This window comes from Mytilus californianus, unplaced genomic scaffold (genome assembly GCF_021869535.1).
Source record: "Mytilus californianus isolate M0D057914Y unplaced genomic scaffold, xbMytCali1.0.p SCAF_10, whole genome shotgun sequence".
NCBI lineage: Eukaryota > Metazoa > Mollusca > Bivalvia > Mytilida > Mytilidae > Mytilus > Mytilus californianus.
This window is the reverse complement of record NW_026262582.1, coordinates 25,217,007-25,289,095: the sequence shown is the minus strand read 5'-3', so window position 1 is coordinate 25,289,095 and position 72,089 is coordinate 25,217,007. Positions and strand designations below refer to the sequence as shown.

Below are 72,089 nucleotides of genomic sequence, written 5' to 3'. Positions count from 1 at the left end.
AACATCAACAGACTTTGAACTTTGAAGTAACATTGACATTGTGGAATAATGTTTCAATCTGATGTTCTACTTTTTGTGCTGGGAATTAAAATGAAATTCATGTGTACAAGTTAACAAAAGAAAGGCAAAAGATACCAAAAGGATGTTCAAACATATAAATCGAAAACGAAAAGAAAATGCAATGGCAAAAAAAACCAACAAATGCCACCAAAGGACAAACAAAAGTATACAAAAACACAGCATAGAAAACTGAAAAATGAGCGACACGATTCCCACCAAACACTGGGGGTGCTCTCAGGTGTTAACGGAACTAGCTAACTCTAATACAATCCCTTCATTTACTATGTCATAAGAGTGGTCAACAATTGTGAAATGTACCAAGCGATACAAGAGGATAATTTCTTATTATAAAGCTTAAAGACAGATGAAATACATGTACATGGAAAGAATAAAGACAGAAAGTACAAAATGATTCCTACATATCTGCAACCAACATACACAGCCATATATATACATATAATGTATACATATATACAAAAATTTTAAGCACCTTCGTGATTTCCTTAAATCTCTGAAACTGGAATAAGTTGGTTATTTTTTCATTGATTAAATGTCCGATGAAACTGAGAGAACAAACTTGATTTGAAGAGAACACACATAACACCAAGACCTAATAAACGCAAAAAGACTCTTAAAAAATACAAAAAACTACACATGAAACTAAAAACGAACACTGTCTAATTCTGGGGATGATCGAGTGTGACCAGGAACGTAATTAATATTTCACAATATCAATTATCAGTCATATTTAATAAAAAAAATTAAAAATTAAAAAAAACTACGAATAATGTGCCAACACAAAAAGACCTTGATTTAAAAGCTTATGGTGCAAACGATTTTTATTCGAGTATTGAACTACTAGTAATTAAACTTCTTAACATATCTAACACCTTAATAAACAAAACAGCACTTGCATTGTTTCTAGTTTGTTTGTATCGTGGAAATGACAATTAAGTGCTTCCAAAAGCAAGGAATTGATTTTAAATTTGACACCGACTGAGGAGCAACGTCAAGTTGACATTTCAGCTACAGAAAAAAAACCTTTACAAGTTACAAGGAGGATGAAATGAAATCAACTTGTAGTTACTAAACCAACAGCTTCAGCATCAAATAAAACTCATTATCTACGTTGAATACTAACAAAAACCTGCTTAAAACAAATACCAAAGGACCCTTTCTCAATTGAAGCTGGTTAAATATTAATTAAACAATCACAAATTTATATTTTTATTTTGACTAATGCAACAGTTGGACTATTAGATTAATCCAAGTGAAGCAACTTTAAAATGTCAGGGCCATTTCTGTTTTAACAATTTCAGTTCAGTAAGACATATGTACAGTTAGATGTCAAATTTACTACTAATAAACAAGCCAACAAGAACATAATGCACAAAAGGTACAAGTTCCATTTATGATCCGATGTGAAGACAAATGTTACAGGCAATGTTCTACCTGTAACTGCTAAGCTAACATCAACACGCACCCCAACATACCAACCAAAGTGGCCTCTAACAACAAGAATCAAACTGAATAAATAACTTAAATAAGATGATAACCTTTAACACATGAAAACTCGCTGCAATGATGAACTTACTCCAAAGCTACAATTTATGATTAAGAATTATGGAAATTTAGTTACCATAAATAGAATGAGGACACACAACAACTAGCACTAATTTTCATTCATCCAAAGACCTATTTTACAATGTTTAACACAAGACATTTCATGTACTACTAATGCCAGCAGCAGATATTACGATAAATGGTGATTATAGAGAATTTATTTTCCAATTGAGAAACAAATTCATTAAGAGATCATCAGCAGATTTGCAACTTTAAAATGACATAAACATTTACATTGACATTGTGTTATTTTTAATTATGTTTATGTTGGGCATAAAATGTATTTGTTTTCCAAACATGCTATGGAATCATTATATAAGATAATGTAATTAAACGTATTTCTGTTTTTTAATTTTCAAATTACCTTGGTGAATTATCGTTATTTCATTTCACGTATCATATCCAAAATGTTCAAATAAGCAGAACAAATTAGTTGTCTTCCTGAAAATGACAAAATTGATATGTTATCAAGACATAGAAAAGCTAAATATCACTATTTGGAGAAGGCGGTATTTTAGTGCAATATACATAAATTCCAGTTTTATTCATATAATATTAATGAAAAGCTATTTTTGGAAAATTTTGGGGTATTTAATTTTATTTACTCGAAATAGTAAAGTTTTGTCGTGTTAAGAGCAATTTGCATGAAATCTTTTGATATGAAAAACAAGTCATTTAGATATAGCCGAGAGGATGTAAACCAGTGTTATATGTTTCTGATAAACAATGTTCAAGTTATCCTTTTGTTCTGCTCTCTATTAATCAGTATAAAATCATCAAAGATTCTAAGTTTATAATTTGTTACGCCAAACACACGTTTCGATTACACAGAGACTCCTAAATGGTGCCTACATATCAAATATATATGTTACAGAGCTGGCGTCTCCATTATGATTTCCATGATAGAGAGTTGCCGTTTACAAAGAAGCTATTGGACTTAGGTTTCAATTAGTGAATGTGAAAGTTTTCCTTCGACGGTTTTATGAACGCCATCACGAGTTGGTTGGCTGTTGCATGCAAATGAATGCAACAGACATCACTTACATACATCGATGATTATATCAAAAGACAAAGTTTAAACAAATACATTTAATTAATATTTTATTAGTAGAATATAAGATACATAGCATTGATAACATAAAAATGTTTAATAAATACATCTTTAGGTTTAGATGAAAGTTAAACATCAATAAAATAAAACAGTAATTGCCAGCTGCAAATGATAGGCTTGTGGAACTTGAATATGCTACTCGGCTAATAAAATAGAATATATTCGAATACTTAATATGGAAATTAATCATTCAAATATGTGTTTCGCAGTTGGTATTATCTTTCTGTCACTATTTTCTTCTGGTGTATTCTGCACATGTATACAATATACATTGATCAAAATTTAAAAAGATATAAAAAAAAAATAATCATTAGTTTTAAAAAACATCATTGTCTTGTATTTAACCCCTTTCCACCATACAACGTATTGCATAGTTTCTCAGTAGTTAACTACCACATCATATTGTTGTATTCGTAGTTCGTAGTTATAATAAGCATTCTACAAAACGTATTGTCAGAAAATTTATTAATATTTGATGTGCGTTTGTTCTATTTCAATTTGTCTCAAAACAGGATAACTGGGTAGTGTTTAGTCTTTTTTCTCATCAAAAATTGATGTTGACGTCCCGTTGTCTATGAAGCTGGAGCTCTTTCGTATTGATTTACTATAATGATGGGAACATATCACAAGACAAATGCTATTTCCAGTTGATGCTAGTTGCTGCAACGTTATCCTATTGCATATTTCTTGCGTTTTATAAATGCTTGATGAAGGTAAAACTACAGACATAGTTCTGGTTAATTATTGGTGTTCTAAAGAAGGTTAAATTTGGTCTCTATGATTTGCAATGATCATACGTCGCCTTTTATACTTGAAGTTTTAAATGTGATTTTTAGGTTTATGTTTCCCAGATTTTGTGTCTATGCATTAAATCATAAATGACATTAACTACAGGATAGGCCATAAAGTTACGGCAGTCGATGTTAAAGGGTTTTTGTGACTTTATTATGTTAATTAAATGTCTATAATCTACACATAGTAAGAGAGGGAGAGAGAAAGATTTTATTGCATTTGAGGTTAAGGTGTTTTGAAGGGAATAGTGCTATCCGATATTGAAAAAAAAACATCTTGCTTGTTCTGATGTTGTACTGTTACACAACTGTCCCAAGTAAGGAGCCTGTCTTTCGGTGGTTATTGTTTGTTGTTGTATATCATATTTGTTTTTATTATTTTTTAATTAATAAATCAGGCTGTGAGTTTTCTCGTTTGAATTGATTTACATCTGTCATTTTTGGGCTTTATATACCTTAATATGTGGCATGAGTTTTGTTATTTTTGCATGCCGTACGATGACCTATAGTTGTTAACTTCTACTCCATTTGGTCTCTGGTTGAGAATTGTATCATTGTGCAATCATACAACACCTTCTTTGTTTGTATATATGATACCAGTTATGAATATGTAGTATTGATAATCTTGAGTTATGGAAATTTACCAACCTTTAAATAGATACCTTATTTTTTCAACAACGAAAACATATGACTTGGTATAAGCATGAAATGTGGGGGTAGGGTTCAACAAATTTTACATGCGTACATGCCTATATCTTTATCTTTATTGACCATGTTGTAAAAGTAAAATGCAAATTAAAAAGTTATCAACAGTAATAAAATCAATATTAGTAAGATAATCTGATTATTCCAACATTTTGGATGGCATACGTAAAATGAAATATCGGTTATACACCAAGGTAAATTTTTAAAGTCAAACATGTAGATATTAAAGAGGATAAATAAATCTTATACTATTGTTGCATTTAATGATTCAATAGCATGTTTGGTTGTTACGAAACAAAACATGATAAACAATATACCATAATGATATGAGTTGTACTAGTTGTATTGTGTCATCATTCCATTTGTGGTTACTGAATTTCAACAACTATTAGTCATAGATGGTAGATGAAAAAGATGTTAGACATGTTAAATTCCTAATCTTGTTCAAAATTCGAATGAATACTGTTTGCACTCATAAAGGTCATTGCGAAAAATGTTCAATAACAAAAATTTCGAACTCCAAAAGAAATTCAAAACGGAAAATCCTTTATAAAATGGCAAAATCAAAAGCTCAAACACATCAAACGAATAGATCGTTTTACACAAAATGCGAGCTTTTTAAGTTTATGTTTACTAAAACTTATGTCGAAAACAATTAAAAGTGCCAATATTTTTTCCTTTTAATATGCATGATAATATAAATGTACTGGTCTGATAATTTAGTTATTTTTATACCTCATGATGAATTTTTTGGTATAAAAGGGAACCAATTCAAGTTTGCAATTGCAAAATTTGTTGTCAGCATTTATAAAAGGTGGTACCATTTTCAATTTTTCTTGATTATTCTGTATGGGCATTAAAACTGTTCTTTTGGTACCTCAAAATGGATAGTTTTACACAGACTGAAAGCTCTATAAGGCTACAGTTAATTTTGTCTACAACATTAAAAAGTGCCAATATTTTGTATAATATATGTATGTACTGGTCTGATTACTGAGTATTTGTTTTTACCTCAAGATGGATGGTTTCGATTAAAAGAGAAGCAATCTAAATCTTAAATTACAGAATTTTGTTTTCAAATTTGTCAAATCTATATAAGTGCCAATATTCTATCTTTTTCTAGAATATTATGTAACAGCATTTAAATTCTTGTTTTTTTTTGTTATTCGTGGTTGATCACGTTACACAATTGAGAGCTTTATAAGTCTAAGATTACAAAACTTATGTCGGTAAAATCGGAGCAATGTATGTTTACATTTGGTAAAGTTTTTGTCGCAATGAATTAAAGGTGCAAATATTTTCCTTTTTTATAGTATGTACTGGCTTTAAATTTCTAATTTATAGAACCTCAAAATGGATTGTTTACACAGCATCTTTGTTAAGGGATATAAAAAATATTTATTGTTTACAATAACTGATTATAGAATACTGAAAATTAATGTAAAAATAATTTACTTTATAGAAACTAAATGATAAAGTAATGATGAATTTAGTGCTCGATAAATGTTTTAAAAAAAGAGTTGCCGCTGCTGATTCGTATTTTTAATATCGAAAATACAGTTATATTGGTGAATCCGAGCGAAGCCATGAAAATATTGTTTGCAACAGGCATCATTGAGGTTTATTAATATCAATCTCCAAAACAAGACAAAATTTAAACACATACATAAGATACATGTTTTACATATTTTATTGGAAAAAATAAAGATATCTACCATTAGTAACATCAAAAAATGTTTAAGAAAACATAAAATATAAATAGATGAGCACATTAACATGATAAATAAATCAAAGTAGTAATTGTCAGCTATAAATGATAGAAATGATGAAATAAGTGCTTCAGTATTCTACTCTGTTATTAAAACAAAATCTATTCAAAGACCTGAAACATAAATTGTCCGGTCAAATATTTATATGTTTCGTTGTTGTTTTCATCAATATGTACTTATAACTACTGAAGTTTTCTAAACAGGTATAGAATAAATGTTAGTGAAATTGAAAATCGTTTGTATACTATTTTCAAAATAAAGCATTAGTGTTATACAAACTATATTAAGTAACTAATGTCATTTTCGTCATTTGGACATATTGCATACGTTCTCAAAACTTAACTTCAATCTATTTATTGTCTGTTTGTAGTGTCATACAGAAATTATTATCAGAAGGCTGTTGGATATTAAAAGTCTCGATTTTTTTCTAATTTAATTCGTCTCATTCCATCTGTTTTGTACTGTTTGCAGTTTTAAAAAGTGTCTTACAGAACTTTATATGGGAAGGCTGTTGAATATTAAAAGTCTTTTGTTTTGTTCTAATTCAATTCGTCTCACTAAAGGATAGACAGGTAGTGTTTAGTTCTCTTTCTCATCAAAAAATTGATGCTGACGTGACGTTGTCTATATAGCTGAACGTCTCTAGAATTGATTTACTATATTGATTGGAAAATATCACCGGACAAATACTATGTCCATTAGATGATTGTTGCTGCATCAATATCCTACTGCATACTACTTCCGTTTTACCAATGTTTGAAGAAGGTAAAACTACAGACATAATTCTGGTTAATTTGTAGTGGTCAAAAGAAGGTTGAATTTCGTTTCAATGGTTTGCAATGATCATACGACGCTTTTTATACTTGAAGTATTACATGTGATAATCATTGTTACGTTTCCTAGGAAAGGATTTCACGAATGAGATTAACTACAGGCTAGGCTATGAAGTAACGGGAGTCGATACTAAAGGGTTGTTGTAATTTTATTACATAATTGAAATGTCAATGATCTACACATAGTAAGAGTGAGTGAGATTTTATTGCATTTGAGATTAAGGTGTTTTGAAAGGAAATATAGTTATCTGATATTAAAACAAATAAGTAATTTCTTCTAGATGTTACACCACTGTCCCAGGTTATGGTGACTATTGCGTCCACAAACATGCTTTACCTCGCCACATTCTGTATGTGCCTTTCCTAAGTCCGGAGCCTGTCATTCAGCGGTTGTCGTTTGTTGTTGTTTATCAAATTTGCTCTTCGTTTACTGGTTTGTACATGAATTAAGCTATTAGTTTTCTCGTTTTTTTAATATTATTCATTTCGGGACCTTTTATAACTTACTACATGTACCATACAGTACGAATTTTGCTCATTTGTGAAGGATGTTTATTGACCTATAGTTATTAATTTCTACGTCAATTGGTCTCCATTGGAGAGATGTCTCATTGGCAATCATACCACATCTTCTATTTTATATATGATACCGCTTATATATATGTAGTATTGATAATCACGGATAAAATAAAATACCAGCCTTTCAGCAAAATGTATACCAAAATTTATCAAAATTATTTATAAGCACTGGCTGTTTTTTTACAATTACTGACATCTTATTATATTGCTAAAATTATTGTAAGTCAAATACCAAGTTTCTTAAAGCTCCAATTTACTTAATATTTTATTTGTACGGTGGTCGATTTGATATATTCATGTTATTTTTCTATTATTCGTATTCGTTATTTTTCACACAAGTTCACACATAACTGTGATTGTGTGATATCTCGATTATCAACACCAACCACTCTTTGGAGTTTGTTGGCTCACACTTTCTTTAATTTTCTTTAAACGCCAGCATAAGGTTTCTACATGGAAATACTATTTACGACACTTTTTTTTGTTGTATATTATTATATTCAAGTAGTGGTACATTTTTCTCTCACTTTATACTGAAACGTTATAAAAATAAGGAAATAAGGTATGATTGCCAATGAGACAACTATCTACCAAAGTTCAAATGAAGTTGATGTCAGCAATTATAGGCAACCGTGCAGCCTTCAACAATGACAAAAACCCATACCGTATAGTCGTCTATAAAAGCCCCCGACATAAAAATATGATACAATTTAATTGAGAAACCTAATGACCTAATTTATAACAAAACAATTAACGAAAAACAAATATGACAGACATGAACCAACGACAACTACTGAACTACAGGTTCCTGACTTGGGACAGGCACAAAAAGAATGTGGCGGGGTTAAACATGTTTGTGAGAACTCAACCCTTCCCTTAACCTGGAACAGTGGTGTAACAGCACAACATAAGAACAAACTATAAAAATCAGTTGAAAAAGGCTTAACTCTTCAGATCGTTACAAAGCAGAAAAACATCAAACATAAACAAAAACTGGACGTGGCAGAGTATTTATCCATTCTTCATCCCTAACAACGAAAAGGACACTAAGTACAGATCTAAGAGCACTCGCAGTTACTGGCAGCAAGTTCAAAGCCAATAACAACTAATAAAAAAATCATGTTATCTAAGACTAAAATATCAATCAGTACACATCACACATCCAAAGAATTTAGTGTAAAGACGTCATTAACAGTCAGAGAAAAACATGATCTTGTGTAAATTTTCGCTAAAATAACAAATACTTGATGACAAACAAAAGCTAATTGATATCAACCTGCGTTTTTTGTGCTCACGTTTCTTTTTTTTCTTTCCTATCAAATTGTTAATGGTTTTACATACAGCCGCTGTAATATTAATACTTGTTAATCTCTACGTAAATGAGTGTCTGGATGGGGTAAATAGAATAGAGAATAATGGGCAAAATGTGCAGAATAAATGATAAAAAAATAAAGAATAGAGAATAAAAGAGTGGTAAAATATAAAGAAAAGAGAATAATGGTAAAGAAATGTAAGGAATACAGAAAAATTCTTAAAAAATAAAGAATACAGAAATGGAGGTCCCTCCATCTAGACCCTCGTAAATGTACCACTAACATAATAACAAGTACAACCAGCTCAGTATCCTACTCTTGCATACTTAATTTGCATACATTTCAATCAAAATGACTTCAATATTGACATAATTAAGCCGCCATATATACAAAATATTAATACTATAGAGCGTAATTGTGAGTTGGTAATGTTTACCAAAGCTCGGTTTTTTGGTCTTGTTGCGTACACTTTGACTCACACGAAGATGTTCTTAATTTAAATCCCCGAATTTTACTTTGAGGTTCTTGATATTTAGTAACCGCTGTCGTTTTCCCCACAATCTTAATTTTTTGACACCTTCATTCTCATTATATGTGTTTCGTTAAACTTTTTTGCTAAAAGAAGATAGACGATAAATTAGTTTTGAATATATGAAATAAAGTAAAAATAAATAGAAAACAATCATCCTTGAGCTACAAGCGACAATTTTTCAACCCCAGTAGTCAGCACTTGTGCATTGACATGAATAATCATTGATTTGGTCAGAATTATAAATTAACTGTTTAAAACCGATTTTAAATACTAGGATTTCCCACCCCAGGAGTAGATTACCTTGTATTTTTCAAAACCTTTTGTAACGTTGGGTCCCTGAAGCCCTTTAACACTTTAATTTTTTTTTTGCCTTTTAAACTTTCCTGGTTTGAGCGTAACTAATGGTTTACACAAGTTTAATCCTGGTATCTTTGATGAGTTTATTTAAAGCCAAAACAAACCTGATGTACGTAAAAAGAAGCGCAAAAAATGATAATTGAAAAAAACAAGTATATTATTGCAACAGGTCAGTTCATGTAAGTAGTATTAGTTAATATGACAAACAATGTAGATTTATTTTTATAATTGAAATAAAAGGGTCTGGATAGGGGATCCTTAATTTCTGTATTCTTCTAATTTTAGGGCGTTTTTCATCATTTTAAAAATTATAATTTTTTCCAATAACTCCTTCTGTACATTGTTCATTTTGTAATCAGTATTGTATTACCTAATTCTGTTATTTTCCACAGTTATTCTTTATACTTTTGCGCCCCATTATTCCCTATTTTTATTTTGCTCACCTTTCCGTATTCATTATTTTTTTGTCCATTATTCTCTATTCTGTTGACTCAATCTAGACCCTCATGCAATTTAGTAGTTGCAGCTACTAGGCAAAAACTCAATTATAAGTCAAGATTGTCATTCAAGTGTATTGGCTTATAAAAGTAGTCATTAAATTGTTTCGGTCATACGGCATTTTTGTAGATCATGTATAGCTCACACTTTTTGCTCTTTACAGTTTCTACGTATCGTTTATAGCTTTCAATATAAAAACCATAAAATGGTTAATGAGTCTTAAATCGTCATTTAAGAGCAATAAATCCTGTGAAGAGTCATTCATTGATTTCGGTCATTTGGCATATTTGTAGATCTGGTATTGCTGACCATTTTTGCTATTTACAGTTTCTACTTATTTATTTTAGCTTTCAAGATCACATGTGATCATCTCAGATATTAAGGCTGTGTTCGTTATTACTTTTATGTGTAGTATATAGAGGACTGTTGTTTGTCGGTTGTATTTTGTGTTTCCTTTGGACTTTGTGTTAAATGTGTTTCTTTGAGTCAAGGGTTGAGGTTTTCTCCTCGGTATCTTCTTTTTTTAAATAATGATAAGATAACCAGCTTGTTCAAAGTGCAGAAATTAATGAAATCACAACTGCGTTTCAAAACTCAGATTCAAGATATGTTGATTTAAACGTGTGTGCGTGTGTGTATTGTGGAAATATAAGAACAATTTTGTACGAAGTTGAGGAGCATTATGGACCAGCAATATGCGCCAGCATAAGGTTTCTACATGGAAATACTATTTACGACACTTTTTTTTGTTGTATATTATTATATTCAAGTAGTGGTACATTTTTCTCTCACTTTATACTGAAACGTTATAAAAATAAGGAAATAAGGTTTGATTGCCAATGAGACAACTATCCACCAAAGTTCAAATAAAGTTGATGTCAGCAATTATAGGCAACCGTGCAGCCTTCAACAATGACAAAAACCCATACCGTATAGTCGTCTATAAAAGCCCCCGACATAAAAATATGATACAATTTAATTGAGAAAACTAATGGCCTAATTTATAACAAAACAATTAACGAAAAACAAATATGACAGACATGAACCAACGACAACTACTAAACTACAGGTTCCTGACTTGGGACAGGCACAAAAAGAATGTGGCGGGGTTAAACATGTTTGTGAGAACTCAACCCTTCCCTTAACCTGGAACAGTGGTGTAACAGCACAACATAAGAACAAACTATAAAAATCAGTTGAAAAAGGCTTAACCGTTCAGATCGTTACAAAGCAGAAAAACATCAAACATAAAGAAAGACTGGACGTGGCAGAGTATTTATCCATCCTTCATCCCTAACAACGAAAAGGACACTAAGTACAGATCTAAGAGCACTCGCAGTTACTGGCAGCAAGTTCAAAGCCAATAACAACTAATAAAAAAATCATGTTATCTAAGACTAAAATATCAATCAGTACACATCACACATCCAAAGAATTTAGTGTAAAGACGTCATTAACAGTCAGAGAAAAGCATGACCTTGTGTAAATTTTCTCTAAAATAACAAATACTTGATGACAAACAAAAGATAATTGATATCAACCTTCGTTTTTTGTGCTAACGTTTCTTTTTTTTTTCTTTCCTATCAAATTGTTAATGGTTTTACATGCAGCCACTGTGATATTAAGACTTGGTAATCTCTACGTAAATGAGTGTCTGGATGGGGTAAACAGAATAGAGAATAATGGGCAAAATGTGCTGAATAAATGATAAAAAAAATATAGAATAGAGACAAATAGGCAAAAAAAAAAGAATAGAGAATAAAAGAGTGGTAAAATATAAAGAAAAGAGAATAATGGTAAAGAAATGTAAGGAATACAGAAAAATTCTTAAAAAATAAAGAATACAGAAATGGAGGTCCCTCCATCCAGACCCTCGTAAATGTACCACTAACATAATTACAAGTACAATGAGCTCAGTATCCTACTCTTGCATACTTAATTTGCATACATTTCAATCAAAATGACTTCAATACTGACATAATTAAGCCGCCATATATACAAAATATTAATACTATAGAGCGTAATTGTGAGTTGGTAATGTTTACCTAAGCTCCAATTGGAAGTGTCGGTTTTTCGGTCTTGTTGCGTACACTTTGACTCACACGAAGATGTTCTTAATTTAAATCCCCGAATTTTACTTTGAGGCTCTTGACATTTAGTAACCGCTGTCGTTTTCCCCACAATCTTAATTTTTTGACACCTTCATTCTCATTATATGTGTTTCGTTAAACCTTTTTGCTAAAAGAAGATAGACGATACATTAGTTTTGAATATATGAAATAAGATAAAAATAAATAGAAAACAATCATCCTTGAACTACAAACGACGATTTTTCAAGCCCAGTAGTCAGCACTTGTGCATTGACATGAATTATCATTGATTTGGTCAGAATTATAAATTAACTGTTTAAAACCGATTTTAAATACTAGGATTTCCCACCCCAGGAGTAGATTACCTTGTATTTTTCAAAACCTTTTGTAACGTTGGGTCCTTGAAGCCCTTCAACACTTTAATTTTTTTTGCCTTTTAAACTTTTTTGGTTTGAGCGTAACTAATGGTTTACACAAGTTTAATCCTGGTATCTTTGATGAGTTTATTTAAAGCCAAAACAAACCTGATGTACGTAAAAAGAAGCGCAAAAAATGATAATTGAAAAAACAAGTATATTATTGCAACAGGTCAGTTCATGTAAGTAGTATTAGTTAATATGACAAACAATGTAGATTTATTTTTATAATTGAAATAAAAGGGTCTGGATAGGGGATCCTTAATTTCTGTATTCTTCTAATTTTAGGGCGTTTTTCATCATTTTAAAAATTATGATTTTACCAATAAATCTTTCTGTACATTGTTCATTTTGTAATCAGTATTGTATTACCTAATTCTGTTATTTTCCACAGTTATTCTTTATACTTTTGCGCCCCATTATTCCCTTTTTTTTTGTTCACTTTTCTCTATTAATTATTTTTTTGTCCATTATTCTCTATTCTGTTGACTCAATCCAGACCCTCATGCAATTTAGTAGTTGCAGCTACTAGGCAAAAACTCAATTATAAGTCAAGATTGTCATTCAAGTGTATTGGCTTATAAAAGTAGTCATTAAATTGTTTCGGTCATACGGCATTTTTGTAGATCATGTATAGCTCACACTTTTTGCTCTTTACAGTTTCTACGTATCGTTTATAGCTTTCAAGATAAAAACCATAAAATGGTTAATGAGTCTTAAATCGTCATTTAAGAGCAATAAATCCTGTGAAGAGTCATTCATTGATTTCGGTCATTTGGCATTTTTGTAGATCTGGTATTGCTGATCATTTTTGCTATTTACAGTTTCTACTTATCTATTTTAGCTTTCAAGATCACATGTGATCATCTCAGGTATTACGGCTGTGGCTGTGTTCGTTATTACTTTTATGTGTAGTATATAGAGGACTGTTGTTTGTCTGTTGTATTTTGTGTTTCCTTTGGACTTTGTGTTAAATGTGTTTCTTTGAGTCAAGGGTTGAGATTTTCTCCTCGGTATCTTCTTTTTTTAAATAATGATAAGATAACCAGCTTGTTCAAAATGCAGAAATTAATGAAATCACGACTGTGCTTCAAAACTCAGATTCAAGATATGTTGATTTAAACGTGTGTGCGTGTGTGTATTGTGGAAATATAAGAACAATTTTGTACGAAGTTGAGGAGCATTATGGACCAAAAATCCTGAATGTTTTATGCCAAATACAGCTTAGCCAAATACAGGGAAGACACCCTTAGTATTTCAAACAAAAATCATAACAATTATCCGTTTTAATGTTTTTTCGTTATTGTTTTCAACATCTTCTGAAGTATTCTGAACAGGTATAAAACATATATTTATGAAAATGAAAAACCTTTGTATAATTATTAAAAAAAACCCATTAGTATTACATGTATTAAACAAGCATTATTGTGTTCTTTTATGTAACTAAGGTTGTGTTCTTTTATGTAACTAAGGTCATTTTCGTCCATAGATCATATTGCATTATAGGTTCTCAGTAGTTAACTACCATATCTTTTTGTTCTGCTCGTAGTTGTAACAAGTGTGTAACAGATTTTATTATTAGAAGGCAAATGAATATAAAAAGTCTTTTGTTTTGTTCTAACTCTAATTCTCTCTGGAATGGATTTACCATTTTGATGGGAACACATCACCAGACAAAAGCTATTTCCAGTAGGTGCTTGTTGCTGCAACAACTTCTAATTGCATATTACTTGCGGTTTACAAATGTTTAATGAAGGTAAAACTACAGACATAGTTCTGGTTAATAATTGGTGGTTTGAAGATTTTCGTTTTCATGATTTGCAATGATCATAAGTCGCTTTTTATACTTGAAGTATTTAAAGTGATGATTAGTGTTAAGTTTCCTAGATTTGTTTTCTCAGCATGAAATCAGGAATGACATTAAATACAGGAAATACGTGTGAAGTTACGGAAGTCGGTGTTAACAGTTTGTTATAGCTTTGTTACATAAGTTAAATGTCAAAAATCTACACATTAAAAGAGATGGAGAATTTTATTGCAACTGAGCTTAAGGTGTTATTAGGGGAAATGGTGCCGACAGATAGAGAAACAAACATATGATATCGATTTTTGATACGTAGTTTTGATGATAACGAGTTAAATAAGGAGACGTTGATGACGGCTTAACAATTAAACACAATGTGCAATATGTGTTGTATATAAATTCAAACAAGACAGTAACGAAAAGAACTGATTATATTCTTATGATAAAGAGAATACTTTTGAAATATAATCTCTGTCCGATTGGATGTAGTTTTTTTTATAATATGATAAAGCAAAAGTATCCTAATAAATTTAAAACACAGTTCGTTCATTTATAAAACGACATAAAAGCATTCATTTTTCAGGGACTTCATTATGTTTGACCCGAAGTCATTTTATGGTTTCTGGCAGAACAAAGAAAAAGTATTGCATATATTACGAAAAACACACATATACAATTCGATCAATCGTTTATCAGATTTTTAGCATATTGTTAATAGTAAAAAAAATCATCTGTTTAACACCAATATGAATCATATTTTTACTCGTTCATGGTGCTAGCTTCGTACTGAAACATTGACAATAAAAGTGTGTGGACTCTGTATATACACACAGGATGAAGGCAACTTTCTCAGTTCTTGAAGTATATGTCACTGAAATCATCAAAATGAAGGAAGCCTAAAAATTGGTACATCTACCTAGTATCAGAAGCTTCTGGATACTCGATATGTAATCCGTTTTACTCCTTTGTCATACTTCTCTATGTAGTTTTCTACATTTCAGTTAACTTCTGACAAAAAATTCTCAACAATTATATGAAAATGACCTATTTTACTTAAATATGTATGATGCTTGTCGAATTGTTTGACTGTTTCGGCCGGAAATTGCATTGATCAACAGATAGGGACTGTAAATGCTGTAGCAAAATCTATGTCAAAGTAACGTTTTCGCTGGCACTGTTTGGTGATTGTTATACTATTGCTTTGTTTTGATTATGATGTGGAAGCGATACTGAAATTAATGAGTGATTTCTGTTTTCAAATTAATAAAATGGTTACTTTAATAATACGTTTTCATTTTTAATTATAAAAAATGAGAAGTTTAATTAACGTCAGCTAAACAACTGCCCATCAACACAAAACGAAAAAAAGGAAGACATCTAGAGATCAAATTGATAATCGTTAGTGACTTGATTTTTGTTTTGTTTTTCTGTTACCCTACGGGGAGAATGATATTATGTGATATTTCAAACCTTGTATAACGGCAATTAAATATTCTTGACATATGCACACTGAATTAGGGTGAGGTAAAGGTGTTGTTGATGAGAAATGGTGTTTATTTACATAAAGTGAAACTTCTTGCTGTCAAGTTCAAACGGGGTGCCGTACACAACAACTGTTTAACGTTCGTCATTTGTTGATGTTTCATTTCAATTTATATTATAGATTACGTGAGTTTTCTCTTCAAATCTAGTAACAAATCAAATATTTGTTTTTATAACGCAGGTTTGTTAGACGTTTTAAAGGGTTATTGTGTCTAACATTGATCATTTTCTCTTTTTTGATTAATTTCTTACACTTTTTAAAGATGCCACTTTTTTCTTTATGTTTGCAATCATCCTGATTTTGGTTCTTATGATAAACATTGTCAAAAGTTTCAACAAAAATAAAATGCTATGATAATAATGCAAAATTGTACAACGCCTCTTCTGTTACGTAATTAACAAATGTGTTCATAGGTGTTTCTCGTTTCTCGTTTTTTATATAGATTAGACCGTTGGTTTTCCTGTTTGAATTGTTTTACACAAGTCATTTTGGGGCCCTTTATAGCTTGCTGTTCGGTGTGAGCCAAGGCTCCGTGTTGAAGGCCGTACTTTGACCTATGATTGTCAACTTTTAATACATTGTGACTTTATGGAGATGGAGAGTTGTCTCATTGGCACCCATACCACATCTTCTTACTTAAAATACATTATTAAAGAGAATATGAATATATTAATAAAGATTCAAACCAAACCTATATTTTATATATGCAAGGAAAAACAAACAAGGAGGAAGAAAACAGATGGCGTCATAATACAAAGGGGAACATTTGTTCAAATTATATTGGCTTTCAAATATTCGGCTTTAAGTGTTCCTAATGAAGGTCAATCCAGAAAATCGCATACCATTTATAAATTGTTATTTTAATTTTTATCGAAGTTTCTTATTAGTATCAAATGATTTTACTCAACATATTGTACTCTTTTCTATACTTTCTTGAAAACTTATAGTTATTTGAATGAATTTAACCTCTTAAAGAGTATTTATTTGTCGGTTTTCTGATTACAGAACAATATGTTTAGAATAGGTAAAACAAAATTCTGAGATCCTGCCCGGGAATTTATCATTATTATTTTGCTAAGAACTATTGTATGTAAAATAAAAACTTTCTTAAATCTCAAATTTACTTTAAAATATTTTATCTTTAAGGTAATCGATCAGATAGATATATGTTAATTGGCTTCGTCTTGTATTAATTATTGTTCATATGTTAATGGGTAGCCAATTAAGTACAAACTTTTTTCGTATATATGTAAATACGTTACTTACATTGTCATAATGGTAAGTACAATGAGGTCTGTATCCTACTCTTCTACACCAAATTTGTATACATTCCAATCGAGATGACTTCAATGCTGACATAAGTAATCCATCTTTACAGAATATAAATGCTATAGAGCATAATTGTTGGTTGTTAATGTTGACCAAAGCTTCAGTATAAAGTGTTTTCAAGTTATACATTTATAGGTTTTACTTATCGTTTATAGTTTTCAAGACAAAAAGCAAAAACTCGTAAATAAGTATGAAACCGTGGTCTAAGAGCAATTACTCCTGTCAGAAGTCATCCAATGGTTTCGGTCATTTCACATTTTCTTCTTTTTCGTTGAAACAGTTCTTATACTTTTTTAATTTGTCACTTCTTTCTTCTTAATTTTGAGCTCTCTATCCTACTCATATGTGCCACATTAGCATACATTACAATCGAGATGACTTCAATAATGACATAAGTAAGCCATATATACAGAAGTTAAATGCTATAGGGAATACATGGTAGTTGTATATATTGACCACATTAATTGTTTTCAAGTCCTTGCCTTGGTTGTCGATATATCTGTCTGATTGCGTATAGTTAGCTCACTCGTATATGTTCTTCAAAAATTTTTTTTTTTAATTTTCCCGTTTAGTCTCTTGTTATTTAGTACCCCCTGGCGTTAACCCCAAAATTACAATTCTGTGATATCTTTATGCTCATTATTCGTCTTTTGTGAGACCTATTTGTTTATATAAAGATTATTAATGACTTATTTTAAAATATTGGATGGAATGCAAAAAATATTAAAAATAATCCTTGAACTTATAGGAAAAACAAACTGGATGTGCGAACAAAGAAGCACAAAAAAAAATGATTATTAAAAAAGTATATTATTACATTCTGTCAGTTTATTTAAGTAGTATAGTAGAAATAACAAACAATGATAATTTGTCTCAGTATAATGTATTTAAGAGGGTCTGGGTAGGGGGTTCTTAATTTCTGTATTCTTGAAATGTTTAGGGTCATTTTCTTCATCTTTAAAAATAACGCTTATTCTATAAAATTACCATGAACATTATTTTACTGTTAAATATGTCTGTAAGAAGATTATTTCTTTAACCTGTACATCGTTTATTCCTGTAATCAGTATTGTATTACCTAATTCTTTTATATTCCGCAGTTCCTTTTTTCACTTTTGCGCCCCATTAATCTCTTTCTTTATTTTGTTGCGCATTTTTCTCTAATCATAATTTTTTTGCCCATTATTCTTTATTCTGTAAACCACATCCAAACCCTAATAAGATTAAAGATTCTTAAACTTTGTTAGGAATTTACTAGTAGTTGGAGTTAATAGGCTAAACCTCGATAATAAGTCAACATTGTCATTCAAGTGCAATGACATCTAGAAGAAGTCATTCAATTGTTTCGGTCATACTGCGTTTTTTGCTGATCTTGTATAGATCACCCTTTTTGCTGTTCACAGTTTCTACCTGTCGTATATAGTTTTCAAGATAAAAAGCAAAATCTCGTTAATTATTCTTAAATCGTCAATTAAGAGCAATAACTCCTGTAAGAAGTCATCCAATGATTTCGGTCATTACGCATTTTTAAAAATTTTGTATTGCTGACCATTTTTGCTGTTTACGATTTCTTCTTATCTATTTTCGATTTCAAGATTATAGGCAAAACACCGAAAATCGTCATTAAAAGGCAATAACTGAATATATAACTGATATAAGGAGTCATTTGATAATTTTGGTGGAAATCGGACGGAGTTAAATGCTCTTGTCATTCAGAGCATATGTGCCCTGTCGGATGTTCTCTATGTATAATGGTTTAACGGTATTAAACAATAAATGCAGTTTACCCATATTTCTATTTTAACAAAAAGTAAAATAACAAAAATATCGAATAATATCATAATATCAATTTTAGCAAGTTGCCTTAGTTGTTGGTTGTTTGGCAGAAACGAAAAACACACACAATATACTAGACACTCTAATGATCATTCAGTTAAAGTTTGGCTGAAATTGGTTCAATAGTTTCAGAGAGGATTTTTGTAAGTATTCCTGACGACGATTGACGAAGACGACGGACGCCAAATGATGGATTTTTGGACAAGGTGGAATAGAAAGGATGGTATGATGTTCCAAAACAAAATGAACAATACCGCAGATGGCAACAATAGACTTCTCAGAAAAACAAACAACAAGGAAAACATATAACTTGGTACAAGGACGAATTGAGGTTGGGTTACACAAGTTTTACGTTCGTATATTGACCATTTTTTAAAAGTAAAACACGATTAACAATATCAACATGGTCAATAGTAGAGGTAAAATATCAATATCAGGAAGAATATAAAGAAAAATAATCTGCTTATTTCAACAATTTCATACGTAAAATGAAATATAGATTATAAAGCAAGGTAAATCTTATTCAAAAATTTAGAAGTTAAAGAGAAGAAATATTCTATAATGTATTTAATCATTCCATAATTATGTTTGGTTAATGAAACATTTTATGCACCACAAAAACATGATATACAAAATACCACAATGTTAATGTCATCTCATCACAAATATATAATTGAGAAAAGTTGAAAGAGTTGTTTTATGCTGGCAGTCACAAAACCTTTTGAATTATCAAAGTATCACCCATGTAACTTTAGTTAAAACAACGATTCTTAGTGTATAATATTGTTTACACTTTTTCATGTTTACTGTTTACATTTTATTCCACTCGCTGAAAGTGTTAATGAGAAAAAGCAAAAACTCGTAAATTAGTCTAAAATCGTCATTAAAGAGCAATAACGCCTGTACAGAGTCATCAAATGGTTTCAATCATATTGGCATTTTTGAAGATCTTGTATTGCTGAACATTTTTGCTGTGTACAGTTTATATTTATCTATTTTAGTTTTCAAGATAATAGGCAACATTTAATTAAATGATTCCATAGCATGTTTGGCTATGATACATTTTATGCTCACCATAAACATGATAAACAAAATACCACAATGTCAATGTCATTTCAAAGTTGATGATGATCTCTTAATAAATTCTTTCTCAATGGGAGTCATATGTTTCCTTTACTCTATATTTCAAGCCTAATCACCATTTATCGCAATTTATGGTGCTGATGATGGTAGGGCGAGGAATGTCGCATGTTTAACATTGTAAAACAGGTCTTTTGATAAATGAAATGTTGATATGAGTTGTGCTAATTGTTGCGAGTCAATAAACCGTTTTTGGTAACTGAGTTTCAACAACTTAATTACAGATGGTAGGTTTAGGAGTAGACTGATCTTTGAAGCAGGTTTTAATGTGTTTGAGTTCACCGATAGCTAATTTTAAATCAGTTGATTGCATTTTTGAAGCAATTTTTGATCTTCCAATATGATACCATCTATTCAGAAATAATCCTACTCCTGTTTTTGTCTCACCCGTGACTTAAGTGCGCGTTTCAGCGTGTGCACTTTCGATTCAAAAAATAGCAAGATATGTTGAGAACTTTAATATTTTCAATATTCGAATGAATACTGTTTGCACTCATCATGACCATTGTGTATCATGTGTATGTTAGCACATTATTAGTAGCTATTTCATTAAATATGACTGATAATTGATATTTAAGAAATAATTCTTTCATGCCATGCTCTATGCTCATTTTAACATGGGTAGGCATTATATTTGTCAATATCTTTATACCGAGCGTTAGTTAATCTATATTTCATTTAACGTATGAAATCCAAAATGTTGAAATACGTAAAACTTGTGTAACCCAACCTCAATTCGTCCTTGTACCAAGTCATATGTTTTCCTTGTTGCTTGTTTTTCTGAGAAGTCTATTGTTGCCATCTGCGGTATTGTCCATTTTGGTTTTGGAACATCATACGAGCCCTTTTATCCCATTTTGTCCAAAAAGCCATCATTTGGCGTCCGTTATATTCGATAGTCGTCGTCAGGAATTTTTACAAAAATCCTCTCTGAAACTATTGAACCAATTTCAGCCAAACTTTAACTGAATGATCATTAGAGTATCTAGTATAATGTGTGTGCTTTTTGTCCCTGCCAAACAACCAACAACTAAGGCAACATGCTAAAATTAAATTTTATTATATTATTCGATATTTTTTTGTTATTTTACTTTTTGCTAAAATAGAAATATGGGAACACTGCATTTATTATTTAATACCTAAACCATTATACATAGAGAACATCCGACTGGGCACATATGCTCTGAATGACAAGATTATCTAACTCCGTCCGATTTCCACCAAAATTATCAAATGACTCCTTATATGAGTTATATAATCAGTTATTGCCTTTTAATGACGATTTTCGATGTTTTGCCAATTATCTTGAAACCAAAAATAGATAAGTAGAAACTGTAAACAGCAAAAATGGTCAGCAATATAAAATCTTCAAAAATGCAAAATGATCGAAATCATTGGATGTCTTCTTACATGAGTTATTGCTCTTAATTGACGATTTAAGAATAATTAACGAGATTTTGCGTTTTATCTTGAAAACTATAAACGATAGGTAGAAACTGTGAACAGCAAAAAGGGTGAGCTTTACAAGATCTACAAAAATGCCGTATGACCGAAACAATTGAAAGACTTCTTCTAGAAGTCATTGCTCTTGAATGACAATGTTGACTTATTATCGAGGTTTAGCCTATTAGCTCCAACTACTAGTAAATTCCTAACAAAGTTTTAGAATCTTTAATCTTATGAGGGTTTGGATGTGGTTTACAGAGTTGGGAATAATGGGCACAAAATTTTATGAGTATAGAAAAATGCGCAAAAACATAAAGAAAGAGATTAATGGGCCGCAAAAGTGTAAAGAGGAACTGTGGAAAATAAAAGAATAAGGTAATACAATATTGATTACAGGAATAAACGATGTACAGATTAAAGAAATAATCTTTTTACAGACAATATAACAATAAAATAATGTTCATGATAATATTATAGAATAAGCGTTATTTTAAAAATAAAGAAAATGACCCTAAAAATTTCAAGAATACGGAAATTAAAAACCCCCTACCCAGACCCTCTTTAATACATTATAATGAGACAAATTAACATTGTTTGTTATTTCTACTATACTACTTTAATAAACTGAACGTTTCTAATTGAACGGACTGCAATAAATTTTGATTCACTGCAATTTTCATTCTCAAAATGGATTGTTTTGAATCATTGCGAAATGGTCAAAAGACTATGGATTTTCGCTAAAAATCTAGCAGTTTTATTCTCATACAATGTCATATCTGGAAATCTAAACATATCTCTTGAAGAACCATGTCATAAAGGAACAACAATTCACATCTTGTCGGAAAACTACAGATTTGCTTATGTTAGAAAAATTACATTAAGCTTAAAATAATACCGCTGAATATAATTTTTCTATTAAAGAAAAACCAATGAAAATTCACAACAGCTTTCAAATCAACCTGTAATAAAAATAAAAGAAATAATACGCTTGATAAAACTTTAGCATTCCACTTTTTATGCCATATGATACACAATGAATGTATAAAACAAAACTAAATTTTTAGCTTATCGAAACTAAAAACTGAGGGCTAAAATTTTAGCTTTCAAACATTTTGGGTTCAATTTTTTTCTGCTAAAATTTTAGCCATTAGAACAATTTTAACAAGTACATAAATTTAGTTTTTTTCATGATTTAAAATGCTAAAGTTTTAGTTTTTACAAGGATTTGTATAGTACTATACAAATCCTTGGTTTTTACAACAACATTTTAATTGAAAGTGAAAACTTATCCAATAAAATCAAATTTAACGGATTTCGCAGATGAGATTTAATGTTTGATCTAGACAAATCACGTGTACGTGTATACATGTAGTTACATGAACAAGAATTGCATTTTCCACATTCATTGATTTATATGCTGATCATGCTGATTGGTAACCTCAAGTTATACTTATCAACTTTTGGTGGATTGCAAATGCTTAATCTGTAGTTGGTTATGTGGTTTCAGAAAACTTATTTGTTAGTCCTTTTGTTAATCTACTACGCTTTTCGACACGGTATTATCAGTTATTTTAGCCAAATGATTTTTGATGATGCTTCTGGTATTATTCACTTCTTGTATACTATAAAGCCATATACTGAACTAGGCTGTATTGTATACGGTGTGTCCATATAACACTATATATTACATGAATTATATGACGTTTACTCTACGGACCCTATTTGAAGTCATAAGTCATAAAAAAAATATTTTTGAAAATATGAAATAATATATACCTGCAAATGAACAACAACCAACTATTGGACGAGCTGCTTGTACATATTCAACAGCTAATTGATCTCGTACATGGCCATCTGAGTACCAAAGATATTTTGTTTACATATTGTCATACAAATCAAACGTAGTAAAACTAGTCAAACATATAGAAATACTTATCTTAAAGTTTGAGCGATTTCCTCCTCCTTTTCTGGTATTCCTCTATCTTTTTAATTACATTATCATTTTTATTTAGAAAAAACAAGAGATGTTTTTTGATACAGCCATAGATTCATATAAATTTGCGCCATTTTGTAATGTTTATAATTCTTTGTCGTTCAAACGCTTTAAATATACAATAAATCTATACATTTTCAAACATTTTGGTGATTTATATTTTTAGAGCGCTTTTATGATAAAGATTTTGTCTCTAAAATGCTTGGATTACCTTTAGATTATTTTGTTTGTTAATATATTAAATATTGTAACTACATTGATGGCAATTCATTAACGTGATTTTTTATGTGAAATAATTATGAATAACACAGAGCTGAGAAGGTGATAGAGCAGATTGCTACCACAAGAAAACATTGTCAAACGCCGCGAAGCCAAGCTTGACAATGTTTTTTCGAGGGGTACCAATATGCTGTATCACCCTCTCAGCTATGTGTTATTTCATTTATTATACTGAATGTCCTATCATTATTGTCTTTTACAGATAATTGTTATTTAAAAGTATTTTTTATGAAGTCACATTCATATCAACGTTACGGGTATTAGAAAAATCAACAAAAGTGAAGTAAGATGTTTTATTTTTTCATTTGACAGTTAAATAATAAAATCTGAGCCAAAACGTAGAACTTAAGCATTGCCTTTAATAACTTGATGTAAATTCCATTCATTGTCCTTTAAATAACCGATTTTAGATTGATCTAGTGGAGAGGGTGACATTAAAAAAAATACCCGCTAAGCCATGTGATAGACTAAATTAACACCCTCGTATTAGCCAATCAACATATGATTTTTAACGTAAAATATAATAAACTCGATTATTTCACTTCTTTGTTGTCGTACAACAATGTTGTCGATAACGTTGTATCAATGCAAATTTCGTGTTGTGTAGTATATGCGAAAATCGTATTGTCTCAGATTTTTCCTATTGTATTTCATTCTCTCAAAAATCGTCAATGAAGTTTGCAACATCAATTCATAAGAGTTCACTAATTTCAATTGGGTATAAAATTTGTTCTATTAATGTTTTTGGAAATCTGAGACACGGTTTTGGAGGACAAGCTGTGTTGTACAAGAATCTATAAAATAGTTTGGGATGCTATGATGAACAAAGTCGCTAAATTCATTCAAGTGTGGACATCACAATACATCAACTAATTACATAACAATTGATTATGTAATAATTATGTCATAATGAAATTATCACAATTTAAAATATTAATCTTTCTTCTTTCTTTTGGTACCTCATTTAAAAACTATAAAGAAGGATGAACTGAATTCATCAGTTTAAAGTTATCTGATTGGGAGTGAAAAACTAAGGATTTTCTTATCCCAGGCATAGATTACCTTAGCCGTATTTGGCACAACTTTTTTTAATTTTGGATCCTTAATGCTCTTCAACTTTGTACTTGTTTGGCTTAATAAATATTTTGATATGAGCGTCACTGATGAGTCTTATGTAGACGAAACGCGCGTCTGGCGTACTAAATTATAATCCTGGTACATTTGATAACTATTTACACCACTGGGTCGATGCCACTGCTGGTGGACGTTTCGTCACCAAGGGTATCACCAGCCCAGTAGTAAACACTTCGGTATTGACATGAAAATCAATAATATGGTCATTTTGACAAATTTACTGTGAACAAAACTTTGAATTTTTCGAAAAACTAAGGATTTTCTTATCCCAGGCATAGATTGCCTTAGCCGTATTTGGCACAACTTTTTTTGAATTTTGGATCCTTAATGCTCTTCAACTTTTTACTTGTTTGGCTTAATAAATATTTTGATATGAGCGTCACTGATGAGTCTTATGTAGACGAAACGCGCGTCTGGCGTACTAAATTATAATCCTGGTACCTTTGATAACTATTTACACCACTGGGTCGATGCCACTGCTGGTGGACGTTTCGTCACCAAGGGTATCACCAGCCCAGTAGTAAACACTTCGGTATTGACATGAAAATCAATAATATGGTCATTTTGACAAATTTACTGTGAACAAAACTTTGAATTTTTCGAAAAACTAAGGATTTTCTTATCCCAGGCATAGATTGCCTTAGCCGTATTTGGCACAACTTTTTTTGAATTTTGGATCCTTAATGCTCTTCAACTTTTTACTTGTTTGGCTTAATAAATATTTTGATATGAGCGTCACTGATGAGTCTTATGTAGACGAAACGCGCGTCTGGCGTACTAAATTATAATCCTGGTATCTTTGATAACTATTTGTATTGTGCTACCTTAAGGTGGTAAGAAAATGACAAATTTTCTAACACACAATCACTCCTTGACTGTACAAATATAAGTAAATACAAATCATCTCAGAACTGGGGAACATTTTCAAAAGAGACCCAACTCTAGCAATCCGTGAGAATTTAAGGAATATAGTATAAATAGACACTAACAGAAACACACATATATATCTACCAAGTTAAAAAGGAAAAGAGCTTTCTAGTGATGATCTCTGTGGCTTGGTAAACAACTTTGTAAAACCTTTGTATATTTCAGATTATTGAAAAGCATGTCATGTTTTTTTTTGTATGTTGATTCTTTAGGATTTCTTTTTGTGGCAGTTAAACCTGCCCTATGCTAGCACAGCTGTTTTGTATATAGTTCTAGGAACTGAAATATGAGCCATTGCCCTTCTGTAGAAAGTTGAAAAGTAACTTTGTTGCAGGAAAATTGGTACCGTTAATGTTATTAGACAACTAACTGAACACCACAGATCTAAAAAAGCTAAAAATAAAACCACCTTCAACTCAACATAACAGGTTCCAGACCAAATATAAAATAATTCCCTTTTAGAATTCAAGAAATATATTTTTCCTTGTACAATCTTTAGGTTTATTTTCTATTTTACCATTGCCAACAAGAAGTGGCTGCATGTCAGACCTTGTATACTGCTTAAATGTCACAACCTCCCATTCATAAGCTCAACACCAAATATAATATACCCCTTTAATAGAAGCCAAAAAAAACTTTGAAAAAAGTGAAATACATAAGTGGATAAGACAGACAGAGCGGAGCCTTTACACAACTTGCTTTCAATCCTCATCTTGGTGAAGCAGGTAAACTATGCTGCATACTTTAATAAAGAAATAGAAAAAACAAGAGATGTTTTTTGATACAGCCATAGATTCATATAAATTTGCGCCATTTTGTTATGTTTATAATTCTTTGTCGTTCAAACGCTTTAAATATAGAATAAATCTATACATTTTCAAACATTTTGGTGATTTATATTTTTAAAGCGCTTTTATGATAAAGATTTTGTCTCTAAAATGCTTGGATTACCTTTAGATTATTTTGTTTGTTAATATATTAAATATTGTTACTACATTGATGGCAATTCATTAACGTGATTTTTTATGTGAAATAATTATGAATAACACAGAGCTGAGAAGGTGATAGAGCAGATTGCTACCACAAGAAAACATTGTCAAACGCCGCGAAGCCAAGCTTGACAATGTTTTTTCGAGGGGTACCAATATGCTGTATCACCCTCTCAGCTATGTGTTATTTCATTTATTATACTGAATGTCCTATCATTATTGTCTTTTACAGATAATTGTTATTTAAAAGTATTTTTTATGAAGTCACATTCATATCAACGTTACGGGTATTAGAAAAATCAACAAAAGTGAAGTAAGATGTTTTATTTTTTCATTTGACAGTTAAATAATAAAATCTGAGCCAAAACGTAGAACTTAAGCATTGCCTTTAATAACTTGATGTAAATTCCATTCATTGTCCTTTAAATAACCGATTTTAGATTGATCTAGTGGAGAGGGTGACATTAAAAAAAATACCCGCTAAGCCATGTGATAGACTAAATTAACACCCTCGTATTAGCCAATCAACATATGATTTTTAACGTAAAATATAATAAACTCGATTATTTCACTTCTTTGTTGTCGTACAACAATGTTGTCGATAACGTTGTATCAATGCAAATTTCGTGTTGTGTAGTATATGCGAAAATCGTATTGTCTCAGATTTTTCCTATTGTATTTCATTCTCTCAAAAATCTTCAATGAAGTTTGCAACATCAATTCATAAGAGTTCACTAAATTCAATTGGGTATAAAATTTGTTCTATTGATGTTTTTGGAAATCTGAGACACCGTTTTGGAGGACAAGCTGTGTTGTACAAGAATCTATAAAATAGTTTGGGATGCTATGATGAACAAAGTCGCTAAATTCATTCAAGTGTGGACATCACAATACATCAACTAATTACATAACAATTGATTATGTAATAATTATGTCATAATGAAATTATCACAATTTAAAATATTAATCTTTCTTCTTTCTTTTGGTACCTCATTTAAAAACTATAAAGAAGGATGAAATGAATTCGTCAGTTTAAAGTTATCTGATTGGGAGTGAAAAACTAAGGATTTTCTTATCCCAGGCATAGATTACCTTAGCCGTATTTGGCACAACTTTTTTTAATTTTGGATCCTTAATGCTCTTCAACTTTGTACTTGTTTGGCTTAATAAATATTTTGATATGAGCGTCACTGATGAGTCTTATGTAGACGAAACGCGCGTCTGGCGTACTAAATTATAATCCTGGTACCTTTGATAACTATTTACACCACTGGGTCGATGCCACTGCTGGTGGACGTTTCGTCACCAAGGGTATCACCAGCCCAGTAGTAAACACTTCGGTATTGACATGAAAATCAATAATATGGTCATTTTGACAAATTTACTGTGAACAAAACTTTGAATTTTTCGAAAAACTAAGGATTTTCTTATCCCAGGCATAGATTGCCTTAGCCGTATTTGGCACAACTTTTTTTGAATTTTGGATCCTTAATGCTCTTCAACCTTTTACTTGTTTGGCTTAATAAATATTTTGATATGAGCGTCACTGATGAGTCTTATGTAGACGAAACGCGCGTCTGGCGTACTAAATTATAATCCTGGTATCTTTGATAACTATTTGTATTGTTGCTACCTTAAGGTGGTAAGAAAATGACAAATTTTCTAACACACAATCACTCCTTGACTGTACAAATATAAGTAAATACAAATCATCTCAGAACTGGGGAACATTTTCAAAAGAGACCCAACTCTAGCAATCCGTGAGAATTTAAGGAATATAGTATAAATAGACACTAACAGAAACACACATATATATCTACCAAGTTAAAAAGGAAAAGAGCTTTCTAGTGATGATCTCTGCGGCTTGGTAAACAACTTTGTAAAACCTTTGTATATTTCAGATTATTGAAAAGCATGTCATGTTTTTTTTGTATGTTGATTCTTTAGGATTTCTTTTTGTGGCAGTTAAACCTGCCTTATGCTAGCACAGCTGTTTTGTATATAGTTCTAGGAACTGAAATATGAGCCATTGCCCTTCTGTAGAAAGTTGAAAAGTAACTTTGGTGCAGGAAAATTGGTACCGTTAATGTTATTAGACAACTAACTGAACACCACAGATCTAAAAAAGCTAAAAATAAAACCACCTTCAACTCAACATAACAGGTTCCAGACCAAATATAAAATAATTCCCTTTTAGAATTCAAGAAATATATTTTTCCTTGTACAATCTTTAGGTTTATTTTCTATTTTACCATTGCCAACAAGAAGTGGCTGCATGGCAGACCTTGTATACTGCTTAAATGTCACAACCTCCCATTCATAAGCTCAACACCAAATATAATATACCCCTTTAATAGAAGCCAAAAAAAACTTTGAAAAAAGTGAAATACATAAGTGGATAAGACAGACAGAGCGGAGCCTTTACACAACTTGCTTTCAATCCTCATCTTGGTGAAGCAGGTAAACTATGCTGCATACTTTAATATCACTTCTAAAGAAAAATCTTTGATACATATAGATCTTTATTCTCACAGACATTCTTGATACAAAGTTACATAGAAACTCTAAGTAGTACAATACAATATGTGATGTTATAACAATTGGTTACTTATATATATAATAATAATTTTGGCATAGTAGGATATTATTTATACTGTTGGCTATTTATTATACTATTATGCAAATGAGAGTTTCTGGGATATAATAATTTATCATTTTTTTCCAGGATAGATGACACCAATTTCATTTTTCATTTAGCCTTAAAACATGTAAAAATATTTGCATTCTTTGTTTCACTGAATATATCAACTTTTTAATTAATATGAATTTTTGAATAAGGATTTTTTTAAACTACTTCCATAAAAAAAATCAGAACAAGAAAGAACTGGGTTTTGAAATTATGATTTGTTGATAAAAAAGATTAAAAGGAAACAAATTAAACAATGAAGGTGTCAGAAGACAGATTTCCATGCACTGATTATTAGATATGTGGTTTCTATACATGTATTTTTACTTGAAAAGGGGTGACAATTAGCTATATCTATTTTGGAAAAAGTTACTTCGTCTAATCTGAAAAAAAAACCAAAAGAAGTGATACAAAATGTATATGAAGAAAAAATTGGTACATTTGGTCCAAAGTCATAAGAAAACTCATAATAGATACCTGCATAGATGAGACCATGGATTTCAAATTGAAAGACCCTATGTATCTATGTCTTACCATTATAATGTTACACTTATATGTCCTTTATGTCATATACAGAAGAGGAAATAACTCATATAGAGTTTCTAAATGGTTGGTAACGGTATGTGTATTTTTTGTCAAACCACGTTTGTTTCATTAGCACGTATACCACATCTAATTTCTATTGGCAGGTGATCAAACCCTTCATATTTTAATACCACATACAAATTTAATAACCAATATAACGAATTTAATACAAATATCAATTTTGCTGTCTAACCTGCCAATAGAAATAAGATGTGGTATACGTGCTAATGAAACAAATAACAATCCAAATCATAATGTGTAAAAAATAAACAATTATATGTCTTAGTATGACCTTCAACACAGAGCTTTGGCTCGCACTAAACAGCGTGCTATTGAGTGCCCCATTATTACTAGTGTTAAACAATTCAAACATGAAAGCATATTAAAAGGTCTTCTGTGTACACTTTAAAGAACAGATAGATATATGATTACAAAAAAGGTCTGATTAGACAATTCTTATTTTTCAAACTGTAAAAACTGACATTTTTCTGCTATAACTAGACAAAATGGAGGAAATTCATATATGTTGCTGATATTGCATCTTTAAATCTGCAAATGTAATTAACATTTTTGGCTGACCAATATATAATTAACATTTGTAAATACATAATCTTTATAACCTAATTACAAACAGCAAACAACAATACTTCTAGAATTAATAGTTTAATATACTCATGCTTATTACTTCTGCTTCAAAGTAGGTCACTTACATTTACATGTGTATATCAATAGTGGTTAAACGTACATCATATAGACAAATAATTCATTGTTATATTAATATGACAGAGCAGAGCATGTAATGATTATATAGTGAAGGTAGACGCCTTGCAGGTAAAAACAAAACAGGAAGACATTTTTTATAAACAAAACAGATAGTACATTTTAGATTCTAGAAATATTGTTGAGGAATTTTGACTTTTATTTTTTTAATTTTAATTCATATACACTTCTTTTAAATTGCTAACAATATGAAGATGATATCATGCCTATATTCATTTCTTGCAAATGCAGAGTGCAATTGCTTCATACTGGCTGAACGCTAACAGTATGAATAACATTACAAGCCTTATATCTATATTCTTTTCGATCCAATATTAACCTTATTTCTTGTTAATGGCCAAAAGCCAACAATAATAATAATAGCATGTTGATACAATTCAACAGTTACATAATTCAAAAGATAATCTATTAAATCTAAATGCCTTCATTTGTTCTTTGATCTGGTATACTGCAGTTCCTCTTTTCTTAAGTATAAAAGGATGCATCATGCATTTCTATTAGCTCTATTGTTTCCAAGAAAAACATATAAAAGCTGTACAACATCTTCAATCCTGATTTCAGTGGAAAATCCTGCTTTAGTCACTTTAAGCATCTCTGTAAACCAGCAATACTGCATAAGTTACAGATGAATATATAATTCGTCATCAGTTTAATCCTTTCTCTTTCTTTTTTTTTTCCTTTGTCTTAATCTTAAAATAGAATATCCAGTAAATTACTATCTCACAAAAACAATGTTAAACCAAAAAAATTACAATGGTTAAAGGAACATAATTTTCATAAATATCTTTGAGAAATGAAGGCTTGAAATAAAATGCAATGTATTTTGGGAAAAAATTAACATTTTCAAGTGGCCTTAAACTCTTTTGAAAATATTTTATATGCAATGATTTTTCAAATTGATCTAGACATTGCTCATATGAAACTATGATATAAGTTTTATAAAAACTCTGGCAAGAGAGCACAAATAATGTAATTTTCCATCTATACTACTGAAAGAGGAGACCTATTCCGTTGAGCCACAACTCCTCTGACACCATACAATTATCTCAATTTATTATGAACTTGGCCCATTAGTTACAGAGGAAAATATTTTGTTAAAATTTACAAAAATTTACAAAATTTACAAAATTATTAAAAATTGACTATAAAGGGTAATAACTCCTTAAGGTGTCAACTAACCTTTTTGGTCAAAAGAAAACCTTTATTGCAAAAGGCAAGAGAGACGGGAGAAACTTTTCATACAAAAGAAGAAATTGAACTGAACTTATGTAGTTTAACAAAATTGATTTCGTATGAAATGTAATTACATAGAATAAAACAAAGCATTTTTTATGGATTAACGTCTTTTTCAATCATTTACAAGTAAGTTATAGTTTCACTTTAATATAGTCATGGATATCTTAAAATAATAGCTATCGGTCAATCTGAAGTAAACACGGCCCTCTAGATATTTTCAACCAATCAAAAAGAATATAGAAAGCAAATAAAAATATATTTTCACATTCTAACAGAGCTTATCGTAATGACTAGACGTTTTAAAAAATCTTTAAAAACAAGAAATCGCAAAAGAAAGAGATTATTGAATCTCCGAGAAAGAATAAAAACGTCGATAAAAATTACAAGCATTGAAAAAGCTAAATCTTTTGTCAAAAATCTTTCCCAAAGAGTATTAGAAGACGACGAATGGCTTCTACTTTCAAAAGGGGTAAAATTTATACCTCAACCTAGCTTAAAAGGTTTAAGAAAATCTATCATGAATGACTTTGAGGAATTTGAACGTAAACTTCGCTGTCACTATCTTTTCCACGACAGCAAAAATGATTCAAAGCATCCATTTTATATAAATAGCGGATACAAACCAGCCTATTCATGCGGTACCTTAGAAAATTATTTATTTGCAACAAAGTATGAATTAAGCAAAATTAATCTGAAGAAGATGTCACCAAATCTTAACAAAAATGAACAAAAAGCTCTCAGGAACCTGGTAAAAAATAAAGAAATAATAGTTCGAAAAGCAGACAAAAACTCTACTCTCTGTATTCTCGACAAAAGTACATATATCAAAGAAGGTTTAAGACAGTTAGAAAATGAACTCTATTATGAAGAAATAAATCAATCAAGAATAGCAAATACCACAAAGCTTATTCACGATCTTATCGAAAAATGGCAAAGGAATGACCAAATAGACAAGATAACATATAAATTTTTATTACAGAATTTATTTAACAAAAAAATAGGAAAATTTTTCCTGTTGCCAAAAATACACAAAATTCCACCAGAAATCTTACTTGAAATAGAAAACAATCCAGCAAAAATCATTGAATATGGGTTCTTAGGCAGACCTATAGTATCTTTATGTGGTACACCTTTCCATAATCTATCACATTTTATCGATCGTATTTTATTACCATTAGTGCAAAGTCAGAATACATATATCAAAGATACCAAAGATTTTATTCAGAAACTTGAGAATCTAAACCTAAACAACAATATTTTATTAGCTACATTTGATGCAAGCAACATGTATACAAACTTAGAATATTCTGAGATAATTGAAGCTGTCAAAAGAGTAACAAAGAATTTAATATGCAATAATTATCCATTTCAAATCCCTCCTATTGAAGATATAATAAAATCTCTTAAAATCATATTGAAGAATAATGAATTCACATTTAACAGTAAAACATACAGACAGAGAACAGGTGTCCCAATGGGAGGCGCTGCATCAGCAGAATTAGCTGACATAAGAATGTTCGAAATTTTAGAGCATATATTATCAAATTATTCACATAGAGACAAAATAGCTTTCTGCGGTAGATATAGAGATGATGGATTCATCTTATTTAACGGTAATAAAAACGAACTCCAAGAACTTTTCATAACGGCAAACAAGGCACACAAATATTTAAAGTTCACCTACGAAATATCGTCGGAAAGAATTATATTTTTAGATACTGAAGTATATAAAGGCAAAAGATTTTTGGACTCTGGGATCCTAGATCTTAAGACTTTCAGAAAACCAACAGAAACTTTTCAATACTTAGATAGAAACAGTTGTCATCCTAAAAGCGTATTCAAAGGCTTCATTAAAGGAGAGATTATCCGTAATATAAGAAACACAAACGATATATATGAACGTACCAAGATCATTAATTCATTTAGAGAAAAATTATTACAAAGAAATTATAAGCAAACAGAAATCGATGAAGCGATTATATCTACCTCAAACTTAGAACGAAATGATTTATTGACTAACACTGAAAAACCAGATGTTAAAACGACAATCTTTATCACTAAATATAACCCAGCAGTGAAACAGTTAAAAAGATCAATTATAAAACATTGGAATTTGATAGAAAATGACCCTGAACTCTCAATCATTTTAAGAAGGAAACCAGTCATAGCGTATAAAAGACACAAAAATTTACAAGAAAAGTTAACAAGGCGTGATAAATCATGAAAATGTATCTAAAACTTTATATAAGAAATACGAGTAATACGCATATCAAAACAATAAAGATACACAAACTTGTATACATACATAATAGAAATGATGACATAGATAAAGCCTGAAACGAGGCAAAGAGTTCACCACAGGTTAGAAAAATAAAAAAGGCGTGTTACTAAATTCTATCAAACAGTGAAGCAATTGGAACGATCTATCATAAAACATTGATTTCTGACTGTTGGAAACAACCAATGAGAATCATGGTTAAGGAAAATAATAGAATAGCTTGTAAACGTTCAAGACAATCGAGCTGAAAGTTATAAACCCTAATCAAGTACAAATAAATATACTTGTTACAGATCATTTCTTGTAACTGATTAATATTTAGCAACGTATTAAATATCCGGTGTATGGTCCATAATCTATCACAATCTGTGAAACGTGGAGGCCGCTGAAGATCCTCGCCACGTAAAAAATAAGAGGTGAAACACCATAAAAAATCCCGTAATCATATAAAACATCAATATAAATAAAACCAATGTCAATAATATGTATTCCATGATCTTTTCAAAAAATATTATCAATGCTAATGAGCATACATATATATGGAAAGCAAAACAAATACTTTTAAAATAACCAGCGCATATGAGCATATTAATATAGAAAATAGATCAATACTTTTTGCTTGGGTGGGTTTGGATGACTTTTAATTAAACATTAATAATTGATTACTTTATAGGAAAAAGAAATGTATATTCCTTCACAAGTGAAGACAGTTCTCCACTAAAAGCAATGGAAGGTGAGTGAGTAAAAAAATGTTATATTCAAATTAACTTTATTTTAGAAAAAAACAATATTTAGCTCACCTTACTCATAGGGACAATGTAAGTTGAAACTATGACTTATTCTTATATCCATATAAATGGCTGTCCTTAAGACCAAAGAATTGTTAAACCATTTGGAAACCTGAAGCCTAATTTTTTCTGTAGTTGTCTTGTTTCATAATAATTTATAGGTAATGAAGATTAAAGTTATGACCTATTTGTAGGAAAAACAGAAAAAAAATCCTCAACAAGTGACGACAGATCTCCATTAAAAGCAACAGATGGTAGGTATATTTTCTTATTTCAGTATGTATATATACAGCGTTATGTTGTCCTAGATATAGCTATGTGTCTAGCCTACTTCAAAGAAAAAGAATTAATATAAGGCATGTCAGATACTAGATTGAAGTTTAGTTTATAGAACAAAGTGATCCTATACATGCTTTATTGGCTTCGTTGTCAACAGTTATATGGATCTGCTTACCCTTCCAGAGCACCTGAGATCACCCTCAGTTATTGGTGGGGTTTGTGTTGCTTAGCTTAGTTTTCTATGTTGTGTCTTGTGTACTATTGTTTGTCTGTTTGTCATTTTTATACGCCCGTCAAATTTTGACGGGACGTATTATGGTATACAAATGTCAGGTGTCCGTCTGTCCGTCCGTCTGTCTGTCCGTCTGTCTGTCTGTCCGTCTGTCTGTCCGGCGTAAACATGTCGCACCGTAACTTGAGAACGACTTATCTAAATTTCATGAAACTTAATATAGTTGTTTTTTATGATGGTCAAATGATCTGTATACTTTTTCGTGAAAATAAGATTTAAACTTTTTGAGTTAGGGCACTTTGTAACTAAAACAGGGGTGTGTTTTTTTTCACATGTCGCGCTGTATCTCAAAAACGATTTATGATTATTGCTTAAAACTTTACACACTTCTTTGTTATATTAAACTGAAGATCTGTAAACTTTTTGGTGATGACTCAAAATTTTATTTTTGAGTTATTGAGTATTTTGTAAAAAAGGGGAGGTTTTTTTTTTTACATGTCGCGCCGTATCTCAAAAGCAATTTATGATTATTGCTTGAAACTGTACACACTTCTTTGTTATATTAATCTTAAGATCTGTATACTCTTTGGTTTCATACAAAATTTCATTTTAGTGATATTTGTAAAAAAAAAAACAGAGTGGGGGGGTTTCACATGTCCCGTCGTGTCTCAAAAACAATAAATGGTTATTGCTTAAAACTTTCTCAGAAACTATTTATGATTATTGCATAAAACTTTCACACAAGACGTCGGGCGTATCATGCGCTCATGGCGCAGCTGTTTATTGTTTTTAACCATAGCATTGTCAGTTTATTTTCAATTTATGAGTTTGACTGTCCCTCTGGAATCTTTCGCCTCTCTTTAAGGTTCAATCTGTGGTTACAGTCTTTTGAGAAATCAAACATTGTGTCAAACCTTCATGAAATTTTATGAAATTTGAAAAGAAGGTTGTTTATGACCAACTGACAGTATTCAGAGCAAAGTTTTGAAAATAATCATATAAATATATAGTATACTGTATACATATGTTTGAAGGACTTTATTGGATAATGATTTTTGTAGGGAGAAGAAATTTGAATATTTTACCAAGTGCGGAAAGTTCTCCAGTAAAAGCAACATATGGTGAGTATGAATTTTAACTAGACATTTTTAACATCCGGATTAAATTAATGTGACAAATTTTTTTCTGGGCTTTTAATGAAAATACATAGAAACCATATATTTTCAGTATCAGGGTAAGATTAACTGTTTTTTGACACCTTCATTGTCTACTTTTCACCTTTCTTATGTTTCTTTTCAACTAATACCACTTGTAATTAAGAATGTAAAGACCTATATAAGTCTCTGAACAATTGGTTAAGATTGTTATTTTATTCAAAGTAAAATTGAGAATGGAAATAGGGAATGTGTCAAACAGACAAAAACATGACCGAAGAGCAGAAAACAGCCAAAGGCCACAATTGGTCTTCAATACAGCTGGGCCCTAAAAAAAAATGTGTACTAGTCTAGTGATAACTGATGTCAATCTAAACTCTGAAATATATTAATGAACTAAACTTAAAAATCAATCAAGATGAACAAAGGCCAGAGGCTTCTAACTTAGGACAGGTGCAAAAATGGGATTGGTTAAACATGTTATTTTGAGATATCCCCTATGCCTCTTGCCAATACAGAAAATACAAACACACAGCAATATTCACAGTAAAAGAATAGGTAACAAAAGAAACTGAAAAAAATGACAATGGTACATAAATTAACAAGTAATACTAGCATTTACTGACAGGCCAGCTCAAAACTTGGATTAAACTGACTGAAAGTTAATGTCTTCATCATATGAATATCAATCTCAATTCCTCCTGTTAGTGATTAAGTATCATTACATCATAAAATATATGAGAAGTACATAACCCCGTCTCTTGCAATGACCCCCATTAGTGAATCAATATTAAAGCTAAAATTTGCCATCTTTAATAACATGAAAACAGAATCGTAAATATATCCCTTTTTTAATAGGTCTTTTTAAAGATTTTGAGTTGAAAGCTGACATTTTTTTGCGTTTGTAAATAATTTAACCGTATTGGATTTGAAACACTAGAAAGTATACGAAGTCTGCATGCTGATTTCTATTTATGAATGATGACCTTGTACTTATGATAAGATTTAGTAAATGTTTTGACTAGTTTATGATATCTAAAACCCTTGTGTAATTATTTTTCAGTAATACATAGATTTCTTTCGCTAAAATCTAGTACATTGTTACATACACAAGCGAAATTGTAAAAGTTGAAATATAAACACCATAAGATGGTGAAAAAGGAATGTCACCATCTAAAAATGGATAATTAACCATATGAAATGTTTACTTTTTCAGATTTAAATGATGCTATAGATGTGTGCCCAATTTTAGAAAAGACCAGTGAAATTACTGGAGACGGTGAAAAGATAAGTGAAACTACTGGACAAGGTGAAAAGATTAGTGAAACTACTGGACAAGGTGAAAAGATTAGTGAAACTACTGGACAAGGTGAAAAGATTAGTGAAACTACTGGACAATGTGAAAAGATTAGTGAAATTACTGGAGATAGTGAAAAGATAGGTGAAACTACTGGACAAGGTGGAAAGATTAGTGAAACTACTGAAAATGGTAAATATTCTGAAGTTTTTACAATATCAAATCAGTCAAAGGTTGTATTGGTGACTGTGGCTTCTCTTCAAATTTTTGAGATGGCCACCATATACTTAAAATTGGAAGATTGTGTAAGGCTGAAGGTTTTATAATATCTCTTAGTATTTAATACAATGGACCCAATAGAGATTGTTTGCATCTCACTGATATTTACTTTACCATAGGGCAGATGTTTTATGAATGTGATAGTTTAGTTTCCTTATGCAACAATCTTTCTCAGGTGCTTTGCTGTTATTTTGATAGTTATTTTTGAAATGAATGATAACTGATTAAACAGATTTAAGGTGTGTGAAAACAAATTTCAGCTTCATAATGCAAAATTTAAAGAAGTTGAAATAATGACAAAATTGATAATGGAAATTGGGAATGTGTAAAAAAGCAATAATCCAACCAAAGAGCAGAAACATCTGAAGACCCCCTTTGGGTCTTAAACACAGAGAGAAAATCCAACACCTTTAGCTGGCAACTTATAAAAAATGTATACTAGTGCAGTGAAAATTGACGCCACACTATTATTATCCAAAACATATAAAAAAACTAAACAAATAAGTGTCCCAGGTTAGGTGAGGGTTGAGATTCCCCTAACTGGGTATTAGGGGAATAGAAATTTGTTGTACCCTGAGATAAAGCTGAGGGTAATAGTTGTATCTAAGAGGACAATAAACTTATTTTTCCACAAATATCCATTCAGTAAGACTTTTATTATACTGAAAGAAACAACATACACAAAATAATGCCAGGGACTGAAGGGCATAGTTGACCATAATTCATTTATACAAATGTAAGAGACAGCATACACATTGTGATGACACCTTGTCTATCTCTTCTAAGGTATTGGAATGCTATCTTTTCTTTTAAGGTAATCAGAAATAATTTTTTGTCAGTTTTAATGAACGAATATGTGTTTTTGGCATCCTAATGCAGATCAAAGTGAAAGATCCAAAATATATTTTATATGCCTTGGACAATATATTTGTTTCATTAAAAACAAGTTGTTGTTTTGAACTGTACTTGGATAATCTAAGTATAAGTTGATCTGAATATATGATATAGTTTCCAAGTATTTACAAAGTAAGAAAAGTTATCTGTTCCTGATACTGTAGATTCATTTATTTTCGTGGGTACCTATTTTCGTGGATTAAGGAAAACTTACATGTTCGTGGATATTTGATTTCGTGGTTTTGCCGAAGTCTGCATATAAGCCTATAGAAAATTTATTATTCGTTGAACATTTAATTTCGTGGTTCACCTGTACACACGAAATCCACGAAAATTGGTATCCAACGAATAATAATGAATCCACAGTATGTCATGTGATTTAAGCAATATAAAAGTTTTTTTGCTAATATAATAAATTTATCTTTCTAGGAAGAAAAAGAACAAGTTGTTCTTCAAAAAATGAAAAAGTGGATGCAACAGAATCCAAGAAGTGCACAGTAAGACTGACTGATATTGGTACTATTAAAAACTTGAAAACATATGTTGATAAGACAGAGAAAAAAAGAAAAAGAAGAAAGATATGTCTAAAGAACTTGTAAAATAATATATGTAATATGTTAAGTTTTAAATAAGTTCATCTGATATGAAACAACAAATTCAGGATACTTTGTGTCATATTTCAAATAAGTTGAATGGATATCTACTTTTATGATAAAACTATGATATTTCAAAAAGTTGTAAATATTTTTTTGTCTAATTTATGAAAATCAGTAATAGAATAAGGAAAAAAGTGTAAATATATTAATATATAACAAAATCCCTTCAAGAAAATCTTGACCTTTAGCTTAGTCATGCAGTTCTATGACAGCAGAACTTGTTTTATGTTATAGTAGCAACTTAAATATAAGTATGACCAAATGCTAAGCAAATAATAGAAATCAGGAAAGAGAACACATTGTTGTGTATTAATTCTGTGGGACTTGATTATTTATCTAAAGTTTTTCAATAGTGTTAATGTATGTCATGTCTGCAAATTTTCTACACTAATATTTTTCAATGTTAAATTTTTTTCCATCAAGTAAATGAGTCTGCAATACAAACAAAAGAGTGTATTGCACAGTTCTTTCCATTAAGGTCATGTGTATTCATTTATGCACAAAAAAAGTCATAACTATAAGTATTGCTTTTATAACTGTGTAATGTTTACCCTCCTATATCAAGTATATTGGCCAAGAAACTTGAGAAAAAAGTTCAAATTCTGTAAAGTTTTGCTTGAGCCGGATTTTTTCAGCAAGAAATTATTATATATATATAAAGAAGTTCAAGTCAAATATGAACTTGATTTTTACATTATACTATATATAGATATAATACTTTTACTTAATCATGCTCCTCGGATATACAAGTTGTCCAATTATTGAATTGAATAAAAGACAAATATTGGTGTGTAACGATCTTCATACTGTAAGCGTTCAGCCAGGATGAAGAGGTTATGCTCCAATTGGATTGAGTTATTATAGTTATAAAAAAAGGAAGTGCATTCTAGATTGATTGATAGAGATGGAATCTTATAGTTAATTTTAGTTATGATTTGAGGATAATGATATATAAATAAAGTCTATCTTGTGACTTTAATATTTTATTGTTGTTGTTTGCTTAAACAATATGTTAAGTTTTTTGTTAATAAATTTTGTGTCTTTATTTATTCTGTTACATTATCAGCTTTTTTGTGAACCTTCAGAATTTGTGGATAATCTTTTGCAACATAAATGTCAAAATATTCATGCATCATGCATCTTTAATTTTCTTTTTCTTTGCATAATATGTACCATAATGTATATAGAGATAATCTTTTTACCTAATCATTCTGCTCGGATATACAAGTTGTCCAATTATTGAATTGAATAAAAGACAAATATTGGTGTGTAACGATCTTCATACTGTTAGCGTTCAGCCAGGATGAAGAGGTTATGCTCCAAATTGTCTCTTGTTGATTATTGATTAACCCTTAAGGGTAAAGACCTAAATGTTTGGACATTCAAAGAGTGTTTTGAAAACAATATCCACATGATTGTCTGAAGGTTTGCTATGGTGTAGAAGCATCTTGAAAACATATCTGCTTTTATCCTTTTTCCTTTTTGGGGTGGGTAAGAATATAATTCTTAATAGGGAACTATAATTAAATAGTTGGGAAAAAAGGAAAAAGGATATTGCAATTCTATCATGAATAAGCTAATTCTTCATTTAAACTTTGGTCATGATGGTGAACCCAGTGTGGTTACCATTGTGCCCCAGGCCAAAGTTAATTTAGCACTAAAAAGGAGTGAGTTTTTATTAGATGTTGTTAATAATTATATGCAAATGCAAAATGAAAATGATATTGTAGAAATAGAAATTATTTTATCAGAGTATAATTGCAATTTTACATTAGGCTTTTTATTTAAACAATTATTAAATGACAATAATGAAGTAAAAAGATGTAGAGAGGGCAAAACAGCTCATCTTGTTCCACTGATTGAAAAGTTCAAACTTGAAACAGACTTTGTTAAACTGCTTCTGCCACGAAAAATCAGAGCAAAAAATGCTGTTGCCATTCATTCACTTTATATCAAACCAATGTATCGTTCTGTCATTAATGAGTTTTATTTACTTAATTTACATGGAGTAAATTCACAGGGACATATAAGTGCAGAAGATTTTATGAGGTTATTGCACGAACTTAAAACCTGTCATGCTCATTATTTAGTGCACATTTTACCAGTTTGCATTTGTTTGAGATGCACTGAATATAGACATGAAAGACTTAATCAGCTTTCAGAATGTACCTATGCAACACCTTACCATGGTCCTATTACAAATAGCCCTTTCCGTAATTTACCAGTAGGACAACAACAATTAACAGGTGGCAGACCTGGATAATGTTATTCTGTTATTCCATAGTTTACATGTATTACATCTTTCACATTGTTATTTGTTTATTATGCTAATAAATGATTAGTACACAATTGAATATCATTTGTCTTTATTTTAATCATATATAAGTTACTAGTAGTTGTTGATTTATTCATAGACGAAACATACTGAAAAATAATAAACAGAAAAAAAAGATTTGAAGAGGCCATATTTTGAATGAACATTCAAAATATTGTGGCATTTAAGGTCTCAAGGTCTATTGATTATTTAATATTTCATGGGAATGTGTTTTTTTTATTTTTTAATAAATTTCCAAATATAGGCAACCAATGTTCAACAGTCATAATTCGATAAAAAGAAAACAAATCAAGGCTGCAAACAAAAACTGTTAGAGTATTTTAAAGTTTCTCAACGTAACAGTTTTTTTCTTATTTTCCTCCTTACAAAGTCATTAACCATAGACATGGAATAACTTTTATGTTTAGGTAATTAGGTTTCATGATTGCCAATGTTCTACTATAATGTTCCAGCCAAAGACACAAGGATATGAATATTACAGTATAGCCTTTATCATGAAAAAACTCTTTGATTGTATTTAAAGCAACAGTAGTATACCGCTGTTCAATAGTCATAAATCTAATCAAACAATAAAACAAATTCGGGTTACAAACCAAAACTGAACAATCAATTATAAGATGAAAACAACATCAAAAGCACTGAACTACAACGAAAACAAACTCCAAGTTGAACATACATAGAAGCTGAATAGTCAGGAATAACATTTAGCCTCAGAAACAGTTCAAAGAGATTATTCAAAAGCAGAGATCAAGTTTAGTGTAAATGTTGAATAAGATTCTAGCATATCAAATCACACAAAATATCAGAACCCTATAATTTCTGTCATCAATACAAGTGTTCTCTAGAAATTTCAACGAGTGAATAAGCCATATGGTACTAGCATTAAACATCAGCTCCCTTTACAAACCTTAACACAAAATTATAAGCATTCGCCGAAAATTGAAGGGTTTGTTAGCATTGATAGCATGGAGAACTTGCATTACATTTCATAAACAATGCGTCTTTGGAGTGCTTTTGTGGATGCTTCTTCAGCGGCTTCTGCTTGATCTCTGATTTTGAAATGTCGACTTATTTTTTTTGTTTTGTTTCGGACTTTTCTCTAATGGTTGACATTCTTCCTACACCAATGAATGAGAAAGTGAGCTTAACATGCTTAAGTGGAAGAATCGGAATTACAAATAAATAATCATGCATATTATATATACATTCGGAAGCATCGGTATTTCCTTCCAAAAATCACGACTTTGCACGAGTTAACACATACTACTGTATCATTTTGTCCACTATTGCAATTGCTATTGTGACTATGTTGAACGCATCCATCCCATCGAACACGAGATAAAGGATACAACAGATACAGTTAAGTCGGCCTCATATATTGACTTACATCTACACATTGACAATGAGGGTCTAAGTAGCAACATTCCAGCAGCGCCTGCATACGGAGTATATATCTCCAAATTGATACGATATCAAGAGCTGGTTAATAACCGCTATGGATGAACAGTTGATATCAGATATGTTCCTTACGTGGTTACTACAATCCCCTTCCCTTTTCATGAATGTGACCTACCGAATGAGACTATTTACCAGGTTTGTTGAAATAACATAAGCAACACGACGGGTGCCACATGTGGAGCAGGATCTGCGTACCCTTCCGGAGCACATGAGACCCCCAAGTTTTTGGTGGGGTTTGTGTTGCTTAGTCTTTAGTTTTCTATGTTGTGTCTTGTCTACTCTTGTTTGTCTGTCTGTTTGTTTTTTTTTTCGTTTTTAGCCATTGCGTTGTCAGTTTATTTTCGATCTATGAGTTTGACTGTCCCTCTAGTATCTTTCGCCCCTCTTTTGCCAAACAAAGTTTACCTTATATCCTCTTCTGCGTTGTGTCATATATTTCATATTACAGCACTTATAAAAACAGTTTGTGACTGAGGTCAGACTAAGATAACCGTTGACAACAAAAATCTCTGCAATAGTTAGAAAAAATGAAAATAAGGTATATATCGCATGCGTCCAAAGCGCTATTCCGGGTTGATCTTAATCATTTACGCTCAGAGCCTTATATTTGAAAGACGAGGATGTAAAAAAAAAACAACAGAAACAGTTGAAGAGCTATTCGACCAAAAGAACAAAAAAATAAGACAACATAGTTGACGGTCAGCTGCACCTGGTGGACTTGAAATCTTAGGTTTTTTTTATTTAAATATTTATAATTGGACAATTGAAGAGAATTTGAAGGAATTGCAGAATCAAAACTCCTTTTTTTTGCTGGCATGGTTTATAAAAAAAGTCGATATAATATATGTTATTACCAATGTAATTTCAACTGATCTTACGCTTTAATTTGCATATGGACAGTCTTTTTGAAGATGTGTGCAATAAGGATGATTTCCGTTACAATTATAATTGATTTCTAATCACTTATCAGTGTCACAAAACGGATATACAAAAGAGCTGACGGTATGATACTAGTATGGGACAAATAGCTGAACACTAATTGATGAATTTATCCAAAAAAACACCTGTATATAGACGGACTGGTCCATGATGAGCAAACCGGTTAAACACCGCCAGTCAAGTGAAATAAATCAAGTATTAACATCAGAACAGTTATTAAAAATTAAATTGGAAATATATTATAATTGCTTCCTTTGTTGAAACACCATTTAAAAACAAATAATATAAAGGTCATACAATTATTCAAGCATTTAGGAGACAAAAGTCAAAACATAAAAGCGCTTTTAATGCTGAACTCACCTGAACGTTTGAAAAGTCCTTGATTTATCCTTTGTCTAAAGCGTTTGAAAGATAAAGAATTTTGAAGACTTCAAAATGGCGCAAATTTATATTTTATCTATAGTTAAATGGCAAAAACATCAAATTTGTCTGTTTTATAAATTGCAATGAGAATTTTATTTAGAGAAAGAATCATACCAAAACAGGAGGAAACATCAGGAATCTTTTACGTGAGTATTTCCTTATATTTGACTTGTTAATCTATCTGTTTGTATGAGAAAATGTAAACAAAGTATCTACTGGACCCATATGCTCATGTACAAGTTCTATAGCTGATATATATGTTCAAACAGCTCAGTCAATTGTTGATTATTATACATTTTTTTCAAGTATTCTTTTATTCATATTTTGGACATCTTCAATCGCCTGTCCAAAGCCAAACTGAATCCTCGTTAGGTTTGTCTTGTCTTGACTTAATCTTAATGGTTTATATATTGTTTTTAAACGACGTATAATATATGTGGACACAACATATAATAAACAGTACTGCCTAGTATACAATATGAATTTGAAGTATACAAAAGGAGGATGATAACAAACATTTAGCGATAATACCGTGTCACAAATATGCAAATGCAGCTATTGTGTTTCTTTGAAACCTACATGTAAATAAGTACCTGTGTTACTTAGTATTCTTAAATCAAGATACAGGGGCAGATCCAGCCATTTTCATAAGGGGGAACGGGGGTCAAAGCATAAGTTCCAGGAATCTACCCCCCTCCCTAATCTGCCCCTGAGACATAATATACATAACACGTACCTCATATGTGAAATATTTTACATTTACTGTATCATCATACAATTTCGTAAGAAATTAAAACTTTAGCATTTTATATCATGTAACTTTAATATTATAAGAACTTGTTCAAATTTCGAAGAATGCTAAAATTTTAGTTTCATAAATTGAATCTTTTTTTTTGGCAGCTAAAATTTTAGCCGTAAGAGTTTTGAATTAAAATTTTCGGTAGGCTAAAAATTTAGTTTTAATATATAAATGTATTGTGTATTATATATAAAAAGGGAATGCTAAATTTATAGCAAAGATGTTATTTCTTTTCTTTTTATTGCAGGATGATACTAAACCAGTTCGGAATTTTCTTATCTTATTTCTTTAATAGATAAATTGTATTCAGCTGAATTATTGAAAAGCTGAATGCAGTTTCTCTGGCACAAAAGAAATTAAGGTTTTTCAACATGGATGCGAATTGTTTCTTTTTATGAAATGGTTATTTAAAAAGATATATGTAAGTAATCATACATTAAATTTAAAACACAGGTTTTTAGCGAAAAAACATAAACTTTTAGCCATTTTGCAATGATTCAAAACAATCCATTTTGAGAATGAAAATTGCAGTGAATCAAAATTTATTGCAGTCCGTTATTATATACTTTTTTAATAATCATTTTTTCGTGCTTTTTTGTTCGTGCATCAAGTTTGTTTTTCTTATAAGTTTAAGGATTATTTTTAGTATTTTTTGCATTCCATCCAATATCTTAAACTAAGTTATTAATCATTTTTATTTAAACAAATAGGTCTTAAAAAAGACGAATAATGAGCATAAAGATATCACAGAATTATAATTTTGGGGTTTACGCCAGGGTGTACTAAATAACAAGAGACTAAACGGGAAAATTAAAAAATCTTAATTTAGAAGAACATATACGAGTGAGCTAGCTATACGCAATAAGACAGATATATCGACAACCAAGGTAAGGACTCGAAAACAATTCAAACTGGAGCTTTGGTCAATATATATCACCACTATATATGCTCTATGGCATTCATATTCTACATATATATGGGGCACTTGTGTCAACACTGAAGTCATCTCGATTGGAATGTATGCTAATTTGGCATATAAGAGAAGGATACAGAGCAGAAAATTAAGATGAAAGCAAACACAAAGAAAGAAGTGACAAATTCAAAAATGTAAGAATTGTATCAACAAAAAGCTTCGTACATGAGTTATTGCCCTTAAACCACGATTTTTGACTTATTTACGAGTTTTTGCTTTTTATCTTGAAAAGTATAAACGATAAGTAAAAACTATGAATATATAACTTGAAAACACTTCAAACTGAAGCTTTGGTCAATATTAACAACTAACAAATATGCTCTATAGCATTTATCTTTTGTATAAAAGGCTTACTTATGTCAGCATTGAAGTCATCTTGATTGGAATGCATGCATATTTGGCATAGAAGAGTAGGATACAGGCCTCATTGTACTTGTGATTATTACAATGTAAGTAACGTATTTACATATATACGAAAAAAGAGTTTGTACTTAATTGGCTACCCATTAACATATGAACAATAATTAATACAAGGCAAAGCCAATTAACTTATATCTATCTGATCGATTACCTTAAAGATAAAATATTATAAAATAAATTGGAGATTTACGAAAGTTTGTATTTTACTAAAAAATAAGATGTCAGTAGTTGTAAAAAAAGAATAACCAGTACTTATAAAAAATTTTGGTATTAAATTTAACGTGTGATAATTTTTTCTGGACGGGAGGAATCCATTTGGTTTTGGGATCTGAAAATAAAAAGTTTGACTCATATTCTTACAAAGATAATAATTAAATGCGGATATTGGAATTGAAAAACTGACAATACCAATGATGATAAATTCCCGGGCAGGATCTCACAATGTTTGTTTTACCTCTTCTAAACATATTGTTCTGGAATCAGAAAACCTACAAATAATTGCTCCTTAACAGGTTAAATTCTTTCAAATAAATATGATGTTTCAGAAAAGTATAGAAGAGAGTACAATATGTTTTCAGGAAAATCATTTGATACTTATAAAAAACATCGATAAAAAATTAAAACAACAATTTATAAATGGTATTTATTTATCCGAAGCGCTTTTCTGGATTGATCCTCGTCAGGAACACTCAAAGCCGAATATTTGAAAGCCAATATAATTTGAACAAATGGCCCCTTTTGTATGTTTGACATCATATGTTTTCTACGTCCTTTTTTGTTTTTCTTTGCATATGTATAAAAAAGAGGTTTCGTTTGAATTATTATCAATATATTCATATTCTTTTTAATGGTGTATTAACACCTTTGTTAATTAAGTAACGGAAGAGGCGTAGTACACTTTTGTATTTTTATCAAAGCATTTTATTTTCGTTGGAACTCTTGACAATGTTTATCAAAAACGGAATATAGACTAAATAGCAAAAACCAGGATGAAAGCAAACATAAAGAAAAAAGTGTAAGAATTTTATCAAAAAAGAGAAAATTATTAATATAAGACACAATAACCCTTCAAAACGGCTAACAAACCTGCGATATGAAATATAAAAAACTTGATTTCTTACTAGATTTTAAGAGTAAACTCACGTAATTTATAATCTAAATTGAAGTGAAACATCAACAAGTGACGAACGTTAAACAGTTGTTGTGTACGGCTTCTCGTTTGAAATTGACAGCAAGAGGTTACACTTTATGTAAATAAACACCTTTCCTCATCGACAGCACATCAATTCCCCCTCATTCAGTGTGCATATGTCAAGAATATCTAATTGCCGTTATACAAGGTTTTGAATTTCACATAATACCATTCCTCCCATAGGGTCACAGAAAAACAAAACAAAAATCAAGTCACTAACGATTATCAATTTAATCTCCAGATGTCTTCCTTGTTTTCGTTTTGTGTCGATGAGCAGTTGTTTCGCTGACGTTCATTAAAATTCTTAGTTTTTCACAAAAAAAAAACAAACAAAAAACCCTTTTATTAAATGAACCATTTAATTCATTTGAAAAAACAGAAATAACTCATTATTTTCAGTATCGCTCCCAAATGACAACAAAACAATAGTATAACAATGACCAAACAGTTTCAGTTAAAACGTTGCTTTGCCATAGATTTTTCTACAGCATTTACAGTCCCTATCTGTTGATCGTGCAACTTCAAGCCGAAACAGTCAAACAATTAAACAAGCATCAGACATATTTAAGTAAAACAAAGGTCATTCTCATATGATCGTTGAGAAATTTTTGGCAGAAATAAACTAAACTGTAATTGTTTTGAAAAATGCATAGGGAAGTATCAAAAGGAGTAAAATAGATTAAACATTGATTATCCAGAAGGTCCTGATACTAGGTTAATGAACCAATTTTCCGGCTTTGCCAGAAACCAGAAAATGACTTCGGTTCAACCATAATGACGATCCCGAGAAATAAAAGTTTTTAGGCCGTATTATTAATGACTAAACTGTGTTTTAATTTTATATTTTGATACTTTTGCTTGATCATATTCTAATAAATACACCAGATCTAACTGGAATTGTATTTCAAAAGTGTTTCCTTTCTCATAACGGATATAACCAGGTGTTTTTGTTACTGTGTTGTTAGAATTAAAAACGACACATATTGCAAATTGTGTTTTGGTGTTCAGTTGGCATCAACATCTCCATTTTTAACTCGTTATTATCAAAACTACGTATTCAAAATCGGTATCATATGTTTGTAATAAAATTGAGAATGGAAATGGGGAATGTGTCAAAGAGACAACAACCCGACCATAGAACAAACAACAGCAGAAAGTCACCAACAGGTCTTCAATGCAGCGAGAAATTCCCGCACCCGGAGGCGTCCTTTAGCTAGCCCCTAATCAAATATATATACTAGTTCAGTGATAATGAACGCCATACTAAACTCCAAATTGTACACAAGAAACTAAAATTAAAAATAATACAAGACTGACAAAGGCTAGAGGCTCCTGACTTGGGACAGGCGCAAAAATGCGGCGGGGTTAAACATGTTTATGAGATCTCAACCCTCCCCCTATACCTCTAGCCAATGTAGAAAAGTAAACGCATAACAATACGCACATTAAAATTCAGTTCAAGAGAAGTCCGAGTCTGATGTCAGAAGATGTAACCAAAGAAAATAAACAAAATGACAATAATACATAAATAACAACAGACTACTAGCAGTTAACTGACATGCCAGCTCCAGACTTCAATTAAACTGATTGAAAGATTATGTCTTCATCATATGAATATCAGGCACAATCCTTCCCGTTAGGGGTTTAGTATCATACCATCATAATATATATGAGAAGAACATAACCCGTGTCATGCCAACAACTGGTTTTTAAATAAATGTGTTTAGTGCCGATGCAAAGACCCTATAAGTGAATCAATATTAACGCCAAAATATGCAATCTTTAATGACCTGACAACAGTATCGTAACTATATCCCTTCTTAATAAGTCTATTTAAAGGTTTTGTTAGCTTCAGAGGTGAATACTGACATTTTTGTGCTTTATAAAGAATATTTCCATAAAAAATTGGATGTGAAATACCTGAACGTATAAGAAGTCTGCATGTCTATATCGGATGGCACTATTTCCCTTCAAACACCTTAATATCAAATGCAATAAAATAACCTGTCTCTTTAAATGTGTAGATTCAATATGAATCATATTTTAACTCATTCCTTGTGCTAGCTTTGCACTGAAGCATTGACAATAACAATTCTCGTGGACTCTGTATATAAACACAGGATGAAGGCTTCTTTCCCAATTTTTGAAATATAAGTCACTGATAGCATTAAAATTAAGAAAACATGAAAAATGATACATCTGCCTAGTATCAGAAGCTTCTGGATACTCGATGTTTAATCTATTCTACTCCTTCAGATATATATACTTCCCTATGCATATTTCAAAACAACTACTATTTACTTCTGCCAGAAAATTCTCAACAATCATATGAGAATGACCTTTTTTTACTTTAATATGTCTGATGCTTTTCGAATTGTTTGACTGTTTCAGCTTAAAATTGTACCTATCAACAGATAGGGACTGTAAATGCTATAACAAAATCTATGGCAAAGCAACGTTTTAACTGATACTGTTTGGTGATTGTAATACTATTGTTTTGTTTTGCTTATGATGTGGGAGCGATACTGAAATTAATAACTGATTTCTGTTTTTAAATGAATATAATTGTTACTTTGATAATACGTTTTTATTTTAATTCATAAAAAACTAAGAAGTTTATTAAAAGTCAGATAAACAACTGCCAAACGACACAAAACGAAAAAAAGCAGACACCTAAAGATCAAATTATTTGTCGTTAATGACTTGATTTTGTTTTGTGTTTTCGTGATCGTATGGGAAGAATGATATTATGTGACATTCAAAAACTTTGTTACAGCAATTAAATATTCTTGACATATGCAGACTGAGTGAGGGAGAGGTTAAGGTGCTGTTGATTAGGAAACGTGTTTATTTACATAAAGGGTTACCTCTTGTTGTCAAGTTCAAACGACGTACCGTACACAACAACTGTTTAACTTTCGTCATTTGTTGATATTTCACTTTAATTTGAACTTTGAATTACGTTTGTTTACTCTTAAAATCTAGTAACAAATAAAAAAAAATGTTTTGTTCCATAATGATAGAACTTTAGTAGGTTTTCCATATGAATTGCATTTTGAATAAAACAGCATATTCACCAGAGGAAAAAAATTCCGCGTGTGCTATTTTGTGTATAATTATGGTAAAATCGTTTGATGTACAATTGATTTTGGTAGATAATTGTCATAACATACATTTTCTTTCTCGGAATACGGAAAAACAACAATAACTGTCTTTCGTTTCAGTAAATATGTGGTTGAGTTGACTTTTGTTAAACTTATGTTCACTTAGGACGTCGGCCTAAATGAATATCATTTCATTTCAAAAGTTAATAAAACCACATATTTACCCCAATAAAAGACAATAATTGTATAATATCGCAGGGTTGTTAGCCGTTTTAAAGGGTTATTTTGTCTAATATATTGTCTTGTATTCGTTATGTTTGCTTTCATCCATATTTGGCTCTTACGGCTATATTCTGATAAACAATGTCAGGAGTTCCGACAAAAAAAAACAATGCTTTGATGATCAAACAAAACTGTACAACGCCTCTTCCATTACTTAATTGACAAAGGTGTTATCACACCGCTAACGAAAATATAGATACGTTGAAAAAAAGTTCAAACGAAACCTCTATTTTATATATGCACAGAAAAAAATAAGGACGTAGATGACGTCATATACAAAGAGGAGTTTTTGTTCAAGTTATTTTGGCTTTCAAATATGCTGCTTTGAGCGTTCCTCATGAAGGTAAATACATAAAAGTGCTTTGGACGCATAACATTTATATACTGTTTTTTTAATTTTTAATCAAAGTTGCTGAATAGTATCAAATGCTTTACCCCCTAAAAATATTGTATTGTTTTCCATACTTCCATGATAATTTCATAATTATTTGACATGATTTAACATTTTAAAGTTGTAATCATAACACTGTTACATTGTGCCGTTTATTTGTAGGCATTCTGATTCTAGAAATATATGTTTAAAGTTTTGTCTTACTTCTACCACAAAGGGGTTAACTAAACATTCTGAGATCTTCCCCGGAAACTTTTCAACTTTGGAATTGTCAGTTATTCAAATCCAATATTCGCATTTAATTATTGTCTTTCTAGGATTATGAGTCAAACTTTGTACTCTCTGATCCGAAATCACAATGGTTTGCTGCCGTACAGAAATGTTTACTAAAGGTTAAAGTAAATACCCAAAATTAACATATAATACAGAAATATTATTTTTCAATTAGCAAATAAAATTGGTTATATGGCTTAATTATGTCAGTATTGAAGTCATTTCGATTGGAATGTATGCAAATTTGGTATACACGAGTAAGATACTGAGATCATTGTACTTTTGATTATGACAATGTAAGTTATGCATTTACTTAAATATCAACAAGTGATAGTACTGCATTGGCTGCAAGCAACACAATTAACAAAAATATAAATTAATTTAAAGGAAAGAAAAAAAAAAACGTTAGCCCTAAAACGTAGGGATATCAATTAGCTTCTGTTTGTCATCAATAATTTGTTATTTAAGAGAAAAACATACAACATTTTAGTATTAAGTGAGAGAAAAATGAACCACCACTTTAATATAATAATAGACAATAAAAAAAGTACCGTAAATATATTTTTTATGTAGAAACCATACACTGAAACTAATAGGGAAAAATAATATAAAGTGTGAACCAACAAACCTCAAAGAGTGATTGGTGTTGAAACTCGAGTAATCACACGATCACAGTTATGTGTGAACCGGTGTGAACAATAATGAATATTAAATAAACACATAAATAAAGAAAATGAACATGTATTTATCCCATCAATCATAGTAAAAATATTATAAAGTTAATTGGAGATTTAAGAAATTTTGTATTCAACATACAATAATTTTAGCAAAATAATAAGATGTCAGTAGTTGTAAAAAGGATAACCAGTACTTATAAATAATTAAGATAAATTTTGGGTATTTACTTTAACCTTTGGTAAATATTTCTGTACGGCAGCAAACCATTGTGATTGCGGATCAGAGAGTACAAAGTTTGACTCATAATCCTAGAAAGACAATAATTAAATGCGAATATTGGATTTGAACAACTGACAATTCCAAAGTTGAAAAGTTTCCGGGGAGGATCTCAGAATGTTTAGTTAACCCCTTTGTGGTAGAAGTAAGACTAAACTTTAAACATATATTTCTGGAATCAGAATGCCAACAAATAAACGGCACAATGTAACAGTGTTATGATTACAACTTTAAAATGTTAAATCATGTCAAATAATTATGAAATTATCATGGAAGTATGGAAAACAATACAATATTTTTAGGGGTAAAACATTTGATACTATTCAGCAACTTTGATTAAAAATGAAAAAAAAAAACAGTATAGAAATGTTATGCGTCCAAAGCACTTTTATGTATTTACCTTCATGAGGAACGCTCAAAGCAGCATATTTGAAAGCCGAAATAACTTGAACAAAAACTCCTCTTTGTATATGACGTCATCTACGTCCTTATTTTTTTCTGTGCATATATAAAATAGAGGTTTCGTTTGAACTTTTTTTCAATGTATCTATATTTTCGTTAGCGGTGTGATAACACCTTTGTCAATTAAGTAATGGAAGAGGCGTTGTGCAGTTTTGTTTGATCATCAAAGCATTGGTTTTTTTTGTCGGAACTCCTGACATTGTTTATCAGAATATAGCCGTAAGAGCCAAAATTGGGATGAAAGCAAACATAACGAATACAAGACAATATATTAGACAAAATAACCCTTTAAAACGGCTAACAACCCTGCAATATTATTCAATTATTGTCTTTTATTGGGGTAAATATGTGGTTTTATTAACTTTTGAAATAAAATGATATTCATTTAGGCCGACGGCTGAAGTGATCATAAGTTTAACAAAAGTCAACTAAACCACATATTTACTGAAACGAAAGACAGTTATTGTTGTTTTTCCGTATTCCGAGAAAGAAAATGTATGTTATGACAATTATCTACCAAAATCAATTGTACATCAAACGATTTTACCAAAATTATACACAAAATAGCACACGCGGAATTTTTTTTCTCTGGTGAATATGCTGTTTTATTCAAAATGCAATTCATATGGAAAACTTACTAAAGTTCTATCATTATAGAAGAAAACATTTTTTTTTATTTGTTACTAGATTTTAAGAGTAAACAAACGTAATTCAAAGTTCAAATTAAAGTGAAATATCAACAAATGACGAAAGTTAAACAGTTGTTGTGTACGGTACGTCGTTTGAACTTGACAACAAGAGGTAACCCTTTATGTAAATAAACACGTTTCCTAATCAACAGCACCTTAACCTCTCCCTCACTCAGTCTGCATATGTCAAGAATATTTAATTGCTGTAACAAAGTTTTTGAATGTCACATAATATCATTCTTCCCATACGATCACGAAAACACAAAACAAAATCAAGTCATTAACGACAAATAATTTGATCTTTAGGTGTCTGCTTTTTTTCGTTTTGTGTCGTTTGGCAGTTGTTTATCTGACTTTCAATAAACTTCTTAGTTTTTTATGAATTAAAATAAAAACGTATTATCAAAGTAACAATTATATTCATTTAAAAACAGAAATCAGTTATTAATTTCAGTATCGCTCCCACATCATAAGCAAAACAAAACAATAGTATAACAATCACCAAACAGTATCAGTTAAAACGTTGCTTTGCCATAAATTTTGTTATAGCATTTACAGTCCCTATCTGTTGATAGGTAAAATTTTAAGCTGAAACAGTCAAACAATTCGAAAAGCATCAGACATATTAAAGTAAAAAAAGGTCATTCTCATATGATTGTTGAGAATTTTCTGGCAGAAGTAAATAGTAGTTGTTTTGAAATATGCATGGGGAAGTATATATATCTGAAGGAGTAGAATAGATTAAACATCGAGTATCCAGAAGCTTCTGATACTAGGTAGATGTATCATTTTTCATGTTTTCTTAATTTTAATGCTATCAGTGACATATATTTCAAAAATTGGGAAAGAAGCCTTCATCCTGTGTTTATATACAGAGTCCACGAGAATTGTTATTGTCAATGCTTCAGTGCAAAGCTAGCACAAGGAATGAGTTAAAATATGATTCATATTGTATTGAACAGATGATGTGTTACGATTATCAATATGATAAAAATCTGATAAAGAATTAATCGAATTCTATACTTGATCTTTGTTCTGCCAAACATAATTACGACCTTAAAAAATAAACGTTTTTTTGTTGTTGTTGTATCATTATTAAAAAAAACTGTGTTTTAAATTAATTTGGATACTTTTGCTTGATCATATTATAGTAAATACTTCCAATCTGACAAGGATTGTATTTCAAAAGTGTTCCCTTTGTCAGTAAGAATATATAACTATTTTTTTTTCGTTACTGTATTATTTGAATTCAAATACGACTCATATTGCAGACTGTGTTGGCGGCATCACAATCTTACTTTTTAACTGATGAGTATTAATCCTTTATACTAATAATAGATATCATATGTTTGTTTTTATATCGGACGGCATTATTTACTTTTAAACACCTAAATCTCAAATGCAATAAAATTCTCTGTCTCTTTTTATGTGTAAATTATTGACATCTGATTTACACGATAAAATTACAACAAACCATTAACACCGACCCACGTTACTTAATGACTTTCCTATAGTTAATGTCATTCCTGCTTTCATGCTTAGAAAACAAATTTAGGAAACTTAACACTAATTATCACTTTTAATACTTCAAGTATAAAAAGCGACGTATCATCATTGCAAATCACATATTCGCAACTAAGCCATCTACAAATCATCGATAATTAACCAGAACCATGTCTATAGTTTTACCTTCGTCAAACATTTGTAAGACGCATGTAATATGTAGTAGGATATTGTTACAGCAACAACCATATAGTGGAAATATATTTTGTCTGGTGATGTGTTCTCATCAATATAGTAAATCAATTCAAGAGAGCTTCAGCTTTATAGACAATGGAAAATCATCAATCTCTGATGATAAAGAAGACTGCATGCTACCTGGTTATCATTTTATGAAACGAATTAAGATAGAGCCAAACAAATTTTATTATTTTATTTCTATCATTGAATATTTTATACATGTTCAGAATACTTCAGAAGAAAATAATATCAGCTAGATGAAACTGACGGCGAAAAACACATTTGAATGGTTATAATACACATGAGGTATTCGAATATATTTTATTTCTCAACCGAGTTGCATATTAAAGCATTTGGTTCTACAATTCTATCATTTACAGCTGGCAATAACTGCTTTTTTTCATTTATGTAAAACTTTGACCTAAACCTAAAGATGAAATCTTTTTTTATTAAACATTTTTTTATGTAATCAATTGTATGTATCTTTTATTTTACTTATGAAATATGTATTCAATGTACTTGTTTAGATTTCGATTTTGAACTACAATCGGTGGTTGTAAATGATGTCTGTTGCATCCCTCTGTTCATCTTGGTCCACTTGACTTAACCAACATAACTGTATTTTCGACATAAAATTCAAAACCAGCTGCGGTAACTCTTTTCATATAGTGACGAAGTTTACTTCTTAAATATTATTATCGAATGAATTATTATGATAATGATTATGAGAGAGCAGATGATGATGATGAGGAGATTGATGGTGGTGGTGGTGGTGGTGATGGTGATGCTGATGGTGGTGATGATGATGATGATGATGATGATGATGATGATGATGATGATGATGATGATGATGATGATGATGATGATGATGATGATGATGATGAGGAGGAGGAGGAGGAGGAGGAGGGTGGTGATGATGAAGATGATGATGATGATGATGATGATGATGATGATGATGATGATGATGATGATGATGATGATGATGATGATGATGATGATGATGATGATGATGATGATGATGATGATGATGATGATGATGATGATGATGATGATGATGATGATGATGATGATCGTATTTAATTTGACTCCTCTCAAAAGGGGTTGGAGATACCGAGGGAACATTCAAACTCATAAGTCGAGGAAAACCTGGCAACGTTATTACCAAACAAGACGAAAAGACGAAGTAATCTTTAAGACAATACATAAAGAACTAAAGATTGAGCAACACATACACATTCAAAAAACCGGGTTGAACTCAGGTGCTCCGGTAGGATAAACAGTTTCTGCTCTCCATGTGACACCCGTCGTGTTGCTCGAACAATTACAAATCCGGTAAAAAGTCTCTTTGGGTGAGGTAACAATTTTGTTGTCTTCAAAATATCATATTAACACTATAGAACAGAATACAATATTTCTAAATCAAAAGCAATTTAGGCGAATAATTGTGTAATATTTACAGAAAATTACAATTTTCCAAAATAAAAAAAAACAAATTGAATTAGGGGCATCTGATACAGATATATTGTCATTTTTACAATTCTAAAATAAGTTGTAGGACTGGGCGAGCTATAAAAAGAACCACCAAACAAAACATAGGTCACAATGTTGGTTTTTAAGAAATTGAGGCTGAAAATTGAGGATTTTTGCACTCTTGTAAAAAGTCAAGCAAAGTTATAAAAAATTGGAGTAGATACTCCTCGTCATCAATTAATAAGATGGATTCAATCTGAAGCTGTGATAAGTGAAAATAAAGGAAAAATAACTCCATACAAGAATTACTAGTAAATTATTCAAGCCATGCTTAAAATTACGGATAAGATTCTCAAAGTGGAATATTTTTGGTTCTTGTAATGTCATTTTTTCATTTTCCTACATAAATGCCTTTTGTCATGCTTTCTTCAAATAGCAAATTGCGTTCCCTTCCTGGAAACCTCAACGTTAGCACTAAAATGCTCGACGCCGTTGGCTGAAAATTTTAATATCTCCCGCCAATTATTCCTGCAAGATTATCGACGACATTTACCATGTATATAATATTGCTTATAAAGAGCTACCTTAGAATAATATAACTGTTTTCGGAAGTAAAAACATTGGTATCATAAATACCTGTCTCTTTTTATTCCGTTCATGCTCCAAGTGGGAAACATCTCAGATAAAGTTAATGCGGACTGTTGAAGTTCTTTACGGCTTAATTTAAAGACTCGCGGCAATTTAAAGCTAGACATGCCGGTACTGTGTAAACACTCGTGAAATGTTTAAGACCATATGTTGACCTCTAGATGTTTTTTTTTTGTGTTTTGGTTGGTGATCTGCTGTTTCAATGACATACTCCAAAAACATCCTTAACTTAACGTTTTTAATCTTTTCTGAGAATGTCACAATTATTCATAAAGTCAAACTGTAATTTGGGTGACTGGTAACAGTTGGAAAAAACTTTGCAATAATTTTATAAAATTTATCTTTTTTTATCCACAAAAATGATTGAATTTATACCTGGAAGACGGGGGATGTTACTTACACTTTCCTCATAACTTCGTTTAGATTTTTGTGTCATTTTTATTCATCTCTTAAATTCCCAACATATACCGAAATTACAATTTTAAAGCGTCACCTAAAGCATTTATAATCTAGTTAGTTTATGTTCAGATATATACCACATAATGTTGTTGCAACCTTAAATTATAGCTCTGATGATTTTTGTACAGATTTAAAGATCTTTTTAAACAAAAGACCATCAGTTTGTAATACATTTATGGAAAACTAGCTTAGCCTCTTTTTGGTTTTGTACATATATATTGGCATACTTTCTCTTCGAAATAACCAGTAGTACATAGTTTTTTGTGTGTAAAAATGTTCGGTTAAAATCAGAATACTTTCCTTATAGCGTAATTTTGTTAGTAAATAACTTCATATATTTTTAAGAGATGTACCATCGTTAATAATGGTGGCATACCATTGTTACCGCGTCCTCTCATATTTGACATAGATAAATGGAATAAAATGTTCCGTCAGGAAATTTACTTCTTTTGAAGTGTTGATGTTTTTTTTTACAGAGATGACAATAACTGGATTTTGTGCTATCTGAACATTCGATAAGAGGTTATAAGATCATTGACATTGACTTTACTTGTAACTAAAAATGCATTGTAAAATTATTTTTGTGTGTGCTGTCAGATTAACGGGCTGTCCGAAAATCGGATTCAAATCAAAATTCGATCAGGGATGAATGATAATAATAATTGGCATGCATTATGTTAACACCAAAGGGGTCAGTCGTCTAGAGATTGCTCACTGAACGATATGTATTTGACTTCATTGTTGAAGGCCTCACAGGTCTTAAAGCGTCAAGACGAGGATTAACAGAAACAGTAATATGTGTTTAATTTCTTATGATTTCATTAGACTTGTATCCCATTGTATATAGACCCAAAATGTTAGAATCAAATGCTATAATCTTAAGGACGTAGAAGTTGATGTGTATGAGAAACATAAATTGAGCATAGTTGATACTAAATATCGTTCAAGCATTTTTTATTACGGAAAACTGCACGCATGACGTCTCGCCGAAAGTGAAGTTTTGTTGGAATTTGAACGCTTAACGTCGCGCCAGGAGAAAACTCTCTTGTAACTGTATCGGATGACCTTGAAAGCAAAATCTTTCATGGGAATCAATATTTGATTAAAAAAAAAACTGAATACACCGTTAGTATTTAGATCAGGAAAATTTTTTTATCATTTAAAACTGCAATTTATGAAAATTGTTTTGGAAGCAGCCTATAATTGATGCTTTTGCAGTTGCCCTAGAATACCGCCTTCTGCAAATAGTGATCCTTTAGCTTTTTTATGTCTTGATAAAACATTCATTTTGTTATAATCAGAAAGAAAACAAATTTACGCTGCTTATTTAAACATTTTGGATTCATACGGGAAATGAAATAACGATAATTTACCAACTGAAGGTAATTCTAAAGTTAAAAACACGAAATACATTTTATTAAATTATTTTATTTAATGATTCCATAGCATGTTTGGTAAAAAATACATTTTGTGCACAACATATACATAATTGAAATATACTACAATGTCAATGTTATTTCAAAGTTGCAGCAAGTCTGCTGATGATCTCTTAATAAATTTGTTTTTCAATCGGAAACAAACTCTCTGTAATTCAACCGCAATCAACATTTATCGTTATATCTGCTCCTGCTATTGCTTTTGTCTTTAACATTGTAAAAAAGGTCTTTCGATGAATGAAAAGTAGTGTGTCCTCATTCCATTTATGGTAACTAAGTTTCCACAATTCTTAATAATAAATGGTATTTTTCGAGTAAGTTTATCTTTGCAGCAAGTTATCCTGTGTTAGACGTTATCATCTTATTTAAGTTTTTTGTCAGTTTCATTCTTGTGGTGAGAAGCCACTTTCGTTGGCATTGTGCGTGATGATAGCGGCTTGGCAGTTACAGGTAGAATACTTGCTGTAACATTTGTCTCCACATCGGATCTTAACTGGAACCTGTACCTTTTATGCACTGTGTTCTTATTGCTCCGTTTATTAGTAATAAACCTGACATTAACTGCCCATATATCTTCATGAACTGAAAATAGTTAAAACCGAAAAGACCCTAATATTTTTAAAGTTGCTTTGCTTAGATTCATTTAAAAGTCCCACTGTTGCATCATTCAAAATAAAAATATAATGTTCTGATTTTGTTATTAATAATTAACCTGCTTTGATGAAGATAACGGTCCTTCTTTAATTTTTTTTAACTCACTAGTATTCAAGGAAAATTATTTGATGCTGAAGCTGTTTGTTTAGTTTCTGGAATGTTATTATATTCCGTCCTCCTTATAACATTTAAAAGGGTTTTATGTAGCTGAAATGCCTACATAACGTTGTTCCTTCATAGATGATAGATGTCAAATTTTAAATTTGAAATCAGTTCCTTGTGATTGAAAGCACTTTATTGCCTTTTCCACGATCCCAACAAACTAGAAATAATGATACTTCAGTTTTGTTAAAAATAAAGTTAAAGGCACGTTAAGAAGTTTCATTTCGTTTTATATTCGAATAAATACTGTTTGTACTATGAGCTTTTGAATCAATGCCATTGAGTTTGTTAACACATAAATAGTAGTTGTTTCATTAAATACGACTGATATTGTGAAAGATTGAATACAAACCTGCTCACATGCAATCATCCCAGGTTTGAGGCAGTGTTCGTTTTTACTAATTTTTGTAGTGTTTTGTGGACTGTTGTCTGTCTGTCTGTTATATTTTGTGTTTGCCTTGCTCTCGATTTTATTTGTGCGTCTTCAATTAAAAGTTTGAGATATACTCCTTAGTAGTTTTGTCATTGTTTCAACTTATGAGAAGATGAGAAGATAAGCAGCTTGTTAAAAGTCTAGACATTTGATATAATCACGACGACCTCAAAATCAGATACAAGATATGTTAATATTGGTGTGTGAATGTGTGTTTTGCGAAAAAGAAGGAATCTTTGTGTACTTACGCGCGTCCGTCTATATTTTTTCCATGTCTTTTAAATTGATTATAAAGTTTAAAACAAGAAATTCTTCTCCTGTTTCTCTTGATAGATTTAAAATAAATAATTTGATAAATTGTTTACTGCACATTATAAGATGGAAATAAAAAGATTACTTTCAATTGAAATAAGTTGAAAAGTAGTGTCAGCAATTCAAATTAAACTTTAGAACTTTACAAGTGAACTTTTAAATTATCTCATTTTTGCCTTTTTTAACTTTTTTTAATTATGTTTCAATTCATTTCAGACCAACTTATTATGACAAGTCATTTATTTACGCGTCTTTTGTTGAATAATTTGACTTTTTATAAGAAAACAACGATTTTGAAATTACAAAGTGAATAATATAAAAGGCAAAGACATGGACCTGTCATTTTATTCTTCTTTTTAAGTTCCGTTATTTCTATACTATCTTTATAAAAAGCTTGTTATTTTGAACAAAGGATCGAACATCTTTAAGTTATAATCAACTGAGTCACAAAGAAAAAGTTTGGTTTCCACTAATTTTTATCATTTTCACTTTCAAAATGCGTTTGATATGTGACTTTAAATCTCTACCCTAAAAGTATTTTTCACCTATAGTATTATGCAGAAGACAGAATATGCACTAATGCCGACATAATGAAAAATAAGAAATTGTCCGTCCTTGACTTCAAATCTTGAAGAATCAGATTGTACAGATGATATGCATTCGAATGGTATATACATGAGAGGTGTGGTGGATGCATTTAAAATGAAAAAGTACGGTTAATGTCCCTCCAGAATGATACCATCGGTGACAAAACGTCGACCAGCAGTGGCATCGACCTTGTGTTTGTAAAAGCTCATTAAATAAGTAAGCTAATAATTTCTTACGCAAGATATGTGTTTTGTCTACACAAGACTTATCAGTGGCATGCGTCTAAAAAGGTTTGAAGGCCAAATAATATTCGAAGTTTAGGAATATGGGAAACATTGAAATGTTTGGTTCACTGTAAACTAGAATACACGGCGGGATTGACATGCTAAGATTATACAGCTATCAACATTCTTTACATGAGCAACACGACGGATGCCACATGTGGAGCAGGATCTGCTTGAATGTCCCTCTGGTATCTTTCGCCTACCTCTCATTTACACATGTTTGTTAGTACTTGTTGGAATGAATACAATCTTTGGGACTAGTGTAAGTGGTAATTATTTATCTAGAATTTTGAATATTACACTCTTTTCATATTTATTGACACGATAAATGAAAGTATGAAGTACACGTCTTTTATATAGCATCCATGCAAACAAAAGAGATACAAACAAATTCAAATACATTTAGAGGATTGATGATTGTTGGTTGCTTAACGTACAGTGGCAAATATTTCGTACATTTAGAGGATAACGCTATCTGAATAACAAAAAAAAGTTTATGCAACACTGGTAAATTCTATAGTCAACAATAGACGAATGAAACATTTGTAGTGCTTGATAAATAATGTAAAAAGAGTTGCCTTTGTCAATTGGAAATTTCATTGTACTATTATTGGAGAATAAGAACTGAGCAAAGAAAACCGATTTGAGCAACACGCATCATTTACATCCATATTTCCCAGGAAAAATATGAAAAAATACATTTACAACATATACTAAAATATAACATGTATAATGTTATGATTTTTTATTAATATTCTACCAGCTTTAATGAAGAAAGAGTCCTTATATTAGTTATTTGTTTTAACTTGCTTGTATTCAAGGTAAATAATGATTTGTATTTGATGCTGAAGCTGTTGGTTTAGTTTCTAGAAGTTAATTGATTACAACTCCTTGTAACATTTTAAAAGGTTTTCTGTTTCTGAAATGCCACCATGACGTTGCTCCTCAATCGGTGTCAAATTAGAAATCAGATCCTTGCGTTTGGAAGCACTTTATTGTCCTTTTCATGATCCAAACGAACTTGAAATAATGATACTGATGATTTGTTAAAAAAAGTGTTAGGCATCTGTCGATTTAAAATTTTAATGTCGAAAAGGAAGCTTTACTGGTGAATCCGAGCGACAGACAGATTTAAGCAACACGCATCATTTCCATCCATTAATATTTACCCCACAGAAAAATATGAACAAATACATTTATAACATATTTTATAAGTAAGGTGAAATATATATAGCATCGATAACATTTAAAAAAGTTTTAAAAAGCAAGAAAATATAAATAGGTCAAAACTGTACATAATTAAATAAAGTGTTCATTGTAAGATATAAAAAAAATAAGCATGTACTTTATAATTAGTAATCAACTCGGCTAATGAAATATTATATTTGTTTTTCGTTTATTGTTTATTGTTTTGTACATAAATCAGGCCATTAGATTTCTCATTTGGATTGTCGGTGCCTTTTATAGCCTACGCGGTATGAGTTTGACTCCTTATTGAAGGCCTTACGGTGACCTATAGTTGTGAACCTCTACATCATTCGGATTCTGATGGAGAGCTATCTCATTTGCAATCATACCGCATCTTCTTCTTTTTATTTAAGACATAGGTTAATGAAGATGAAAAAAATCTGTTCTATAATATTTCAATCATTAGTATTATACAAACGTTTTTGTGTTGTATAATGTAGCTACGGTGATTTTTTTTCCATAGAACATAATACAAAGTTTCTCAGTAGTTAACTGCTATCTTCCTTCTTTGGTTCTGTTCGTAAATATAATATTTGTCTTACGGAAAGTATTGTCGATAGCCGATATTCTTTCGTTTTGTTCTAATTCAATTTTTCTCATAAAAGACAAGAAGGTAGTGTCTCATCTTTTTTTTTTTCACAAAAGATGAGTGTTGGCATCCTGTTGTCTATTAAGCTGGAGCTGTTTGAAATTGATTTGCCATAGTGTTGGGTATATATCATCAGACAAAAGCTACGGCCATTTGGTGATTGGTGTTGCAACCGTATCCTATTGCATATTACTTGCGTTATACAAATTTTCGATGCAGGTAAAACTACAGACATTGTTCTGATTAATCATTGGTGGTTTGAAGAAGGTTTAATTCCGATTTTATGATTTGCCATGATCATACGTCGCTTTTTATACTTGAAGAATTAAAAGTGATAATTTGTGATAAATTTTCTAAATTTGTTTTCTTGCATCAGGAATGACAAAACCACATGATGGGCCACACAGTTACGGGAGTGTGTCTTAAAGAGTTGTTGTAACTTCGTGACATAAATCAAATGTCAATGATCTACACAAAGAGAAAAAGAGGGAGGGAAGGAGAGATTGCATTGTCTTTGAGATAAAGGTGTTTTAATGGAGGGGATAGTGACACTTGATCAATACAAAGACAAACATATGATACCAATTATCTATATATAGTTTTGACACTAAAACCCAATATGCAACATTCGTTATATTTATATTCAAACAGGATATTAGTTGGTAAAATCTATCTGCAGCGATAAAAGTGAACAACTTTTGAAATACGATACCGGTAAGGTCGGATGTAATTGAGATCATATGATTAAACAACAACTTCGTAATGAATTAGAAACGCTGTTTATTCGTAAATGGTATGGCATAAAACAAAAATTTATCACCATCGTCATAATATTTCATCTTAACGTATCAATACAATTGAAAATGAAAATGCGGAATTGATCAAAGAGTCAACAACTCGACCAAAGAGCAGAACACAGCCAAAAGTCACCTAAAGGTCTGTAACGTAGCGATAAGGTCCAACATTCGGAGGTGGGCTTCAGCTGGGCCCTATGGAAAAACATATACTACTTCGGCGAAATGGTCGCCACACTGCAGCAGGATTAAACATAATTGTGTGATCTAAACTCTCTCCTATACCCTTAGTCAATATGGAATAACCGAACACACACAGTAGAACTCAGTTTGAAAGGAATCCGATTCCGATGTCAGAATGGTACCTGATCAATATCAACTTAATAAAAGCACTTCTAGCTCTGACTGAAATTTCAGCACAACAACTCAATTAAACTGATCGAAATATTATGTCATTATCATATGAAAATCAACCGCACAATCTCTCCCGTTGGGGGTCAAGTATCATCATGCCATCAGAAAATATACGGGAAGAACATAAGACGTAAAGTCCTTTTCTAGCTTCTGGTCGAAAAAAGTAAAACATATAAGCTCGATAAAAAAAACTCATATTTATTTCGATATATCGATTATCAGAGTCTCAACATATTGATATACTAACATATCATCTGCTTAACAATGTATGAAGCATTTTTACTGTGCTAGTTTCGAACTCAAACATCGTCAATGAAATCACGTTGCCTGCGTTATATTGCACGATTTCGGCTACTTGTGCAATTATTGAAGTTAATGTCCCTTAAAGTAGATATAAGAAGATGTGGTATGAGTGCCAATGAGACAACTCTCCATCCAAGTCAAAATTTGTAAAAGTAAACCATTATAGGTCAAAGTACGGCCTTCAACACGGAGCCTGAGCTCACACCGAACAGCAAGATAAAAAGGGCCCCCAAAATGACTAGTGTAAAACCATTCAAACAGGAAAACCAACTGTTTAATCTATATAAAAAACGAGAAACGAAAAACAATTATGAACCACATCAACAAACGACAACCACTGAACATCAGGTTCCTGACTTAGGACAGGTGCAAACAAATGCAGCGGGTTTAAACATTTTAATAGGCGCCAACCTTCACCATAACCTGAAACAACAGTGTAACATCCCAAAATAGAAAGACACACTATAAAATATCAATTCAAATGGCTTAACTCAATCAAAAGACATATTAACAAAAACAAGTGAACATACACTGAACGAACAAATTTGATCTATGACACAATGTAAATACAAAATTAATTAAACAATGGGGTTTGATGTAAACAATATTAGAAAGGACAACTATAACCTTGGACAAAATGCCGCCAAATAAAATAACGTACATAGGTAAATAAAAATAGTTTTGTTGTAAGGTATACATGGAGTACGGAAATATTTTTTTACAAAATAAATAGTTTTGTTGTTCATAGTACGAGAACAGAAGTGAAAATTTATCGTCATACCAAACACTTGTTAAAGATGGTATATATCAAAAATAGTGAGACGAGATATAACACTAAATAAGTAAATATTAAATAACAGAAAAAGCATTACAAATTGTATCAACAGGTCAAATTAACAAGAAAGTACGATTTGAGAGTACTCGCAGTTACTGAAAGCTAGTTTTAAGCCAAAAACAATTAATAATAAAAAATCATGTACCAGAGAAAAAAATCAACTAAAACACATCTCAGGGATTTAGTGTTTTAACGTCATGGACAGTCAAAGAAGATATGACATGTGCAATGCCAAAATAACCGTATCCACATGCAAACAACATGGCAATTGGTAAATCAGCCACGTATCAGGAGCTTGTGGATAATCGAGTTTTAATCTATTATACTTCTTTTGATACTTCCCTATGTGTTCTCTTCAACATGTACAATTTAGTTTACTTCCCATAAAAAGTTTGTTTTCAAACATTAAACAGTTATTCAAAACATCTCTTTTATTTGTGAAACCCCCCCCCCCCCCCCCCCCCCACCACACACACACACACACACAAAAGGAAGACATTTACAGATCAACTTGATAATCTTTACTGACTTGTTTTAATTTTTTACTGTTATTTTTTAATCACACTGTGTGATATTCAAACATTTTCATCACATCAATTAAATAGCTTTCACAAATGCACACAGAGTGAAAGAGGAGTTGGAGTGGTGGAGATGAAAAGAAGTGTTTGTTTTTATAGAGTGAATACTGTTGTTGGCAGTTTTGAACGTTCTACATTCTACACTTGTATGATGTTCGTCAGTTGTTGTCGTTTTCCATTTGACGTCGATGTTACAATCTTATTAAACAGAAGTTATCTTTTTTAATTGAATAGTTCTTTGATATTTCTTATTGCATATCTATATGCTGCAACTCATATTAAGCCTATATCTGGAATTAAAAGGAAAATATGATAAGGATACCTACTGGAAGTGTGATGAGACGATTTAAGATGTAAAAATGCTCCTTGTCTACATCTATAAACGTTTCGACAATAAAGTTTAACGCCGGGTTATAGGCATTTCCAAGTTCATCAATTGTATTAATTTAATATCAGTTTTGTTCTCATATTGCAATGATAACCGTTTATGGTTAAACTCAGTTAAAATCTGTCTCTGGCATTGCAAAATATTATGCATGTCTGAGACTCTTTATGACGTTCTTATGATAAATATGTTGGGTGTGTACTGATTGATACTGTAATACAAGAGAACATGGCTTATTTATTGATTGTAATTGAAGTTTTAACTTGGTTTCAGTAATTGCAAGTATCATATTGAGTTAAGTTAGTGGCAAAAATTTTGAACAGTTTTTTTTTTTTAATTTTGTACTGTCAAAATATTGCCCCTCTTAGAAGGAGGGTTAAGTGCTCACAACAATGTTTAACCTAGCCGGAAACATTCGATATTTATCTGTCTCAAGTCATTGGTTGTCGTTAAATGATGTCTTTTTTGTTAATTCTATTGTTATAAAATAAGCCGTTGGATTTTTCTCGTTTTATTTTGTTTCACATTTTTCATGTTTCTAACAGAGAATCTTTTTGAAAACATTTTTTTTTGTTGCAGTTAAAATTACAAATATTGCATCATGTATTTTGATGTTCAGCCGGTATGAACGCCTTGCTTTTTAACTCTACTTTCCATTGTTTATCATAATATTATTAATATTATGTGTATTTCAAAATTCTATATGATCGTAGTTTTTAGGCATTATTGTCCTTTGAATTAATTCGCAAATGCCATGTAACCGTCCCCTTTTTCTTTACGTAGATCATTGGCGCTTGAATTACGTCATGTAGTTACAAAAAGGAACAACATTTTAATGTCATTTTAAATTAATTAACAAATAAAAACAACTTCAGACATTAAACACAAATTATTATCGTGTGTTTGTATTATCAGAAAATAAAAAGCTGCACAACAGAAATATAACCAATTACACAAATAAGCATGTGATAATGTTGGTTCTATTTGTAACAAGTTGATTAAAATCCCACCAAATATGACCCCATCATATGATTTTGGAATAAAACGCCTTGCTTCTATTATGAAGAATATGCAATATGCCGACTTCATGAAAAATAGGAAATTGTTTGTCCTTGACCTCTGATCTTGATTTGAATTTGATTGCATTTAAGAATATTTCACGACCGGGCAGAAAAACAAGTTCAGATGATATACTTCCAAACGGTATATGAATAAGATGTTAGTTATGTGTTAGGCGGGTACTTTAAAAATGAAAATGTATTGTTAATGACACTCCACTAGGATAATCTCGGTGAAGTAAACGTAGACCAGAAATGCCATCGACCGAGTGGATGTAAACCTTACTTAAGATACTTAGCTTATAATTTGTAACTCAAGAAATATGTTTCGTCTACATCAGACCCATCAGTGCGTCCATATCTAAATACATGGAAGGCTAATTAATATACGATGTTGAAGAACATTAAAAACAATTGAAAAGTTTTGCCCACTGAAAGCTAAAATATAAGAATATACAGCTACCAGCACATTCCAGTAGGTATGTTCGCTATATGGTCACCTCGGTACTGGTTCGGAAGTAATCAAATCTTAAAACAGTGTAAGTATAAATAATTATTACTCTAGAATTTGGAATATTCTACATTTGTAGATTTACATTCAATAATGCGATAGAGGAAGATACGTATTTCTTTTTCGTTCATTATTTTTTACATAAATTAGGCCGTTAGTTTTCTCGTTTAAATTGTTTTAGATTTGTCATTTCGGGGCCTTTCATAGCTAGCTAACTATGCGGTATGGGCTTTGCTCATTGTTGAAGGCCGTACGGGGACCTATATATATTAATGTATGTGTCATTTCATCTCTTGTGGAGAGTTGTCTCATTAGAAATCCTAACACATCTTCTTTTTTATACGTAGTACCCGTCAGGTATTATAGTTACCATGCAAACAGAGAAACAACTATTTTCATTATATATCTAGCTGTAAAGCTAAAATGTTTATGCGTCACTAGTTCTCTTCAAGAATAGACAATGGCAGCAATATGTTGTGCTTGATAAATGTTGTCAAATTGCCTTTGCCGATTTGGAGTTGTAAGTCATAAATACAGTTTTTCTGGTGAATCCCAGGAAATCAAATTTGTGCAACAGACATCAATATTTATCCACAAAGAAAATAATTAAACAAATACATTTAACATATATTTTATTGCTAAAATAAACAGACATACAACATTGATAACATGAAATAAATGTTTCATAAAACATGCAAAAAAACAAGAAGAGGAAATTGATGTTCATAATAAAACAAAGCAGTCATTGTCATCTGTAAATGAAAAGCCTGATGGACTAAGAGCTTTAGTATTTTAATCAGCATATGAAGTAATAAATGTATTTAAATACAAGATATATAATTGTATTATCCAATTAAACATACTTTTCGTTGTTTTTTTTTACGCATTTATTAGTTACTATTCTTTTATGAAGTATCTATAACGTTTATAACACATAAGTTAGTGCAAATGAAATTTTTTTTTTTTACAAACGTTATTGTGTTGTATTATGTCCCGAAGATCATTTTCCTTTAAAGAACATACTGCTAAGTTTCTCAGCGTTTGACTGGCTTCTTCTTTAATTTTCATCATAATAACTGTCCTACAGAAATTATTTTCGAATAGCTGTTGAGTAGCTAGTCTCTTACGTTTTGTTCTAATTCAATTTGTCTTAAAAACAACGAGAAGTTAGTGTTTAGTCATCTTTCACAGCAAACATTGGTGTTGACGTCCCGTTGTCTATAAAGTCTAATCTCTCTAGAATTTGTGTATTATATTGATGGGAACAAATCACCAGACAAAAGTTATTCTCAGTAGGTGAATGGTGCTGCAGCCGTATCCTATGGCATATTACTTGCAGTCTACAAATTTTTGATGATGGTAAAACTACAGACATGATTAATTATTGGTGTATGGAGAAGGTTCAGTTTCGATTCTATGATTTGCAATTATCAAACATCGCTTTTTATACTTTGAGTATTAAAAGTGATAATTTGTGATAAGTTTCCTACATTTCTTTTCTTATCAGTGAACCAGGAATGACATTAACTACACGATAGGCCACATAGTCGCGGGAGTGGGTGTTAAGAAGAGTTGATGTAACACCATATCATTAACTAAATGTCAGTGTTCTACACATAGATCTTTTGATTTAGTTAAGCCATTTCAATTCATATATTATAGTGTGTCTTTCTATGTTGTGATGTTACACTATTGTTTCAAGTTAGAGTGAAGGTTTGCGCCTGTTAAAACGTTTAAACCCGCTGCATTTGTTTGCACCTGTCCTAAGTCAGGAACCTGATGTTCAGTGGTTGTCGTTTGTTGATGTGGTTTATAAGTGTTTCTCATTTCTCGTTTTTGATATAGATTAAACCGTTTGTTTTCCTGTTTGAATGGTTTTTCACTAGACATTTTTGATGCCTTCATAGCTTGCTATTCGATGTGAGCCAAGGCTCCATGTTATAGGCCGTACTTTGACCTATAATGACTTACTTTTACAAATTGTGACTTGGATGGAGAGTTGTCTCATTGGTACTCATTCCACATCTTCCTATATTTATATAGAGAGAGTAAGGGAGAAATTTTTTTGCATTCGAGATTAAGGTGTTTTGAAGGGGATAGTGACATTGAAATAAAAACAAACATATGATTCCAATTTTAAATATATAGTTTTCAAACTTAAGCCCAACATACAATGTTCGTTGTATTTATATTCAAACAGGACATGAGTTGGTCCTCTCTAACGGGAAAAAACTAGTTATATCCCTAATGATA

The 72,089-nt window shown here is 30.9% G+C and overlaps 1 protein-coding gene across 4 annotated transcripts; it reads left to right on the top strand.

The window, feature by feature from the left end:
- The first annotated feature begins 35,324 nt into the window (after positions 1-35,324).
- Positions 35,325-41,602, top strand: LOC127717834 (uncharacterized). Of its 4 annotated transcripts, XM_052223699.1 has the most exons (6): positions 35,325-35,395; positions 35,645-35,704; positions 37,023-37,082; positions 38,332-38,454; positions 38,485-38,604; positions 40,015-41,602. In XM_052223699.1, the coding sequence occupies exons 1-6, from the start codon at positions 35,389-35,391 to the stop codon at positions 40,182-40,184; spliced, it is 540 nt and encodes a 179-aa protein (XP_052079659.1). In that variant the 5' UTR covers positions 35,325-35,388; the 3' UTR covers positions 40,185-41,602. The 4 variants fall into 4 exon arrangements, with proteins under 4 accessions (XP_052079659.1, XP_052079661.1, XP_052079658.1 ...); XM_052223701.1 differs by lacking the exon at positions 37,023-37,082; XM_052223698.1 differs by having other exon boundaries at positions 38,332-38,604.
- The last annotated feature ends 30,487 nt before the right edge of the window (positions 41,603-72,089 follow it).

Coding starts and splice junctions, on each gene's coding strand:
- LOC127717834 (XM_052223698.1), top strand. Junction 35,705..37,022: donor TCCATTAAAAGCAACAGATG/GTAGGTATATTT, acceptor TGATTTTTGTAG/GGAGAAGAAATTTGAATATT. Junction 37,083..38,331: donor TCCAGTAAAAGCAACATATG/GTGAGTATGAAT, acceptor TTACTTTTTCAG/ATTTAAATGATGCTATAGAT.